General features: G+C 42.1%; 2 protein-coding genes across 8 annotated transcripts; both read right to left on the bottom strand.

The window, feature by feature from the left end:
* Window positions 1-6,394: 6,394 nt before the first annotated feature.
* Window positions 6,395-23,913, bottom strand: LOC133136865 (BTB/POZ domain-containing protein KCTD1-like). 5 transcript variants are annotated; one of them, XM_061254671.1, is made up of 6 exons: window positions 23,823-23,855; window positions 23,230-23,308; window positions 15,040-15,218; window positions 13,467-13,611; window positions 10,437-10,742; window positions 6,397-9,478 (listed from the first exon to the last, which is right to left on the bottom strand). In XM_061254671.1, the coding sequence occupies exons 3-6, from the start codon at window positions 15,201-15,203 to the stop codon at window positions 9,320-9,322; spliced, it is 774 nt and encodes a 257-aa protein (XP_061110655.1). In that variant the 5' UTR covers window positions 15,204-15,218; window positions 23,230-23,308; window positions 23,823-23,855; the 3' UTR covers window positions 6,397-9,319. The 5 variants fall into 5 exon arrangements, with proteins under 5 accessions (XP_061110653.1, XP_061110652.1, XP_061110655.1 ...); XM_061254672.1 differs by lacking the exon at window positions 23,823-23,855 and adding an exon at window positions 23,548-23,613; XM_061254670.1 differs by having other exon boundaries at window positions 6,398-9,478; window positions 23,773-23,913.
* A 10,064-nt stretch (window positions 23,914-33,977) lies between these two features.
* LOC133136864 (aquaporin-4-like) lies at window positions 33,978-41,033 on the bottom strand. Of its 3 annotated transcripts, none has more exons than XM_061254667.1 (6): window positions 40,932-41,033; window positions 37,724-38,141; window positions 37,059-37,223; window positions 36,121-36,201; window positions 35,063-35,302; window positions 33,978-34,968 (listed from the first exon to the last, which is right to left on the bottom strand). In XM_061254667.1, exons 1-6 carry the CDS (start codon window positions 40,958-40,960, stop codon window positions 34,954-34,956), a joined length of 948 nt encoding a protein of 315 aa, XP_061110651.1. In that variant the 5' UTR covers window positions 40,961-41,033; the 3' UTR covers window positions 33,978-34,953. The 3 variants fall into 3 exon arrangements, with proteins under 3 accessions (XP_061110651.1, XP_061110649.1, XP_061110650.1); XM_061254665.1 differs by lacking the exon at window positions 40,932-41,033 and adding an exon at window positions 39,783-39,960; XM_061254666.1 differs by lacking the exon at window positions 40,932-41,033 and adding an exon at window positions 39,783-39,960 and having other exon boundaries at window positions 33,978-35,302.
* Between the last annotated feature and the right edge of the window lie 31,056 nt (window positions 41,034-72,089).

A 72,089-nucleotide genomic window follows, 5' to 3' on the forward strand; every position in this document is an offset into this window, starting at 1 on the left:
AATAACAGTGAGTGTTTGTATGTCATATCTTGCGCACTAGATCAAGCAAACAAAACAGATGCAGCAGCTGGCCTGGAGAACAGATGCAGCAAAGGAATGCTAATTCTGAACCACTCCCAGCTGCTGGGCTTCAGAGAGGGCTACGGCTGCTACCGTCCTCAGGCTAGGGGCTGGGGGAGCCAGACACATTTTCTTGTGCCGTGTTCATGCTGTGAATACATTTCCGTGGATGAGAACTAGACAGGGGGTCTACCTTTGATACTGTAGGCCGCACCACGAGGTTGATATGCTGAGGAAGCACAGCAATCTTTTGGCTCTTTGCTGCTTGTTAGTACACCAGATCTGAGCCAACATCTGATTCTAAAAAAACACAAAGTGGTTTTGTCAACTTGTTTATGATGGGGTTTTTTTTTTTTTTCAATCTGAGGTATTTATTCCATCTGTTTTCTTTTATTCAAAATGACTTCATTCTTGAGGACACTTGAGAAAATGTCTGAAATTCGTGGTCATTCAATGAATGCATTCAATATTCTGTAGTTTTTGCAATCAAACAATAAAAATTCCAAAGAGTCAAAATGCGGTAAATAAATTTAACAGATTTTTTTTAATTCCTGAAAGAGCGAAGACCTTGGTATAAAATACAACTTGAAATGACCACCTACCAGCTGAAAATATAGCTTTTTTTTAACACGTAAAACCATGTTCAGTATGAAGCTGGTCTGAACTGATCAGATCAACTACCAGTTGTTTCAAAACCTACTTGAGCTGTTTTTTTCAGCAGGGGATACTTATTATTAAGTCCAAAGTCACCGACAAAGTACCACATCCACAATTATTCAGAAATAACCAATTTTCTGCTGCAAGAGATTCATTTTATTGTTCCTCTCAGTTTGTGGTTCAGCGTTTCACATGAAAATACCATGAAATGCTTTGCGTGCTCTGAATGCTTTACAGTATTTCAATATTTATGTTTGCATAGCAGGTGTCCACACAGATTATGAGTTATAATCTTGCATCAAGCTTTCTGCAACCCATCATGCAGCAGTTCTTTTGCTAAGAGGGACTACATCCATATCCAAAATGTATCTCAAGCATGCAGCCCCCCAGGTACTCTAAAATGCATACACAGGGACAGGGAGCCCCGGTCATGGAAAGATACAGTGTGCTGGGTACTGTAGTTTTCCACTATTAAATTGATTATTTAAAGCAGTTAATTGGACAGTGAACTGACCCACCTGGTTTACAGGGCTAAATAGATTCCTGATTTCTGGATGAAAAATAGTAAAGAAAGAAATTCTGTGGTTGTCTATGAGCTGGGCTGCCCACCCCTACACTGGGCTATATTCAGTACTGCTGTTCACGAGCTGTAGAAATGCCTAAAGTTGTCCTTCAGGAGATCTGTACTGGCTTTCACTCCAACTCAGGTCTGTTGGGTGAGGAGAGCTGGGTTTGCCTGACAGTGATTCAACTTTAAGGGTAGGAGGAGGAGGAGGAGGAGGAGGAGGAGGAAGATATAGAGGAGGAGGGTGTTAATGGAAATGCTTTCCGCTACTTTTAACAAATGTATTGAGGGATGCAATCGAAAAGCTGTTAATGAGATTTCTCTGCGCGGAGCATAGCTTCAGGTTATTTTCAATTTAATGAGTCGTTCAACCTCTACCAGCCACACTCTCCTCTCTCTCTGTCTCCAGTTTCAGTGTCCTGGTTCTGCGGCTGGATTGAAACAAATGGAGGGTACATTTTTTAGTCTGTACTGGGTGCTTGTCAGCACACCGGGCCCTGCTTTGAAGCATTTTCTCAGCAAAAAAAGAACTGGATGAAAAGGGGAAAAGAGAGGGTAAAAGGCCCATTTTATTTTAGTGAGATAAAGGTGAAGGATTTTAGTGCTTTACTTGCTGGGGGCTATTTCCACCTCATGCACACAAACACACGCACACACACGCACACACACATATGCATGCACCCACACACACACGCCTCACATGCACACACACACACACACACTCTCACACACACACACGTACGCACGCACGCACACACACACACACACTAAAAGCTTCTGAGGATTATGACTACACACAAAGCATACTTTCACCTTCCTCAAGTTCCAGAGAATTACAAAGGACACTGCTGCTGCTGAGGTACTGTGATTCCCCCGGGGGGGTTTCTTTTTTTCGGGGTTGTTGTTTCATTTAGGACATGGCCCCCGGCCTTTCCACTGCATCCTGTTGAGCTGACCTCCTTTTCAACCCCACGCTGGCAGCTGCACCACAGAGCACCCCCCCCCCCCCCCCATCACCCCCGGGGGACAGTCACGTGACTCACGTGACCTCTGACCTGCTGTGGCACACCAGGACACCCCAGCCCGTGCCCACTTGGTCGGATCCCAGATGAAACACAGTCACTGTGGTGAGGGAGCCCTTGATGTGAGGATTATTTCTTTTCATTTCAGCTCCCAAATTACTGGCAGCGCTACTTAAGAGGAAATCTACAATTAAAACATTACCACCCCCCCTCCCCATTTTTCTGATATTTTTCCATTTTTGATTTAAACAAAACGTGCCCTTGGGGGTTCTGAAGGATATGCACAACCCATCCAGAACCTCTGCAACGATTCTGCTATTAGATTTTTTTGTATCTTAATTTTCCTGCACATTTTTGTCAGTGTGAGAGTGCACTGAGGTAATGGTTTGAGATTGAGATATCGGGTTCATTCTCCTACAAAGCCCATATTCATAACCGGGGGCCGGACCCAAGGGATACAGGCAGGAACAGATTAGGTTATCAGCCAACGTTCATCACACACACACACACACACACACATGCAAGCACACATGCACACACACACACACTCCCCCTTAACACACCACTACCCACCCCCCAGGGTGAAAGGTGGTACAAGGCCGTATATCTGATCGTCCCAAATCTCCCCTGGGACGTCCTGTCTCCCTGTGCCAGGACCCTCCCCTCCCCCATGCCCTGGAGCAGAGTCATTCTGTGGGTGACAGCGTTACAGGATTTTTTTTCTTGCCCTGAATTTTATTTTATTTTTTTACATGTGCATAGACCACTGGGTGTAAAGATTTTCACACATATCCTGGGGTGATGGTCTAAAAGCCAAGGTAAGCCAGAGAAAAACATTTCGCTGACATAGATAGATAATAGCTTGACCTGCTGGATAGCATTAGCCTTGCACACCTGTGTTTGGGAGGGGACCTGATGTCCCTGCTGGTTGGGGGGGCTTCCCGTGTCAGAGGGGCATGCAGGTCTGTTGAAGACGCATTGGCCTGTTTTCCCTTGTTAGCTGTGTCCTCAATCTGAGTGTCTTTCTTTCTTTTTTTACTGCAACCAACCAGTGTAAAGGGGAAATTTCTGCTTTGGTTTGTCAACAGTGACAGTCTCGGGAGGGAGGAGGGGTTCACATCTTTTTCAGTGACTGTTTCCACGGCGATTGTCTCACACTAAACAAAAGGCGTGCAGTGAATTACCCATCAGGGCCTTGGATCTGGTTTGTCACAACACATCAGATCTCAGCAGGGGCATGTGTTCAGAGGTCGGGGGAAACTGTCTCTTCCATATTCCCCCAACAAAACGCTGTGACATGATGGTATGTGGGGTGGGCACATGTGCTCAGTCACCCTATTCTTACTGGATCTAGATCCCTGCTTTAGTTATGGACAACACAGTACTACTGCATGCTGTTAATGGTCATATGATTTCACAGAACTACATGTCCCATCTACCCCTGGAGCACTGCTGACCTAACTATAAAAATTATTTGCCTGTAGTGATACTTTATTACTGTATTTATTGGCCAAACGGCAACAGCACCACAAACTTGATGTATGGTATGGCATGCATGGATGCTGGACCAAACATTTTGCACCTTGTTCTGTTTCCCTGGAACCTGAGACCTTATAAGCAAACAGCGTAACCTGAAGGTTTTTATCACAGGTAAAAAAAAGCTTTCAACAGCCTTCGATGCATGTACATATCATATAATGATTAAATAAAGGCAAAATAAAATAAATGATATAATAATATATAATAATATACAGTCGAAAAGAAAAACCCTGCTCCCACCCCCCAATGTATATCAATGACACCAACAGTAATGGAGACAAGAGCTGTGTGTTTTGTCATCATTATAATGGGCTTATTTGTTTCTGTTACGTTGATGGCTGTTTGAATTCGGTGCCATACACCAGGGAAGGAATAGTGGGTTGAGCTGATAGAACAAGGTGTTGAATATTCTGTGTTGGTTTAAGTGTAATTAGTTACTAATTCTCAGTTTATTCAATTCCACCTCCCTGAGGCAGGTGGGTATGGAAATCAAAACACTATTTGTATTTATTTATTTATTTTTGCTGGTATGTATGAGCTGCAGATATCACCCAAATGCATTTGAGCAAGATTACCCAGAAGGCCTTGCATAATTTGTGCCTGGAGTTTTGTTCTCCTCCTTTCTTTCCTTTGCTAACGGCTAGAATATGAATCCACCAGGAGGCTGTAGGCACGGCCTCAAACTACGGGGGGAAGGGGGGAGAGAGGGAGAGAGGGAGAAGGATGGGGAGTTAAACTGTAGCAGTGCTAACAGTGTTAGGTTCCTCCCCGCAAATCTTTTCCCTTCTCCCAGGTTGGAAGAGGGGGTTTGGGGGCTGGTGTCATGGCTGCTGTATCCGTCAGACCAAGCCCCCACTACCACTGAATTCCTCCCTCCCTGGGTGGAGCTACAGAAAATGATGTGCCGCTCTGAAGGGCTGCCAGAGGGGGTAAGCACCGGCGATTCCCAGCAGACCGCGGGGCCCATCCACACACTCCAACAGAATGGGCCATCAGGCAGCCATTTTCATTCAAATGAGATTTCTTGAGATTGCTTGAGGCTGTTGTAAATAATAGGTGGATCACAGAGACCATATTTGCTATGGCCAGGGTTCCACTGGAAAATAGTGCTTTGGAAGGACAAGCCACCTACCCCACACATCCTGTTTTAAACTAAGAGCCCCGCTTTTATCTTATAAATCTCACCCTGTAATCGGGTGAGTGGATGGCTAAAAGGTATGGTGGCCATGGAGATCTGCAGGGTTTTTTGTCCTCACTCAAATGCAAGTCTTAATTACTTAATGGGAACTTGACCTTCTTGACCTCTGGTTTGCATGTTGAAAGGTTCACAGCAGCCCTTAGGACTGAGGATCTCAAACAGCAGGAAATGGGAGCACAGTGCTCTTAATACAATACACAATACAATTGGACCCTGACCCTCTCAGAATAGGGTTGAATAATGTGAGGTGGAAAGTCTCATATAGACTTGTATATGAGGTTCATTTGATTTTGTTTCTCTTGGGTAAAATGAAAGAACATAAAATGAAAGAACATATTGTTTATACAGGTATACATTTTCTACACAAATTGACCAACTTGTCTCAGCCAAACCATATACTACCATATGTATCAGTGAATCTATCTATCTAATATTTTAGATTCATTACACATAAAGTGAAATATTTCAATATTTCTTTTTTCTCCCAATTTGGTAGCCAATTGTACCCCGTCTAATTCAATAAGAGCTAGTATTAGATACACTGCCCACACCTCGTCCCTCAGCAGCCCTACGAGCCTTCTTCAAGTCGTCTCGCCACATGCTGGTAACCGTGATTCCGAGGCACCCGAGGTGCTTTTTGTGCGGCGATCTACTAACTCTGCCAAGTCCTCCCCCTGGAGCAGCGAGCCAATTATGCTGCTCCATGTGAGCCGGCCAAACTTGGCTTTTGGCAGGACCGAGAATCGAACCCCGGTCCCGGGTGTGCAACTGCAGCAAACTGCAACCGCAAGTCTGCTGCGTCTTAGCCTGTTGCACCACCGCAGCCCTTTCAATATTTCGTATTTCAAAAATATTACATAAGCCCAATGAAAAGAAGCATTTATAATACAGAAATGTCGACCTTCTGGAAGTATGTTCGTTTATGCACTCAATACTTGGTCAGGCAATCATGGGGAAGACTGCTAACTCGACAGTTGTCCAGAAGACAGTCATTGACACCCTCCACAAGGAGGGTAAGCCACAGAAGGTCATTGCTGAAAGGGCTGGCTGTTCACAGAGTGCTGTATCAAAGTATATTCATGGAAAGTTGACTGGAAGGGAAAAGTGTGCTAGGAAAAGGAACTTCCATGATATTTTTTTTTTTAGATGCACCTGTAGGTTATTAATTAGGTTAATTAAGTAGTCTACAACACTGGATAAATTGACACCATTCTCATTCAGCTGTTTCACTATGAATCAATCCGTGCAACTCATGTAAATATTTGTTTATTTATAACGCCGAGTTTCTTTGGATTTTAATGACCTGTTCTGAATTTCAGCTTCCTTTGTGACAAAGAAACATATCGTAATTAATGTTTTTTATTTTTTATTTTATGTATGATAAACTCGGCTGAGCTGCTGTGCTTGAGTGCAGATGACACGTTGCGTTGGACAGAAGCCCGTGCCTCCGCCGGAGGCGGACGCATAGCTTAACATTAGCAATGCTGGCCCGGGGGTTGATACAAAGCGGGGACCGCCCAGGGCAACGCCGCTGACAGATAATATATTTACTGCTCCACTGAAAGGCTCCCATTGTCTCCCATTTTTCGCCTGGGAGAGCGTCTGCCCTCCACAGTTTATTAACCCCTGACTTATCGCGGTGATGGATGGACACCCTTGAAGAGACAGAACAGGAATCATTAAAAACGCTGCGCCAGCCTGTGGGAGATTAAACCACTGTCGTAACTCTTTCCACTGTCCACACCCAGCATTACTGTTTTCTGGCGATTTGGCTTGTGGTTTGCCTTAATGCCCCTGTAAGTCGCCTTGGATAAAAACATCAAGCACCTAAAGAAAAATGAGATGCAGCCTATATGAATATAACATGCACTTATATTACTGAACAGTAATGTCACTTAACTAATGCAGGTGACCTCAATCTCCCACTGCTTGTTCATGTACAGCTGCCTTACATACAGACCTGATGTTACTGTGCAACCACACTCTGGGAAGAGTAGGGGAGACCGGGGATGGTTGTCACACGTTTTACTCACTTGTGACTTGTGACCCAATTTCAGTGCGTCATATAGGCCTAAGTCATTTCAACACTAGTGCAACCCTTTAAGTCTTAGGTAATAATATGTATACCTTTTATCCACTTGCAATAATATAAGAAAAAGTTAGAAACTCACAAAGACAACGTGTCACTGTGACAACCAACCCCGTCACAGGATTGGTTGTCACACAATATGGGGATGGCTGTCACAAGAACAGTTTTCAGTAAAAATAAAATATTTTTAAACATTCATAAATATTGTCACCAAGTTCTACATTTGCAGAAATCTGAAATATCTATTACATAAAAACAAACAAGCAAAGATGTTTAATTAGAACACATTGGCTGTTTAAATGAAATAAAAATATGCCCGGATGAGTGTCTTTCATAGCAAACTTCTCAAAGAAGTAAGGTACTGCTTAGGTAAAAATCACATTTATTTGATTTATTTGACATAACCAAATAACATTTAAAAAGTGTAGGGATAGACATTTGTTTGAGGCTATAGATTTGACATGAAAAATGACATGTCAACCAACCCCAAAGTAAATGTGACAACCATCCCCAACAGTGCATTTTTGCTAAGCTAGTGACCACATGCTGTAGCCTAATGAAAGAAAAAACAATATAAATGATAGCCCTCCCTTCACAATTCTGAATGTTGATCATTGTTGAGATTAATAGTATGGAAGTAGAGAAGAAAAACATCAATGAGTGGAAGTTTGACTTTTTGACATGAAAAACATTGAACCACCCCTCACTACAATGATGCATGGCTCATTCACTCTGACCCCAAAACTGAACATTTTGATACCAAAATCTTTGAACAGCACCCTAGGGAGCAAGATATTGCAACCAACAACCAACCCGTGTGACAACCATCCCCAGTCTCCCATACTCATATGCATCCTGTCTAGTTAAACTGCTGCTGCTCCTTGGCTCTCAAAATAAGTGGGAAATAATGTTTTTCATCTTGTGCAACTGTGTGCATGTGTGCGCATGTGCGTGTATGCTTGCTTGTGCATGGTTAAAATAAGGCAAGAATGCAACCATTTTGGCAATAGTAAAAAGGACTCCAGAAGATACGTCATGACAGAGACACTACATGTATAATTATGCCCGATCCAATGCCCTGGAGCGATGCAGCTGTTTGCCACTCTCACGATTCTCCTACCCCATACTGTGGAATAATCAGGAACAGGCTCTGTCTGAAACACTCCACTGTTTTTGTCTTTGTTTTCCTGCCACAACCAAGACTAGATGAGATATTTAAGAGTGCACAGATACCCATAAATACCTCACCTCATAGATCAGGGAATCCCTCAGCAAAGGTCTCTCAATAACCATCTGACTGGTTCTATGCAATTCCTGTCCATATCTGTGGAGAACCTGTGTGTTATTCTGAAAGATATCTGCTACTTCCGAGCAGTATGCTTAGTTGGTCCAGGTCTCTCCAAATGGACATTTTGTCTTTTCTTAGTACACAGATGCATGTTGGAGAACTGACATTGTAAAGTGAGAACTGAATCTGAAAGCACATTGAAAGTTTTACTTGAAACTGAAAGTGGGAATTGAATGCTGTGTAAACCAAATTTCAAACCATGACATCCAATTTCATATACTGAAATCCAAAGTCAATTTATGCAATTAAAATTCAGTTTGGCCATTCCTTTCAACCACAATCAAATATTCTTTAAGCTTTTTTTATCCTTTTAATTATGAAATTTCAAATGTATCGGAGCCTATACCAGCTCCCTCCTCAGAATAATCTGCTAATCTTGGATATTTACAAAAAGCAAACCATATGAAAATCCCAGCATGTGTCAAACCCACTTTTGCTTCTGAACATCATGCACAGTCTATGTAATCACTCAAGTAACAGGTAGGAGATGACAGAGGATTCATGTCAGGTGTGACAAAAGGAGGATAACCAGCTGTACATGGGGGAATGAAGATGTGATTTGATTTCTCAAAGTTTTAAAACAAACTTCTCATCTCGGAAACAGGTTTGATTGCTGGGGGTTATTGGGCTGTCAATCACAGAACTCCTGAGGATTCATGACATGCTGTTTGGTCTTCTGACAAGAGAAACAAAAAAATCTTCTTTTTAAAGTTCAGTGGTTCTTCATTTTCAAAACATAAAACAAATGGAAAAAACAAAACTTATCCTGACGTACGCCGCCAAGTTCCGGCAGCTTCTGAAATGTCCGTAGGTGCCTGGTACAGGGAAGCAGGTCCGGTCCCTAGTCCAGCTGCTCCTGTTTTATCCTGATGACAGAGGGACAGCGTTGCCCCCTCCTGACCTCCCTCCTCAGGACGTACTCGCTGAACTGAGAGGAGTCAACGCCTCCTCCACATGAGCCCACGACCTCGAACCCGCGCTGCTGCAGCCTCTCCAAAACCTGCGGAATACAGGAGCACGCCGTCGTCATGGCTACTGCACACACATCAACACGAGTACGCACGGTGCTACGTCGTGTCAATACCGTGAAGGCACGGTGACGGTCATGTTTTCCCAGCTCATGCACACAGGAATGAAGCATACTGATGGCAGCACACAGAGGAGCAGCGTTTTACAGCAACTGCAGAACTGAGACAGACTGAGAAGTCACGCCACAATATACCAAAACATGACTGCAAAAGTTCATATGCTGGCTTTTCTTTTTTTTGTCAGTGCCATATTATGAAATTTTAATTAGCCGAACTTAATAACAACAGGATATGAAAGCTGGCAGAGAGGACCGAGGGGGGAAAAAAAGTTTCAGAATTTCAGTTAAAACGGCTTTCCCTCTCTGTAATAAACCGGAGAAAGCTCTGCAGCGAGGCCTCAGCGTGAGCAGACGATGGCCTTGTAGACATTTGCAGACATCACCGGGGGGCCTGGAGATCACATTCCATTAGAGAACCCCCGGGGTGCATTGTGGGTAATCCATGGCACTGTTGGCATTCTCGGGAGCTTGGCGGCCCTCGGCGGCCAGACCGTGTGCCAAACTACAAAGATCTGCCCCGCTTCCCCCTCGGCCATCTCCATCTCCTCTCCATTAGTGCAGCCACAGAGGCCGGGGGCAGCGGGTTTTAATAACCCAGCAGGATTACACTGGGACTCAGCACAGCACGTCCCTGACTGCTCTCAGAGAGAGAGAGAGAGAGAGAGAGCGAGAGAGAGAGAGAGAGAGAGAGAGAGACAGAGAGAGAGAGAGAGAGAGACAGAGAGAGAGAGAGAGAGAGCAGAGAGACAGAGAGACAGAGAGACAGAGAGACAGAGAGAGAGAGAGAGAGAGAGAGAGAGAGAGAGAGAGAGAGAGAGAGAGAAGAGAGAGAGAGAGAGAGAGGTTGCCAGTAACAGAAGGCCTGGGTCACCTGGACAGAGTTGAGGTGGCAGTATCCATTGAGGGGGAAGCGGATGACGTGCGTGGAGTCGTGGTTCCAGCCGGAGTTGACAGAGTTGCACATGACGTCGCCGATCTCGGGGAAGATGTCCTCGATGAGGGCCTTGTCCCCACTCAGTGTGATCCTCTCTCCCAGATCGGGGGCTACGCGCACAACCAGGCACTCGCAGGGCCGCAAAGTCCGGCCCTGCTCCCGCTCCTGCCGCCAGTGCTCCAGCTCCGACAACATGGGCTGCAGCTGGTAGTACCGCGCCTCCTCGTACAACTGGCTGTAGTCCTGCAGGGGGCAGCAGAGAGCAGACCCGTGTCACAACACACATCTATACACTCATTTATACATTCCACTTATTCTTATATTTATATTAGTATTAGCAACATTATTATAGCCATTATTATAATCCTGTGATGCTGCATACTGTACTGTTGCATTGTCTTGTACTTCTGCTTTAATAAGAAATCCACTAAGAACAATTCCAATCAACTTTGTATTGACATGGCAATAAAGTATTGAACTTGAACTTATATCCAGTATATCTCCTGGTACAACTAACTGTGGTCCTGTAGGGGGCATGTTACAGGAGGCATGCATACTGTATACCAGGGATGCCAAACCCTGTTCCAGGAGATTTTCACCCCAACCCTAACAAAGCTAGAGATCTCATTGAGCTGTGAATTAGTAGTAACAGACGTGCCAAATTAGTGTTGAAATTAAGACCTACAGGACATTTTATCTTTGTAAGTAGCTGTCATCTAGGAAGGGGCAGCTGATGGGAGATGGGAAAAAAATAGCCCAAGCTCAATTTACAAAAAGCAGTCCAGATTTCATATGATTTTCTAACATCGCTAAGTTTATATTCATATACACATTGCTTTTTGAAATGGTTCCTTTAGCTGAAGTAGCTCTGCATTATCAGACCCCCCGAGAATATCCAATCAGCACATGCATTATCAGTCCCTCAGAGAATAGCCAATCAGCCGCTGCGGTCATTTGAGCTCCCCCAGGGCACACTGGTAATTAAGAGTGAAATTACCACCTTCAGACGCACAAAGTGCAGACATATGCCCCACATAAGAGTGTGAGCACAGGAAGCCATCTCCCTAGCAATGATTGGATCCGATTATTGCTGTTACCACAGCCACACTAATCCTTGGGCCTGACACATTAAAACAGAATTAAAGCACTGAGCCATTAAATCACAACCGTTAATAAGATATACATTCCAAAATACAGAACCCAGAATCCAATAATAAATTTGTATCGGCAAATTTATGAAGAGGACATATTTAAGCAAAGAATGTTTTCCCTTTTTCTCCTGCACAGCTGTAAAATGCCCAGTGTTCATGCAACTCAAATAGATTGTACTGATGCATCTCAGAAAAGGTTTTAATTTTTTTCTAATTTAATTCAAAAAGTGAAATTTTCATATAGTCTAGATTCATTACACATAGTCTAGAAATATTTCAAACCTTTTTTTTGTTTTAATCTTTATTACAGCTTACAGCTCATGAAAATAAAAAATCCAGTATCTCAAAATATTAGAATATTACATAAGACCAAACAAAAAAAGGATTTATAATACTGAAATGTCGACCTTCTGAAAGGTATGTTAATGTATGCACTCAGTACTTGGTCAGGCAATCATGGGGAAGACTGCTGACTTGACAGTTGTCCAAAAGACACTCATTGACACAAGGAGGGAAAGCCACAGAAGGCCACTGCTGAAAGGGCCGGCTGTTTGCAGAGTGCTGTATTTGGAAATCAAGGTTCCAGAGTCTGGAAGAAGAGGGAGAGGCACATAATCCAAGCTGCTTGCAGTTCAGTGTGAAGTTTCATTCCATAGTCAGTGATGATTTGGGGTGTTATGTCATCTGCTGGTGTTGGTCCACTGTGTTTTATCAAGTCCAGAGTCAACGCAGCCGTCTACCAGGAGATTTTAGAGCACTTCATGCTTCCGTCTGCTGACAAGCTTTATGGAGATGCTGATTTCCTTTTCCAGCAGGACTTGGCACCTGCCCACAGTGCCAAAACTACTAGTAACTGGTTCGCTGACCATGGCATTACTGTGCTTGATTGGCCAGCCAACTCGCCTGACCTGAACCGTATAGAGAATCGATGGGGTATTGTCAAGAAGAAGATGAGACACCAGACCCAACAATACAGACGAGCTGAAGGCCGCTATCAAAGCAACCTGGGCTTCCATAACACCTCAGCAGTGCCCCAGGCTGGCTGCCTCCATGCCACATGCATTGATATAGTAATTCATGCAAAAGGAGCCCCAACCAAGTATTGACTGCATAAATGAACATACTTTTCAGAAGGTCGACATTTCTGTGTTAGAAATCCTTTTTTTGATTGGTCTTATGTAATATTCTAATATTTTGAGATACTGGATTTTTCATGAGCTGTAAAACAAAAAAAGGCTTGAAATATTTCACTTTGTGTAATGAACCTAGAATATATGAAAGTTTCACTTTTTGAATTAAATTACGAAAAAAAAAAAACTTTTCCACGATATTCACATTTTTTGAGATGCACCGGTAGAAAAATAGGGACTATATGTACTCTTCCAAGAGTTGATTTAACACTTGACTGTGCAGATGTTATTCATAAGCCAGCATCATCACATTGATTCAAGAGTTCAGACAGGTAGAGCTTTCCTCCATCGTCATACAGGCCGTGGGTTTCCTACTGACCACAGGGAACCGCTCTCTTCTGAGGCAACATGGTACTGCTAGCCACCATAACCCCATATTGAGTCATATGCTATTCAGTCCAGTATGTAGAAGACAGTCATGGAGTGAATTGCCCGCTTGTGTTAAATCCCACTACTTTATGAGGGATCAGCAACTACTCGGTCCTTGAGGTCTGTGAGAACTGCTGGTTCCCCCCACCCTCCCTTTACCTGGGAGCAGGCCTAACGGGGAACCCACAGTGATAAAGAGACAGAAACACAGGCTGGCCACTGGCTGTGGGAGACCGGTGGAGGAGTTTAGGACTGACCTTGAAGTCATCAGGAATGAGGAGTTTGGAGGTCCTGAGGAAGTTGAGAATGTACCGGAACATGTGGCCATCCCTGTCGATGAAGTAGTGCTGTTTGAGGCTGTCCAGGACGATGGGCTCTGTGCCATCAAAGAGCCGACCGATTCTGTGGGACAGGGGATGGAGAGAATCAGAAAATATCCTTTAAGCAGCGAGTACATTTCCTTTTTATTCAGGTGACCCTCTTGTCTTCAGTTTTATTGTATTATTAAAAAAACACTCATGCAGCTGTGTGCATTAAGTCGTATAATGTGATTTATGTGGGACTGTGATTGACACGCAAGACACACACAAAGACAAAGCATAAGGCATACTGGGGATGACCTGATAAAGCGGTCAGTGCCATCTGGTAGGGAGCTGTTGGGGCAAGATGCCAGCCTGGGGCATCGCTTAAGGGAAGCCAGGGTATAAAGAGCCACCCATCCATCCATCCAGATGGCCCTGGATACTCTGTTTTAATGCTGCTGGGACATCTGACAAATTAACAGAAAAATTTTTTTCTCCAATTGTCCATTTCATTTTTAGTTTTTGGATTAGGTGTCATTCTGCTACGAGAGACTGTAGCCGGACACAGCAAGAGAGTGCTTGCAAGGTCTTGTTTGGTCAAAAAAACAAAAAAACAAACACAATTTATTGCGTCACATCACTGATTAAATCGGCAGAACCTACAGAATGACAATGCTTCCCCAAAAAAAAAAAAAAAATCCCTCCTCCAAGGTCACTGCAGATGGTCTTTGCACGATAAAAAAGGCAACACCATAATATCCATTTCAGGCAATGAATCATACCATACCCAGAAGCACTGTGTGGAAAAGCACAACTCTTTCACACGACTCAACAAAACAGGATTCTATAAATCCCCAACGAATGCTGTGGATGGCTACCATCCCATCAATGTGGACTGACCCTTTACAAATATCAAGAAATGTTAGTGAACTGAAACGTGGGATGCTGTCTGCAGGAGTCATCCTGGCCATGACAAAGCGTGTGTCTCGTGCCCCGCAGCGTGTCCCTGTCGTCCTAACGAGACCGAAAGGTCTGAACCGTCACATCCACTGAGCCACGCCATCAGCTCGCCACCGTCCCCCGGCCGTGGGGCCGCAAGCGTTCCCCTTCAGACCGCAGCGCAACTGGGCACGTGCAATTGCAGCGAACCGCCTGACCGCTTGACATGCTCAGTGAGACCAGGGGCTCCCGCATATCACATCTGGTCATTCGAGGCATTAAAGCTGAAGTAGGCCTATTGGTTTCTCTGGTAAACTCACCGGAGAATGCGGTTTCAAAATATCAAAAAGGATACCATCCCATTCCAAAACCCGCAAGAATCTTAAAACATTGAACACTCGGCAAAAACAATCTGCATGGAAAGATACTGCATGCCAATTCTCAAATTATAAATGCCCACATGTCCATATAGCCATGTAATTCAGAATGACTTGCTTACATATAGCATAGCATATCACATACTCACATGTAGCAATATAGCACTCGCTATATAATGAATAAGTGTGAATGCTGTAGCACAGTCTCTTACCTGGACTCAGGGTACTTTGTTAATGTGGCCAGGCTGCTGGTGTACATATGGCCGCCCACGTCGATGTGTACAGGCGCGTTGGACTTGGTGAGCTGTGCAGGGGTTGGGATGCCCTGGTTACTCAGCGGAGATACGGGCGATCGTGTTGCCATGGGCCTGGACATACTAGATGGGTTATCCTACAAAAAAACATAAAGGACATACATACAGTGCAGTCCGTAAGAATTTGGACAGTGACACATTTTCTGTTGTTTTTCGCTCTGTACTCCAGCAAACAAACAGTTGAAAAACCAATCACTATGTCCTTAGGACTTCCAGGCTTAATTTTCATACATAGTCCCCCAATATTAAGGGCCAAAAGTAATTGGACAAATTAACACAATCTGTCAACTGTCAACATATTCACCATTTCATTGCAAATCTTTTGCAATCGATGACCACCCGAATTGTGCGACCCATAGACATCACCAAATATCTAGGTATCCCCGGTGATGATCTGCATGTTTCGGGGCCCATTTGCATTCAGTTCTTCAGTGAAATACATGATCAATTGGTCAGGTGAGGTCAGGTGATTGACCAAGACTAAACCACTTTTTGGCCCCAAAAAACTGCTTGGTTGCTTTGGCTGTATTTTATGGCTTGTCCTGCAGCATGATGAAGCGTCGTCCAATCAGTTTTGATGCATTTGCTAGGATCTGAGCAGACAGGATGTTTCTGTACATTTCGTCAGTCATCCTGCTGCTGCTGCTGTTAGCAGTGACATTAATGAGCACAAGTGAGCCAGTTCCAGTGGCAGTCATACATGCGCAAGCCATAACACAACCTCCACCATGTTTGACAGATGAAGTGGTATGCTTTTGACCATGACCTTGTTCCGTATTTTCTCCACATTTTTGCCTTTCCATTACTCTGGTACAGGTTGGTCTTCATCTCATCAGTCCATAACATGTTCCAGAACTCTACTTGTTTTTTTAATGTACATTTTGCAAACTGTAACCTGGCCATTTCATTCTCAAGGCTTACCAGGGGTTTGCATCTTGTGGTGAACCCTTTGAGGTTATACTGGCATAGTCTTCTCTTGATGGTTGTCTGACACATCTACGCCTACATTCTGTAGAGCATTCTGGATCTGTTGAATAGTTACAAATTGATTTTTCTTCACCATTTGAAGGATTATTCGGTCATTCACTATACTGGTCTTTCGTGGTCTACAAAGTTGTTTGCCATTGGCAAGCTCACTAGTGCATTCCTGCTTCTTAACAATGGAACAAACCGGTGATTTTGACACACAATCTTATGGCTATGTCTCTGATTGACTTATTCAGATTTTTTTGCCTAATAATGGCCTGCTTTACTGCTTCACTGGTCCTCATGTTGAGAGACAAAATGCAGATGGCACTCCTAGTAGAACCTTGCTCACGCTTTCATGCATGAAATAATGATGAAACTTAACACACCTGTCCAAGAAACATGTGAGCAGCCAATTGTCCAATCACTTTTGGTCCTCTCAAATAGGGGGGACTATGTATAGAAAATTAAATTAAAGCTCAATGTCTGCATTTAACTTCATAGTCATTGTTTTATTTCAACTTAAGTGTGCTGAAGTACAGTGCAAAAAAATAACTTTTAAAAAGTCCAAATACTTACAGACGGCACAGTAAATCATAGACCAGAGCTTCACAAATAGGGATAAGGACATAGCTGGGTAACCTTTGGAAAGGTAACTGTCATCCAAAAATCTCATTAATCTGGCTTGTGAAATAACCCTCTGATCCAGTCCAAAAAAAAAATGTATCTTACAAGTTTAGAAAATTTTGCACATATATATATATATTTCTTTTTGACTGGCAATAAACCCTTGCATCCATCCACTTTGATTCACCAAGGTCATCACTGCAAACAAGAAATAAGTTATCTTTTTGTAATTGGAATGAGTAAGTAGATGCATTGCCTGGGGTTAATTATTCATAAACTCTATTTAGCTTTGACAACTTCAAATCAACGGTCTCATTAAATTCCCAATTAAATACAGGTGTTAATGAGGCCAATGAGTGTGCTGAATACAGTCCTGTAAAAGCAAGGCAAAATCTGGGGTTCCTCAAATATGGCCCCTGAGCCAGTAGTGCTGCTGGTTCATTCTTCCCCACCAATCAGGTACTGACATAGACTTGGGAGACCAGATGACTGATATTTCCAGCCATCCATCCATCCATCCATCCATCTGAACCCGCTTATCCTGAACAGGGTCGCAGGGGGGCTGGAGCCTATCCCAGCATATATTGGGTGAAAGGCAGGAATACACCCTGGACAGGTCGCCAGTCCATCGCAGGGCACACACACCATTCACTCACACACTCATACCTACGGGCAATTTAGACTCTCCAAATCAGCCTAACATGCATGTCTTTGGACTGTGGGAGGAAACCGGAGTACCCGGAGGAAACCCACGCGGACACAGGGAGAACATGCAAACTCCGTACAGAGAGGCCCTGGCCGACGGGGATTCGAACCCAGGACCTCCTTGCTGTGAGGCGGCAGTGCTACCCACTGCACCATCCGTGCCGCCTATTTCCAGCCAGTCAGTGACATTAATCAATTACTTAATGATCAGGTAGAACCAGCAGTACTGCTTTCTGCAGGGGCCATATATTAGTATCCATGGAGTAATCTGCTGTACTATTAGAAAGTAATGGCCCATATGTTGGCCCAAACTGTAGAAGTCTCAGTTTGGGACGGGGATACCCCGTTCTATAGTCTGTGTGAAAACGGCACACCTGAAGGCAGAATCTGTAAGGTGCAAAGCATTTAACCAGATGTTTTCTTTATTTAAACTGCCCAAGCACAATAAATGACCTGCAACTAATTGCATTATTTATTAGCAGAGGTCCAGACAGGAGGGATTTAAACTGAAAATTGGGCTTTTGAAACCTCTGCATCTTCATTACTGCTGAGTTACTCCTCAGCAGTAATCTGCTTCTTGAGTGCAGCATAATCTTCCTCATTGGCCCTCTAGGACAGAGGTGTCAAACTCCAGCCCTCGTGGGCTTTGGTGTCTTCTGGTTTTTGGTGTGTTTCAGCACAATAGATGCATAAAAACTCCACACACCTTGTTCTCTAGGCCTTGATTGGCTGCTGGTTGAAAGGAAACCACAAATACCTGCAGACACTGCAGCCCTCCAGGACTCAAGTTCTGTAGTGGTAGGTCTGCCATCCTTGGGAGGGTCACAGGTCTGCTATGTTTCACCTTAAAATTATTTAGAGCTGAGGAACCAGGTGAGGTGAGTTAGCTGTGCAATCCACTACTGAAATTAATCAGCCCAATCTGCAGCCCTCCAGGACCAGGGTTAGTGGTCCTTGAGCTGGTTCCTTTTTTTCCACCACTGTTTGTCCCATTGGCCTGAAGGCATTTCCCCAACTTTAATGAATTACGTCTGTAGTTCATTGGAGGCAGACCACGTAGACCTGCTCCTTCTACAACAACATAATGAATAGCAGATGAAAAGCACAGGAACATACTAAAGCAGGGTCTGTGCTCAAGGAAATGCTATGCACAGTCTGATACAGAAATGGGGAAACCCAAGTCCTGGAGGAGCAGAAACGTCTCTGGTTTTGGCTGTGTTCGAACCCAATAACTGCCAAATTGGATTCATTATCAGTTGATAAGAATGCAGGTGAAAGTGCTAGAGGCACTTGGCATTTTACCAATCAGGTGCTGACTGAAGACACATAATTCACCAAATGTGTATAAATGATCAAGAGCTAGTATTTACCCAGAAACCTGAAAGATATTTGGGAACGGCCTGCGCCCTGAGCCGACACACTGCCTCCGATACACAGGAATAGAAAAGCACACTGACTGGACTATGAAGCCCAGGAGTATGGGCTGGTAATGGGCTGCCTTAGCAGTGTCATGCATTAGTGGCAACTAATTTACTGTAAAAGATGCCGGACATAGCCAGAAATGTCTCCTAAAAAACAAAGAGAAGCTTCCTTTACTACTCCTACTCCTAAAGTAGTATTTATTAAGTATCCTTTGCAGCTACTTGTCACAGTTTCACTAAGAGGGATTGGGCCTGGCCTCTAGGCTGGTGTGTTGCGTAAGAATGTGGATGTGGGGCATGCACTCTGGGAAACAGGAAGTAAGACTTGCTTTTTTTGTCTGCCCATGTGTGTCTGCAGTTATTCAAATGTGTAGCATCTAATTATTTATCTCATTTCCAAAGGCCTGGCTAAAACACAGAAAGTACTGTGCAAAATGCAGAAACAGACAACCACTGAATACAAACCCAGCTCAGGTCAGTCTTCTACTGTAAACTCAGTATGAACGGTTCTCCAACCAACCAGAACAAATCTGCAGCTTCATTTCTGGAACATCTTTGCTACTTGAAAAGCTTCTGAGCCCAAAATAAGTACATAAAAAAGGTCTCAACTCAACCGTTGCATTCCTCTGATAACCATCAAGCAAGGCTGGAACTATGTTTGATTAGGCATCAAAGGTTGTGCGATCGCTGGTTTTAAAGAGTGGATCATGCTCTCTGATCACACTCAGCAACAAAAACTATTACAATATGTCTTAAAAGTCACCAGTCTTATACCACAAATGGTTACAGTAGCTGCTAAAAGTTATCAGACTTGACTTGATTTTCCATCCCTAAAATCGCCCAGCAGTCTCTGGATTTGCAGCGTGTAATCAATGGACGTATTGATGCACTTATGTAAATCGCTGTGGATGAGAGGAATCGCTAAATGCCAATACAATGTAATGTCTGTTTTCTCTTGCACCATATTACAGCAGTCCTCCTCACCTACATTTTTTTCCTGGTACCTGGGAAATATTTATCCATCCTCTTCACAAATGTATCTGCATTTTTCCAAAAGACAGGCTGATTTGAATACAGTTGCAGCCGAAATGCAATAAAAATGTCAGTCATTGACAGTTGGTAATGTTCTTCTAGTTCGCACACACAAATTGAAAGACTAACACAAATCTTCATGCAAAGTCATGCTGCACAGCAATCTAGTAGCGTATCTGGTCAGCTGTCTTGCATTACCAGAACCAGCCAACGTCTGATGAGGGGAGAACATCTCCATTCGTTTACAGTTCTGTGACAGCTCAGAGGACATGCAATACCAAGCTCATAGACTTGAGACATGATGAAAATGCAAATGTTCTGTTCTTGCAATAAATCTAAAACCTACAAAAGCCTAAACACAAATGACATTTAAATAAGTGCTTTATATAAACTGCATGAGAACCGTGGAATTTGCACGGCCACACAGAAACCAATAGCATCCGACATCAAAATCATAAATGGTCCATGTCAGACAACTACCACTACGTGTTAATCTTATTTAATCAGTTCACCCTGCAAAGCCTTCCCTGGGCTTAGCACTACAAGAACATTAAACGAACAAGAAAGGATTAAGAGACCGTTTGCTCACTTTTCTTTTCCCCCCAGGAGAAACATCACCCAAGATGACTCACACTACTGGCCTGTGTGAGCCTCTTAAAATGTGTAGGAGAGTTTCCAGACCTCAGAACCTAATTCGCAATTAGTTGCTGTTTGAGTTTCAGACCTTTTGTGGCAATGTCAGATTCCGTGCTCATCTGTATGCCGTTTGCACAGACAGCGATAAGAGCCAGCAGAAGGCAGCCGTATAGGGTTTTTTGATAAGAGCAGGCAAAAGACACATACTGTTTTCAACACAACTCTTTAATCACTTGCAAGTCGGGGAATCCCTGAGGGAGATGTGAAGAAACAGTGGGCATGTTTCCACAAAAAAAAAATATTGGCTCGTGTGCAAAAGCAAACAAATAAAAAGACAGTAAAAAGAGTGTAGGACTGCACCTTGTGAACGAATGCTCATTTGTTCCCTTATGAATTCACAGTGATATAGGGGGGTGGGGGTGACTGCATGGAACACTCAGAGCTGTGCTGCTCTGAAGAAACCAAATCCACCTCCTACACAATGTGCTGTGCAACTGTGGGCTACACAGGTGAGAGCACAGGTTTAACGTAGGCCATTCACATCACTCCACCAACAGGCACCACCTTCCCTCAAAGGCAGAGTAATCTCTTAGTGTTTTGTTTTCTTTACAGGAGCCATAGTAGCAATCACAAAATGCAACAATCCCTTTCTAACAACTAGAAATACTCCAATCCAGTCCCAAATAATGTGCCTATTCCATCGTTGTGTTAGGCTAAACACACACCTAAATCAACAATGTCAATAAAACCCCTCTCCCCCTTAGATATTAAGTACTGTTTCTGAATAAGTGGGTGAAGATTAGACATCGCAGGTTAAAGTCCGTAAATCATTAGCAATTAGGTGGAAAGTGCATTGACAAGACACAACTGGGACCGTCTCCCTTGGGCTAGGTCGGGTTTAAATTGGCCCGCTCAAATATTTTGTAGAACGTTTTTAGGCGCTATGTCAAAAAGTTCCTAATTTAAACAGGTTAGGCAACATCGCTAATGTCACTGAATTAGTTTTCTACTTTCACCTTCTTTACAGAAAGTTCAGAACCCAAATGCAACCGAGGGTTACTGTTGTCCTAGCTGAATAGATCTTCAAAGTTGGTACTGAGATGACGTACGGTATGCATACCAGTGCAAGAATACTGTGCTCTGGAATGCATATAATGGCACCCGGGACAAGGAAATACAGGGGGCTCACCTATCACGGAGGATTAAAACCTACAACCTACTGACCTAAATTAAAACGCCCACCTTTTCATTCGCGAACGATAATCAAGCCAACTAACCGGTCTCTCAGTCATTTACCAGGATATGCATCTACAACCACAGGAAGCCAGCAAGTGGGTGGACGGTTCTGACAATACGTTTGCAATGTACAACAAATAATTCACTAAACAAATGCATAGAAGCAAGTAAAGGAATAACCATCGCGGGGGTTATAGTCAGATGAAACGTGGACAAAAGTTAGGTCGTTCACTTCGAACTAGCAAAGAACGTTAGCAAAGCAGAGATGGATATCACTTTAACTTTGTTCACACAGCGTCATTCAGTTGAGTACCATTTCAGCGATCACTCTGACGTGATTGAAAACGCGTTGGAAAGTCACACATGCGTACCAGTCACGCAGCAGAATAATTCATTTGCATGTGAATTGCTTAGGCTACATACGTTTTGGCTCTCGTGTGTTGTTTGCAAACCCCGATCAACGTCGCTGTATATATAATGTAGATACATAATAGTTAGAATACTCTTAAGCATATACAATCTTAAAACATGTCTTCATTTCAGGACATCTTTATCCAAACCGATCCGAAGTAGGTTTAGCCAGGAACCGTTTCTCTGCTATAAAAGTCCCATACCATAACCAAACAGCTATTTAAATCCCGTCCACATCGTCCGAGAACATAAAATGTATAGCGCATTTCATTCTGCTCAACTTCCAACATAAAAGAAAAGGCGAGTTTCTTTGTCGTGACTCTCGGCTCACGCATTCAAAGCAATCGGAGTCTAGCAAGTATGGTCTGTACTGTTGTAGTTCCTGCGGAAAAGGGCACTGGGGACCATGTTCTCGCGGACACAAAATACACTTTCTTTATGTAGGCTTGGCAAAAAGAAAAGGTTGAGACTCTCCGACAACGGGACGGCAAGTACTAAGAGGTGATTCATGGGTTTAGCTTTGACGTGTGTGTGTAATGGGTGCCTCCTGTCTACCAAAATTACAAAAAAAAAAAAAAAAAAACCCTCCGGCAAAATTACCCCACAATGGCGCCTTTCATTAACAGATCTAGGACACACAGGACACGAAACTGGTAACGAACAATCAAAGATAAGGAACAGCTACTGCCCTAAAATAAAAGTCGCTATGATAGTGTGTAGGAATAGCACACCAGAAGAGGAAGAACTAGTTTGTTTTCGGAGCTTTAGCTTCGTGCCAGTAGCTAATTCAAACCGAGGGCGCAATGGTTTCTCGTTCGAAGGGCGAGCGAATTCCAGTCGAATAATCCACGAGTTTTGATTTCTGTAGCATGCGTTTAAAGGCAGCTACAGCGACTAAAACACCCAAGATTTCCCAGGAAGTGGTTAAATATTTTTTTTTTCTGTTAGAACTGTGGCGCTTCTCGTGGCACATGCGTAAAAGCGGCTGCGCGCTAAATGTCCCAGCCTTACCAGCCTCAGCAAATAATTGCAAAACGAATTTAGCTATCCTTACCTGAAACAACGACAAGCATCAAGTCTTTTTCAGCTCTCCTTTCCTCAGATTTCGCCCGCGATCTGCTTCCCTCGCAACACTAAAGAGAAATGCAATAGCTTGGCTTAGGTAGACAGAACAAAATACAGAGAACACTTGCTCCAGGGCTTTGAAACCCCTCAAGGCAAAGATCAGGATACAATTAGCTCATGCCTCTACCCAGCCTAAACCGATCTGCAAAATAAAACTCTTGCTGAATTAACAGACCACAAAGGCAGTGCATTGGCCTTCCTTAAAATGTTTTTCCCCCCCAAGTATTATTTATCCCCCAAAAAATACATTTTAAATGATTTAACAGTTTTCCGGCATTTAACAGTCAGTCCTTCCTCTAGTGTGCCGATTGCTTTCCTCTTGCAGAGAAAAGCTGATTTTAATCGTTATGATTAGTTTTGATGTAACGTTCCCTCGGGCGCTTTCTGCAAATGGATGGAGTGTTTCTTTGCCAGCGATGGAAAGGGAGCAGATGATGACAATTATATAGATTGTTGGTCGTGTCTGACTTACACATGCATCACTTAATGTCCGTTTCAGAAGTAAGAACAGACAAAACGCACATTGACGAGGTCGTGCAACCTGTTGATTGTGGTCAGTGTTAAATTGATTTTAAATGTTTTGTATTTCTCTTGCCTGTGCATTCCTTTAAATGGTGACATTATTTACGCACCCTTTTATGCGTTAAATACTGTGCGACAGTCAAGCCTGGCCTGACAGGAAGTGACGTGAATTGACCATAACGCATCAAAACTTATTTTGTATAATGGTCGATTAATGAAGTCAATTACAAAATATAAAGTAATTGTATACATATCTTCATTCTTCTTAAGAATGAAATGTAATTGAGGTTGAATATTTAGAAAGATTTGTTTATCTTTATTTATATACCAAAGATTAAGCACAAGTTTAGACCTCGTCCAAAATTGGGACGGGACGTTGGTTTTTTGTTTCTGTCTTCTGTCCTGGAGAGACCAAAGTGTAACCCTGGTACCTGGTATATAATCGTTTTAATAAAGTACTGAATGTTGCAGATAGTCTGGTAACATTTGGTGCTTGGCATTTCTTTGGAAGTTGGTCAGTGCTTTTACAGGAATGAAAGCCAGCCCCTATCGGAAAGGGAAAACAATGATACAGAGTGTTTTTTTTTTTTTGTTAGTTTTTTTGATGAAATAATTATTTAGATCGCTTACAGATGTAAGATGTAAGCGGGAGCCAGATAAATTCGCACTAGAAATAAACTGTTGTACCGTTTATGTGGTATGGAAATTCCATCATGACTAGGCATGGTGATCTGAACTTTATGCCTTCCCTCTGCTCTATCATGAGTATCCTGTCTTAATTCATATTTGTGTTTGTGTTACTGTTACCCAGTGATGTTGTTTACTTTGATGCATGGATTGCATGTCCTGTTTATCTGAAATCAAGCTGTTTGACCTCAAACTCCTCTGAGGTATTGAGCACTTATTCAATGACACAGAACAAAATGCACCACTGCGTGTGGCTTTGCGGTTATATTCTTGTAATAGTATTAAGTATTACAGATTAAGACTGAAAACTTTGAGCTTGAGTGAAATGGTAGCATATGTGTAGCATGTAACTAAGGTACATTGTGTAAGGCATTCTGAATATCAATGCCTGAAGTCTCAATTTAAAAGTAAGTACCCAAATTAAGAAATTAAATGCTGAACTATAAAACAAAATGCATAGTCCATTTAAAGTCTCAGAACGCACTGTAAATATGTAACATAAATTAATTTCAAATGCAAATCATAGAGGAACCTAGAGTGGTATCATGTTTAAATATATATCTCAAACAATACATAGGTAAATTATATATTTTTAATTCAAAGAAGAAAAGCTTCTACAATAGGGCATTTGATGGGTTGTTCTCCTCACAAATTATTTTGAAACATAGTTACATACCATATTACATGCATGATATTTATCATAAGGATTATTTTCTCCACTGCAGACAAATGGACAAACGGCAAATCTCGTGACTGGCTATGAATAAGGAATACGGCTGGAGGTGGTGATGGCTCCAATAAAATGTAATCCTATTACATGCTGGCCCTCTAGAGGGCAGCAATAATAATGCTTCTCTGAGGCAAGAGCCACATTTTAAATGCATTCCCCCAGTAATGTCCCGTGGACATATCTTCCCTTCTTATTTGGTCATTTCTCTGTGCCCCTGCAGTATTTGGCTAAATATTAGTTATCAGGGAAGGCAGTAATAGTTAACAAAATTAATGTGTTTCATCAAATGCTTCTTGTGGGTTTTTGCCTTGATTCAGAGCCCTAGGATTGGGACTGAGCCCCTGGAGGAAGGTTATGGTATTGCGTATTACACCCTTTACCATCCAGGAACCTGACCAGGTCTCAGGTGCACAATATCTGGATTAATCGCATTTTAAATGTGTTCATTTAAACTGGTTTCTTTCTTTCTTTATTTTAGAACATCCTTTGAACATCCTTTGAAAATCCAGGCCTATGGGCCTTTTTATTTGATTATTATTGTCATTATTTTTTGTATTATTTATTCATTTTTATTCATTTGCTCATATACGCCCTCTGCTGCCAGCAAAAATAAAATATTTTGTTTGGATTCAAAAACCTTTCTGTGCTCTACTGATCTGTTGAAACTGAGCCTCCCAATAGGACCAGAGGTGGGGTTTGCCCTTTTTGAGAGTAGTTCATAGGTTACAGTACTCCAGAAAAGTAATTCAAAACAAATACGTAATTTACCCAGGTCTGACCCATACATAATTATACATTTGCTGACTGGTGTAAACTGGAAAACTGGGTGACCTTTGTGTCTTCAGCAAGCTACCAGCAGCTCAATGTCAAGTGGTTATATTGTTTGAATTTGCGGCACCAGTGCCAATTTTCCAATTGGTGTGCGCCGACTGGAAAGGTAAATATGTAGTCCTGATAGTGACTTCCATTTTCCCATCATTTATCCACGTTCAATATCACCAAACACTTTTTTTGGAGGCGGGGATTTTCATTAAAATTCCTCAAACTGAAGCAGATATCATAAGCAGACAGCAGATGGCAATAATTTCTCAGACACTAGCTTGCTATTTCAGAAGGTTATGTAATGTCACTGAAGTATTGAATGTAAAATCATTGGTAACTCCCAGTGATACAATGAGAAATATGTCCCAGCATATATGGTTGTGTAGCATATGTGCTATTCTCCGCGTGGCGTTGGGGTTCATCTGCGCTACCAGTCCCGGCAGATTGAGAACCGCACAAATTCACACAGCAACTGGAGAAAATGAACTGAGCCGAGAGCAATAATGAAATTATACAAATGTTATTACTGTCTAGCCTGCCTATATCCTCCTTTAATTCTGATTCCAGGACCACAGGCGAGGCTGCCGGCGGAAGCTTTCACCGAATAAATCAATATTAGCCTATGTCTAAATTATTAAGTGGGAGACTTTCCTTGTTTATTGTATGAATTATTCAGCAGGTGAAACTGTAACAGGATTTCCCCCCTCCTCCATTCCCCAAATAATAATAACAATAATTCATTTTCATAGCGATATGCTCTTTGTTGAATTATATTTCTGAAGGTTTTGAAAAATGGTCTGAAATACACATTGTGTTGTCTTCTGAATAAATATATGTAATTGGTACACTGATCTTTGATAAAATATGCTTCCCCTTCATTCTTTGTTATTTCTTTACCAGGACAGGTACAATAAAACAGCTCACTAACTACTTATTGCTGACTAACTACTAATTACTAATTGGATTTTACTGCTAACTCTAGATTATTCCCGTCAAACTGTTGATACTTAAGTGGGGTTCAGGCTTGGTTAGCAGAAGCACTAGGACCAGTGGGCCCGAGGGGTTACTGTCTTCTCTCAAGAGCAAGTAGAAGGCCCTGTGTGATGATGGGGATACTGTGTTGCGAAAGAAAATGTCTGTGGACTAAACTACTCATATCAGACCCTCAAATCCAAATCGGTTTTCTTATCTCCCAGGTAATTTACTGAACATAGCAATTGTAAAAATAATTTGTTATTTACCTGACGCATTTTATCCAAGGTGACTTACAGTTGATTAGAAGGGGACAATCCCCCCTGGAGCAATGGGTTAAGGGCCTTGCTGTAGGGCCCAACAGCTATGTGGATTTTATTATGGCTACACTGGGACTTAAACCACCAACCTTCTGGCTCCCAGTCATGCACCTTAGCCACTAGGGTTTGTCTTCACACCTGACTCCCAGATAAAGGTGTAAAACCAGTATTTCTCAACCCTCAAGGACTGTGATTTGAGTAGCAGGGCTTTAAACTAATGTCCTTACTAGGTCACCAAGGACTAAAATTACACTTGCTTCAATATACCCCAGTGTGTGGCTCAGATAATCCTGTGGCCACATTGACATCAAACTGTTTGATGTTAAATTGGCCACAGAATGGTCTCCCCTAATGTTGATTGGCTATAGTCCTATGCTTTTTCAACCCCTGCCCACCTTGTTTCGTGATCTTGTCACTGTTTAAATTAATTGCATTTCAGCCGGCCTTCTTGTTTATGTACAATATGATAAATCAATTACACAGTGAACGTGTTACTAATAATAACGTATGATCATGATATATAGTGTATGTAATATAGTATGGATGGAAGTATAATATTATATTTTATAATAGTTTTTCTTGGTCTGATGCCCACACATCAAGCTCTAGAGTGAATAGGGAGTAGTTGACCTCTCATGAGTATTTTGGCTGTGATTGGCTCACAGGTTTAAATCATTGTCACTTCACCAGTCAAACAGGCCAATGATAGCGCTACATTTCTGCCATTTTGATGTTGAGAGCTGGCTGCTACATGCCTCATCTTTCAAGTGATTATGACACGCAGTGACCTATGACATGCCTGCCTCAAAAATATTTGCATACTTGAAATATATTCTTAACTGGTCTACTGCTGAGGCACATCACATACAATGGCTTTAGAGACTTCATCCTCTGCCTGGTCGCTGGAGGCAGTGTTACTGAAATGTGGCAGGCTATAATTTTGACATACAGGATAATTTTTTTTATTTAGTTAAAATGAAAAATATGAATTTAAGAAAGAAATATGTTTAAATTTAATATGACTTTACTGCTGCTGCTAAATAGTGCATTAGTAAATTGGTTGAGTCTTTAGCACTCTGTCCTTTTATTTTAATAGCATTTTTTTATGTTCAAGGATATTTGGTATTTTTCCATGTAAAGGACAAAACCAATTAGAATGAATAAACTTCGTTGCAACTGATATTTCTTTATCACTGTACATAATGAGTGAGTAGTCTTAAAGCATCAGTGGTTTCAGAACCATTATTCTAGACTTTATCGCCACCTCCTGGAAAAAAACAACAACATCGCTTCTAAAGTATGTACATGCAAATGTAATGTAATGTTTCACTCTCACCGGATATTTAAATGGCAGATATGTGATGTTTTTACAGTTTTGTTATGTACAAGCAGCAGAACAATAATTAATACAATAATGACACCCAGTAGGCCTACACTACACATAAATAGTAAATACATTTTAACTGGACTATGGTCAAATTAGTTATAAATGGAAAATTGCACATACTGTACAATGACCATTTATCTGTATTCCCTTTGTAACTACAATATGTGAAACTGGAGCATATATCTAAATGCGCTTAAACTACTGTTTTAAAAGTACTGTGTACCATTTAGGTTGTCCTAGAATTAATGTATAATATTCTAAGCCCAAGTTCACAACATGGTTCACCATACTTTCTCATTAATGTTTATTTGGTTAGTCAATATCCATATCAGGGCCCGATTACTGAGTTAGCTGGATAACTTCACTGAGATTTCACCTGAAATCTTGCCAATCTGGAACTTTGACTGAAGAATAAGAGCTATTCCGGGCTTTAGCCCAGCACAGTTTCCCTGCCATTGTTGTTAATCATTCTTTATGATTATAATATTTACATTTGCTAATTGATTCCAATTGTTTATCAATGTCAGCTTATGCAGTACCAGTCAAAAGGATACACCTTGCCTTTTTCTGGCTTTTTTTGATTAATGTTTTATTTCCACTGTTTGTAATCAAACAATTCATATGTAGTCAAAGTGCAGATTCTCAGCTTTTATGAAACCATGTCTATACATTTTGGTTTCACTATGTAGTAATTACAACAGTTTTTATACATAACAGGACTTTCTGATTTGTTGGCTAAATGGCTTTTTTGGAAAAAGCAGAAAAGGGCAAGGTGTGTCCAAACCTTTCTCTTGTACTGTATGTATCAGTGGACCTTTTTACAAAATTGCAGTAAGACCATGCAAGGTTGTAGTGAATAACAGTGCTATAACACTGTTTTTACAATATTTCTGTTTTTACCAACCTCCTCCTAACAAGGTTCCTGCTACATTCTCATAGTCTCTCATTGTACATTTTTCTCTTGACAGGAAACGAGCTTGACAGCTCTGCACAACCTAAATGATTTGTATAAAAGTTACCACTTTAAATGGCTGGCTTTAAATGAGGCTGTATTTATCCTTGAAAACAACTTCCCGTTGACAATAAATAAATAAATAAATAAATGTCTGTCGACAGCCAAAAGGAAATTCAAAGATGCTTTCCACACTGCCTGTCATGTTCTTTTAACCATTGTAGTTTGCGTGAGCTTGGTAGTCAAAAGTTTGAAACTGTAAACGTAAGATCAGAAGAAGAAGTGACTTTTGATTTTAGCATAATGAGGAGACAGCCAGTGACTACCATGCTGTTTCTACCACTCTTCTCTTCTCTGTCCTTTATCATGTAAAACACTTCATAAAAGTACTGACTGGAGTTTCCCCCAATTAATGGAAAATTAGCAATTAGACCTGAATTTGCATAAATGGCCAGAGGAAATGGAAATGGGGCATTTGAAAGGCAGAGCCCCAAAAACCACAGCATGCATTGGGATTTAGAAAAACAAATACCCATAGATTCAATCGCATAGCCTTTGCTAATTATTCATCCTAGTTATTTATGAATGTGCTGGTTTAGTTGCTTTTGTTCTGGGTTGACTTACATCTATGCACATTATTGAGGCCAAGTATTTGCAATTTGTAATTCATCTGAAGCGCTTTACTCAAGTGTGACATGGTTGTGGACCCTCCTGGGATTTGAACCCACAAGTTTTAAATGATGAGTGTGCAGTCACACACACACACACACACACACACACTCATAGCAACTCAAATATGGACTCAGGACAATTCAAGGAGCTGAAGTTATTGAAACCTGCAGTTATGAGTCAACTGAATTTGTCACATAAATCAGCACTACAGAATAAACCACAATTGACTTCCTTTTCCAGTGCTAAGATGATGTGCAGGAATGTGATATTGAGTTTCCCACATTTATACTGGCAGGAAGACAGATAAAAAGTAGTCTAGTCATTCTGCTCCCTGGAAAACTGCCAGGAGTCAACCAGTAAATTACAAGGTCAGCCTAGACTCTGGAGCAAGAAATACATTCACCTATATGTGTCCTTATTCATTAACACATGAAATATAAAATACAAGGAATACTGCCATTTAATTTGTAGCTCACTGCATACAAAGATGGACATGCAGTATATCCAGTCTTCCTGTCTTCCTTATATACACATGCCTTTATACTTTCTCGACTGTACTAATGTTATACTATCCAACTTATATTATCCAACTTAGTCAACAGATTACAGCATCTCTAAAAGTCTACTGCCTGACTCCTTCAAAGAGAAAGACTGTGAAGTGCAGTCTATGTTTCACAGAGTCAGTAAAATGTATAGAAATTATGTTTTGTTGTTATTGCTGTATAGAGGATCTTGTTCCATCATAAAGTTGGGCTGACCTCTGCTGGTCATATGAGATAACAGCAGGCGCCAGTCACTAGCCAAAATGCCTTGTGGGTTAAAGATAATAACTACCATCAAGTTTAGCACCAAGAAGGAAGATCTGATATTTCGCTGGAGAATGTGTGTGTGTGTGTGTGTGTGTGTGTGTGTGTGTGTGTGATACATAATTTATGTGATAAATCATGCTGTTTCATTTCAATGAGGACTCAATGTGGAAGCCATTTGAATCATAAACATTAGCTTTATTTGAAGATTAATAAAATATTCTATGCTATTCAGCATACTTGTGATGCATGCTTCCAAATGCCTATATCCTCATAGATAACGCTTAATGTTTTGATAAGTGATACATATTTGAATGAAACCAAAAGCAGAGCAATACATTTGTTAAAGGGACAATTCACATTTTGACATGCACAATACCAATGGGTGGCACTGTTGTCTCATTAGCTCAGTATACTTTTTAATTTTGGCTTTTTAAAAGTCACCAGTGGATTGTGCACCTCAGAAAGTTGTACTTCAATTATAATTAAGTGCAATATCATTGGAAAGAAAGGCTTAGTAAATGGCTACAATGGTCATCAGCATGCATTCATAAACCTATGAAGTTGCACAATGTCAATGTTTTCTCATTGCATGTTTTCAATGGGAGGAATCCCAGTGTTCACAGCTCTAATTATTATGTTATGTATTATTCAAAGCATTGTATATTATTAGGATTCTTATTATTGTTATTCTTATTATTATTCTTATTCTATTGACAAAAATAATAAAAGAGAGGTTGTACCCATTACCTCCTGCATGAGGCCAGAGGTTATATAAATGGACTAGTGCAAACGGCCCAGAAATTGGACACTGGCATCCAGTGAAGGAGGGGGGTAAAGAAGAGAGCCAGGTTTGAGAGATGGGGGCCTGGGATAGTCCCTTAGTCTGTCTGTGATTAAAGGTACTTATGTGCAATGGATTCCATTTATATAGCACCTTTCACCCTGATCTCAGCGAAGGTGAGAGGTGCCATAACTCACCTCAACAGCCAGTAAAATGTAGCACTGTTCACAAAGTATGAATCTGAGTGGCGCTTTTCCTCATCGCAGACCAGCTGATGTGGAGGAGGAGGGAATTACGATAGAATTTTGATTTAAAACACACTTTAATTCAAGAAGATAGAATACTTTTTCATTTAAATGCCATGCAAGGCTCAGACAGAATTGCATCCTCATTCCACCGATACTTATATTTTCTGATGAGCTGATGATCCTGCTGGGATTTTGATCCACACATGGCTTTAAAGTGGTTAGCACATGCTAACTTGGAACCAGTAGACTGCTTCTACGATGTCATCTTTATTCTTCATTGCTTCATCTGCTGTTGGTCTGAGCATATACACAGAAACCATATATCTCCATTATACCACAGGAAGGAAGTATTTAAATGGAAATTAAATACATTCGCTGAAAGACAAAGAGTGAGCAAAATAAATAGATGGGATTTTATTACAGTTCTTGGAAATTTCAACATGTGTACTCACGCAGACGTGCACGCACAGACACAGACACAGACACACACACACACACACACTCCTCACTCAGGCAGTGAGTGTTAGATTAGATGATCTATCATCACTTCTGCCTCTGCATAGTCCACTTACTGGCTGCTGGTTCAGGTCTAATGTTACAGTTCACTGGAACAAGCTAACTCCTTGTCCTAACCATGTCACTGCCGAAACCCCTGTCCCATTAAAACCCCCATTTCAGTCCTAACCATGTCACTGCCAAAACCCCTGTCCCATTAAAATCATACATTTCAGTCCTAGCCATGTCATTACCAAAACCTATCCCATTAAAACCCTCCATTTCAGTCCATGTCATTACTGAAATCCCTGTCCCAATAAAACCACCCATTTCACTCCTAACCACATCACTACCAAAACCCATCCCATTAAAAAAACCCATTTCTGTCCTAACCATGTCAGTACCAAAACTGTCCCAATAAGATGTCAATTTCAATCCTAACCATGTCATGCTGAAACCCATCCCATTAAGATCACTACCAAAATCCCTGTCCTAATAAAACCACCCATTTGACTCCTAACCACGTCACTACCAAAATCCCTGTCCCATTAAAACCCCCACTTCAGGGAGCCGCGGTGGCGCAACAGGCTAAGATGCAGCGGACTTGCGGTTGCAGTTTGCTGCAGTTGCACACCGGGGACCGGGGTTCGATTCTCGGTCCTGCCAAAAGCCAAGTTTGGCCGGCTCACGTGGGGCAGCAATAATTGGCTCGCTGCTCCAGAGGGAGGGACTTGGCAGGGTTATTAGATCGCCGCACAATAAGCACCTCGGGCGCCTCGGAATCACGGCAACGGGCACGAGACGAGACGGCTTGAAGAAGGCGTGTCGCTCTCATTCGGGCCGCCAAGGGACGGGGTACGGGCGGTACATCTAATACGACGACCTCCAATTGAATCAGACGAGGTACAATTGGCTACCAAATTGGGAGAAAAAGGGAAAAATCTAAAAAAAAACCCCCACTTCAGTCCTAACCAGGTCACTACCAAAACCCTGGTCCCATTAAAACCCCCATTTCAGTCCTAACCATGTCACTGCTGAAACCCCCATCCCATTAAAATTCCATTTCAGTCCAAATGTTGATTGAATCCAGACTCTGCAGAAGAGGTTCAGTTTGAATTAACAAGTAAAGCCACCTTTGAATTAATCAACATTTTATTGAATATATTATTACAAAATGTATTTTTTAACATTTTTTTTACTACATATTTTTATAACAAAGATAACATAATACATTTTGATATAACAAATTCATTTAAAGGAGTTTTTGAAGTAGCCTTGCCTTGGGGAGCCAGATAGAGAAACTCCACAGTTACTGCACCGTAGTGGAAGCACAGACCTCCATATTAATACTATATTTGCAAATATTTATACGTTCAGAATAAAAAACTTGCATTTGTAAAAGACAATGTAACACAGTTATAAAGACATTCAAATGCTCAACAGAGTTTGAGGTCACAGATGTTTACAATTTCAAATTGCAATTTATCCGTTACAGGTTTGTGGTAGAGCAGCCAAACTCGATTTGACTTGATTTAAAGTCTAGCAATGTTGAATATGAAAGGTAGGAAGCCAAACAATGCATCAACACAGACCATGTGCCTTTTTTAAAGAACAACAATATTTACAGGGTAAACATACCAATAAGTGTTTAGCTGCAATAATTACAACTGCAAAAAAGTATACGTATTGTCAAAAACTGATTATGTACTAAATTTTCATATCAAAATTGCTTTAGTAAAGTACATTGCTATTAAAGAGAAGCAGGCTTTTATAAAAAATGGAATTGATGTGCACTGGAAAAGGAGATTTAGAGGAAAGTACAGAACTACACTGCATCTTCACAATATGAATCTATACTTCCCTCTGATAGTAATGACATGGAATCTATACTTTACACTGTAGCCATTAAGATTTCTTGTGTTGAACATTGCATAGGAACTAAATATTAGAGAATTTAAGTATGTTCTTAGGTTGCTCATACATTAGTGACTATAATGTTTTTAATAGGACTGGGTCCATATTGTTGCATTTAATTTCACTGTACATAAAGTAATGATGTTATGATAACAAATTTGATATGCATTTCAACAAAATGCTGCACTCAAGAGGGTTGAAAATGACATCTGGAAGGCTGCTTGGCTGCTTGTCGATTTCACTGGTCAGAATGGCACATTTGCTTTCTGGTTTCTGGTTTTCCCACTGTGCCGGTCTCCATGCTACTGTGTAAAGCGAGCCAACCAATCAAGGTCTGCCTGGCTAGGCTCTCCCCACCTGAGAGAGAAAGAGGCGGATTTTAGGCAGGGACGAGATGAGAGGCAGAGCTTCAGAGGCTGGTCTCCTTCTCCAGTGCTCTTGGTAGTCATACCGATGACAGCACGTCACTGGTGGGGTCCTTGAAGGCCTCCTTCTTCTCCCCCTTCTCCAGGTCCACGGTGTGGACCGATGGCACCTTCTCCACCAGGCCCTCGGCCTCCCTGTACTTCCCCGAGGTGTCTTTGGAGAAGACTCCACCAAAACGGCGTTTCACTTCTGGGTCGGGGCAGTACAGGTACTCGTACAGGCCAGCGGCCATGATCCCACCGAGGATGGGACCGACCCAATACACCTGCAACAGACAAGCCATGCCCACTGTCCTGTTAATGGGCCAATCGTGACCAGAGAAACTACTCAATACAGAACACTAGTACACTGTACACTTCCATTTCCCATGTTAAACAGATGGCCACGCATATCAACGCCCCAGTACGAAGGTATTGCGGTTATCATCTCACTCACCTCCTCTGTGGGGCTTTCATGAAGGCAACACACTAATTTCAAATAGCTCAAAATATTTACAGTTGCAACGCCCCAGATATAGTTAAAAACAGAGAGGTTCATTACAACAACTTTACTGCAGTATTCAAGTGTTTTAAAAAAACTGAACAAAAACTAATCCAATAGTGGGTGCCTTCAACTTCACTCCACAGACTGGCTGGCATCTCCATCCTCAGAGCCTCATTCACCCCACATCCACAGATGTCTTTGCCTCCCCTTCTAAACTTTTCAACTCCAATAAAATCGGTCCGCGGGGCACCAGCCACATTGGCAGTGATTCATTTCACCAAAATACTTTGGTTGCACTTAAAATTTTGACTGCAGAGGCAGTGGTGTAGCCTGCGACCTTGAATGTGGCTTCATTAAAGGCCACCTTGTTTTACTGGCAGTTGGAACGTCTGCACTTGACATCCCTGAGACTTGATACGTGTGGCAAATTCATTAGCACAGCGACAGGAAAGGCTACTTCACACAGCACTGCAGTTTATAGAGATTGCTTAAAAATATTGCGAAGCAATGCGCCATGTATTTACGCTGTTGGGATTAAATCCACGTTGAGGTCGAACCTTGAGCCGAAGTTAAGGTGGAATATTTCAGTTTTCCTCTTACCCATTGGTCTTTCCAGGTCCAGGTGATGATTGCGGGGCCAAAGGAGCGTGCAGGGTTCATGCTGGCTCCAGTGTAAGGGATCTGAAACAGTGAAGAGGGCACAGATGTATGAGCACAGAGGAGAGGCCAGGGCAGAGCATTAACATGGATTAAATGGCCACACACACACACACACAAGCAGGCTGAGATTAGGAGGCACGTTGAGCTCACCTCTACCTCTCATTAAAATAAAAAATAATATGAATAATAGCCATTTCCATTTTTATGACTCTCTAAAAAACAAATGTTATATTATGTAAGAATCTCCATTTTAACACTTCACCAGAACCAAATTAGCCTAGCTTTACACACAAGTCTATTTCACTGTTGCTAGGCAACCACAGATACCTCCACTGAAATTCAAAAGATTAGCCAATTTCAATAAATCTAGATGTGCCCTCTTCCTTCTACAATAGAATTTGTGCTTGTATAGACAGTGTAGATTTAGCCCTTCAGGCTTAAATAGCTTAGAAATTGCATCAGTTAGGTTTATAAATAGTTAGTAGGTACCACTAAATTATTTTTCACATTAATTTACTGCATGGATTTTTGCGCTTCCTGCATATTTTGACTGACCCTAACATTGACTGAACAAACTACAAACTGCAGAAATCTCTGTCTCTGTTACCCCCTCACCCTCCCCCTCCCCTCCTCTATGAGCTACCCTCCTGGAAGTCCCAGAGGGGAATGTGTTGCTAGATAACTGGAACCATTGCTATGGAAGCCCACCCTGCTGTGTGACTGTGGGAGTTTCCACAGACAGGATTCAAATGGCTCCTGTTGGGACTTATGAACTGGTGGCGAAACACATGCAAGAACAACAGGATAATTTCACTGGAAATCTGTGAACCGAGCACGATACAACTAAAATCCACAGAAAAAATGGCCCCCAGTCTCACCGCAAACATGTGGCCGATTGCCACGGCAAAGCCGATAGCCAGGCCGGCTGAGCCACCGAGGTCGGTGCGCTTGGCGTCGCAGGTGGCGAAGACGGTGAAGACCAGCTCGAACGTGATCAGGAGCTCCACCAGGAAGCCCTGGCCAACTGAGATGCCAGCGTTGACCTAAGGAGCAGGAATCACAGACATCTGAATTAGCCATTCTGTTTCTTCATGTATTAAAAAAACATGTACTCACCTCTGAACCCAAATTCATCATCTCAGAGTAGTGCTCTGTACAGCATATTGGCAATTTTCGGTATTAAAGCCTGAGTAAATATACTTACTGTCAGATCAGATACTTGCACATTTATTAAGCATTTTTTAGCGGCTGTCCGTAACGCAGCTATACCAAAACCAGTAACCTATTTGGTGAGGTCATGGTCCTTTCAGTAAATGGCAAAGAGTTTGGTTTTAAAATGGTGGATACAGTTTTTAAAAAATCACTGTTTTACACAGGAGAGCTGACCAATTAACGCCTACCTTGCTCATTGTAATATTTAACGGATTACTGTTTTTGATCTGCTTCACTTGATTAGCAACAACAAACTGCTTTACGGTGCATAGTGAACACCACCAGGGATAGCTGATCAGACTAGACTGGATCTTGAGGGCGTCAGTCCTACCGTAGTCACGCCCAGGCCTCCTCTGACACTGCTGGGCGTGGCCAGGTAGAGGATGCCGGCGCCAGCGGTGGCCCCCAGGCACTGGGCAGCCAGGTAGAAGACAGCCTTAGCGATGCTGAGTTTGCGGGCGCAGACCATGGCCGCAGTCACGGCGGGGTTGATGTGAGCACCGCTGATGTGGCCAAAGCACTGGACCATGGTGGCGATGGTCAGGCCGAAGCAGAGGGAGATCAGCACCAGATCAGCGGGCGGTGGCTTCTCTTCGCCCGCCGACCAGCCTATGGTGGAGCCCAGGCCGAGAAGAACGAAGATCATCGTCGCCAGGAACTCCCCAGAGACCGCCCTCCAGAAACTCTTGGTCCAGATCCCCTTGAACGCAGCCATCATGCGCTTGCGATCACACGAACACAGGCAATTCCTAAGGGTAAATAAAAGTCCCATTAAAAGTCTAAATATGTGGGGAACAAATATATACACAACGTCCCTGTCTCCCTGGCTAGTGTCTTTTTTTTTTTACCTGTAGCCTAGCTGCAGGAGGCGGGGCAGAGTAGGCTAATTAACAAACTGCGGCACCTGCGATTAACTTTCTCTCTGTCGGGCTCTGGGGGACTCCGCGGCTGGTGGTTGTCTGGACCACTTCCCATTTCTTTCAATATTCTAAACAGCTTTGGTTCATAAATACAACTGTTCCTTTGCATTTTTGTGTCCGAGTCTCCATGCTGTGTCCGACCGTTGCTAGACCGTAACTACATAGCTACACGGGTATAACATAGGTAAAAGTGGTCCCCCACGGGCAGGGTGATTGATGTCATTGCTTCTTACAATGTTTTCTTGCATGCTGTTTTACACAGATCCTGGAAGGTGCGTTATGTTGTTTCGCATTTGTCTTATGTATCACAACCAACATGTGCCTTCTGCACAGAAAACACAGAAGAAATGCTCTGATTGGTGAATAACTGTCATGAGAACTATGCACCATATTTTGCTGCAGACTAAAAACTTTTACTTCTACAAAACATGATAGGCCTACAGTAGTCGCACAGTAGTCGTTACAAAGCCAATGAAACCCCTTGTTCCCTTCGTTTTATAAAATCCATATACACAGTTTGACTTCAGTCATTCAACAATTTAAAACTCTTCTCGCATACTTTCCCAAAAAGGAAAATATCTCTTTCCGCTCTGACATCTTAATCCTCTTACTCAGACATGTGATACTATCCAATTAAACTATTACCTGCCAATTACATGTAGTCTACAACATATAATGGTTTCATTGTCATAACTAATTATTATTACTATTATTATTTTATTATTATACAGTACATATATATATATACACACACACACACACACAAGGAAATATAAAATAGTCAATCTGGAACATGGTCTTGCGCACTTGCAACAGGTGGATCTATTTGGAGCAACAGAATTCTAACAGCTGCCCGGTGCTGACTACCGTGCACTATACCTCTCTCTTCTCTCTGATGATGGTGCATTTTCATAAACCTCTAACATATCTGACCTGGATTACAGTTTATTTATTTTATCTGACAGGTCCAGTGATTGCACCATTTGTAAATTACAGTCTAGACTGTTTCAATTTGGAGAGTCAATACGCGTAAACTATGGGAACATTCACCCATGACATTTCAAACCAGCAATCAATGCGAATAATCATGCAAGACAATAGCAATCTCAGAAAATATACACACGCGTATGAACGTTTTAATTAGTGTCAAAAGTAACTTCAGCTATCACTTTGCATCACATACATATTTATACTACAAATTGGCGAAAAAAGTTGCAGTCGGTTCAGAATTTAGCGTCATTCCTGCTTTAAATGGTAAATACCAAGCGCAATTTCCAAAACTTTATACTTCATACACCTGTCTTTATCTCACATGACACGCTTGACATATACGTCTAATGAATGGTAATCAGTATGATGGAATACTGCCGTACATTTACCTCATTCAACACGCAGCGACCATTATAAAAAATCACTTATTTCCATATAGAACCTGCTTCGTTGTTCGAGTAGTTCTATTGATATACTTACAAGCAAGCTTCACGAGGATGAGATCTGCACAGGGCAAGTGTGGAGGAGAGCACTGGGAGCCTACGGACTGAGGATGAGCCACGCATTCTACCTTGGCATCACCTTCTGGTGACTTTAATATGTTAGCAACGGAGTATCTGTCCCATTAGAGCAAACGTGAAGTGCAAAGGGAGGGGACAGATTTCGCCTGCACCGCCCATTAGCAGAAACAATGGACGCATAAAAACGCTGTGATTACAAATGACCGCCGTCGCGTTCTGAAAGTTTCCTGAATTGCAGAACAATCGCTCTCTAAACAGTGACAAACAAAACGTTTTTTTAAAGTGACGATAAAACGATTTCCATTTGAATAACAACAATCTTTGTTGACCCTTCCCAATGTTTTGGCCTTACGAGTGTTTAGGGCGTTTTACTGTTTACAGCGGGCTGCATTAGCATATTCAGATGATTTAGCTTTTGGGTTAAATATTGGCAATATTTAATCACTCTATAATTGTAATCAGAAGCAAATCTTATCTTTCTTTGAATTCAACCGTTTTACAATGCAACTATTTTATTTCGCATTCATCCATAACCTGTTAACAAAATCCCACTGTAGTAAAATTAAAATGCCAATGTTGTCTCATTTTGAATTCAGATATATTGTACAACCTTTAAAACATTGATACATGTACAGACGACCTGAAAACCAGATGGGCAACTGTGTACTGTGTCTGATTTATTTACAATATAATCTGCCTGGATTAAAATATTTGTGATGCGCCCATTTGAGATACAACACATACATATTTGTCAACTGGTTGTTAAACAACATATCCAAAATATGATACATAATTATTGTAATGATTTTTCAAACAATAAAAATGTATAAATGCTTGCCAAGCTTAAGTGTTTATTTTCAGCCACATATTCCACAGTATATACCCCCAATTGTATACATAAAACTGGCAACAAATTAATATAATATTTTGCAACATTGACAGGACATTCTAAACTGGACACATGCTTGAAAGAAACACTTCAGATCCCTTATGACTGTGCATTGTAATATTTTCATATTCTTCACATTTGGATGGTGAAAGCAAAATTGTGTGTACTGGATCCAGACAGAGTGACAGTCTCAAAGTGCAGCCCCTAACACAGACTCACCCCAGTTTCGATGCCCTGGATTCACACATCTTGCCTGGTGGCTGTGGGTTGATACACTTTTATAAGCCCATCAGGAGCCCTCACTGCTGAGACAAGGGTCCGATTACTGGGAGAATGCACACAGCTGTGTGTCAGTGGCCTGGATGAAGGTCAGGGGCTGAGACGACCATGGCATTCTGCGGCAGGGATCTGTGTGATGTCTCCCTCTCGCTGGTACTAAGTGGGCACCATGCCAGGGCCCAGAGCCCAACTGGAGCAGTTCAATTTGTCACTCTGAGGGCCATTTTCTGGATCCAAAGGTCAAAGGCTTCCAAGGTTAATTGAAAGCAAGCAGCTTGTGTCGCTTGCTTTTGCACGTTTGGCCTTTGCTCAGTCGTGACCTGATGACATGTTGTTCTGAGTGATTCATGTGAGCAGGTATACGCTGCATTTTCATTTGTTTCTGGCCCATAATGAGCTTTGCAGGGCAGACATTGAGGGAACACTTTGTAACACTGTGTCCATTCAAAGAATAAAAGTTTGTTTTTAATACCTATTGTTTGTTATGTCTCTGACTGTTTGTTATTTGTCAGCCCCAAAAAGGCTTCCTTGACTTTCATTGGTACAACTCAGGTCATCATGTTGAAAAATGGCAGTGACAGACCCCAAAGGTAATCAAACGCCTAGAATCAAGGCTAGATACTGAAACCGTTCATACATGCACTAAGGAAGAGATTATTGAACAAGCCTGACTAATAAGAAGAGGCTTATGAATGCAATATGATCGGCAAAAGAAACTTTTGGCAGGGCAGGTTAAATATATCCAGTTCTTTCTGACTAAGTGCTGGCACCTGGCACAGGATGCTCAGTGACTATGCCATCAGGCATGCCTCAGGCTCCATTAGTCAGCACGCTGGTGCTCACTTTCTGATACATACATACTAATGACCTAGATACCTTACTCTGATTGGCTCCTTCACCAGACCGGCATTCAAAATGCCCACAGTACACAGTGATTTTGCATATGCACAGTTTGTTTTGAACGCAATCCTCTATTTAATCATTTATTTCCAAAACATATGGCCTAGCCATACTTCTAGCCTGTCTGTGAAATTCATGCTTGATGTGTTTGACAGCAAAACAAACAGAAATAGGTGACAGACTTTCCACACATTTCCTTGCTGAAATCATTACAGACAGCATATGCTTATGTCACAGGCCCAGTGGCTTACCTGATATGCCACCCAGGGTTTCATCATGATCTTGTTTACCTTATTTTAGACTTCATATAGGCTGCCAACAAAATCCACCGTTTCACAGAGGAAGGCAATATGATCTATATGCTCTTTAGCCTTGATTTAATTAATTAAAATGCAGATGATAAAACACCAACCATTTATACTTTATTGATAGCAGTCAGGCAGCATGGCCAGGGCCTCTCTGTGTGGAGTTTGCATGTTCTTCCCGTGTTCGTGTGGGTTTCCTCCTGGTACTCCAGTTTCCTCCCACAGTCCAAAGACATGCAGGTTAGGCTGATTGGAGAATCTAAATTGCCCGTGGGTATGAGTGTGTGAGTGAATGATGTGTGTGCCCTGCGATGGACTGGCGACCTGTGCAGGGTGTATTCCTGCCTTTCACCCAATGTATGCTGGGATAGGCTCCAGCCCCCCTGCGACCCGATTCAGGATAAGCGGGTTAAGCTAATAGTTGGGATGATAGCAGTCAATCATTAACGTTTACCATTTGAGTAGCTGATAATGTTACATTGTGTGCTGTTGATTACATTTAATATTTCAGGATATGAATAAAGGTTTTTATCTTTTATCTTTTCTTAAAATTATTAATTCTCTGTTTGTTTTATTGAACCTACCATACATCAAATTGGGAAAATATGTGGTGTTGAACAAGAGAAAAGGAGAAAAGGAGAAATATGTCTCAGACAGGCAATCAGTGATGAATAACAGTGCATGCTATCTTTTTAAGAAACAGAGAAAAGCATCTTGTGAGGGCTGGCGCATGTAGCGCATTCATACTGTGTGAGATCAGAAATTAAAAATTGTATCACTGAACATGAGGCACTGGAGACGTATCTGCCTGCCTCACACACGTGCCCAAGGAACATGTGGAGCGACGTCAAGGTTGTCGCGTTCAGATAAGCTTGTGTTCACAGTTAACCAGGAAGAAAAACAACCGCATAAAAGAGAAAAGCATCAGCTGTCAGAAAAAGCTGAATGCCGCATCGGTGGAGGCAGTCAGTTTTGACAGAAGCAAACTGCCAGCTCTTATGAATAAAATGAACGCTGCTCTATCATTTTAGTGTCTCTTTTGCATAAGCATGAATGCCATGAAGGCATAACAGCTCCTCTGTTAAGTAAAAAAAATATTCTCTTCACAGCTTCAATTGCTCACTATTCAGAGAATGGCACTGAGATTCCATAATAATCTAAGGGACCATTCATAGCTAAACATGCGCAGGGACTTGTGTGTGGATATTTACTGAAGGTTAAGTACATTGTTCAAGGGTGAGATGGCATTGTGTTGCCCACGCTTTCAACCTGGAAACCATCTACTCTCCAGTCCACTTTCCTAGCAAAGTGTTCACACAAGTGCCTCCAGAGACTCTCGTGCCCTTGGCGTCACTGTGGTCAGACGTCAACTTGTGGACGTAAACAGCATTGTTCCAGGTTGTATTATCGAGCTTTGAAGATAATACATATTACAAACCTGATATGCTGCCCTTTTAAGTCGATAAGTTTACATCTGACTACCAAGGAATCCCCACAGTCAGAAGTCAATTGGTTATCCTTGGCGGGGCACATTAATGAACATTTTTGGCAAGAAAAAAAACAGTGAACAGTGTAGTTCAAGAGAGAAGCACGCATACCTAGTTTGACAGCATGTATACCTCTCCCCCGGTCCGTGATACATTCCGACAGTACCTCCACCTCATATCACCTCATCTGTGAAACATCACGGAGGTAATGTTACAGCTTGGGCATGTATGGCTGCCACTGGAACTGGCTGACTTGTCTTTATTGATGATATGACTGCTGACAGCAGCAGCAAAATGAATTCTGTAGTGTACAGAAATTCACACACACCCGATTGGCTGCTATGCAAGGCACCAACTAGCTCATCAATAGCAATTGGGGACTTGCTCAGGGACTGTATAAAAAGGGCTGTAATTCCCACACATCAACCAATATACTGTAGATGGAAATCCTTACTGAATTCATGACATGTTTATATCATCCAGTGAGCAGCAGTTCTCACAAGTAAAAACTGTTGTTAATGAGAGAGGTCAGAGGAGAAGGGCCAGACTGGTTGAAGCTGACAGGAAGGTGACAGTAACGCAAATAACCACACATTACAACAGTGGTTATAATAAGTCCTAATAAGGACAAATAAGTCCTAATAAACCTAATAAAGTGCTCACTGAGTGTATAGCTAAAATTTAGTTTCTTTGAAGTCAATATTAATATGAAATATATAGATCTTCCGTTCAGATAATGACGGCATTGAATGCAATTTTAGAAACAGTATGCAACACAATATGCTTTGCAAGCACATTGCCAAAATGAAATAAGAACTGTACAAATGTGTTTTTGACTTTGAAGTACACCAAAGAATGCATAGAGTATGATCCCCACCCCACCCCACCCCACACACACGCACACACACACTACCGATGCACGCGCACACTCTATCTGGTTATTTCTATTTTGTAAGATGACACATACACATAGATCGTTCCTGCATACCGTATTTTCAAGTGCTGTCTCAGACAGCATGATTTACAGATCTATGGAATAAACGCTGTCCTTTGGTGTTTCAGAAGTACTTGAGTCCAGCCATGTATCACCATCAAAAAGTGAAAGACTTCACTGCCTCCATTCGCTCATGGTCATAAATTATTGTGGTCCCTACATAGAAGAAGCCAAAAGAACCCCTTCCAGAATGTCCTTCAAAGACTGCATTTCTCTGATCCAGACTTTCTTATCACCATTTGTGGTAGAAAGCTGTGGCCCTGAAACAAACAGTACAATAAATGTTTTAGTCACTTAGATTCGCCTACTCAGGGAATCAGTGGCAGACAGATGAAATAGATCAGTGCTGCAATATGCTTTCTGGTTAAGGTCTGTCCCCAGTCTCAAATCATGCACAGCTCAGAGGTCCAAGTCAGCCATGCCGTTAATTCAACAGAGATTATATGAGTCCAATAGGAATCAAATGTACTGTGTGAGATTTGATGTCACATTTTACGGTGGTGTAAATTTCCTATGTTTTTGCAACAACTTTATATTTGTACGTTACATTACATAGGGAATTTGGCAGCTGAAGGACCCTAGAGGGAAGTACAGTTTCAAGTGCTAAGAATACAACAAAGATAAGGACTTGGGCCTTGTAGATTATTCTGTCAAAGGATTACAGTACTGTGCTAAAGTTTTAGGCAGGTGTGAAAAAATGCCTTAAAGTAACAATGCTTTCAAAAATAGAAATGTTAATAGTTTATTTTTATCAATTAACAAAATGCAAAGTGAGTGAACAGAAGAAAAATCTAAATCAAATCAATATTTGGTGTAACCACCGTTTGCCTTCAAACCAGCATCAATTCTTCTAGGTACACTTGCACAAAGTCAGGGATTTTGTAGGCATATAGTCAGGTGTGTGATTAACCAATTATACCAAACAGGATCATCAATTTAATATGTTGGTTGAAACACAATCATTAACTGAAACAGAAACAGCTGTGTAGGAGGGTTAAAACTGGGTGAGGAACAGCCAAATTCTGCTTCCAAGGTGAGGTTGCTGAAGACAGTTTAATGTCAGAAATCATACACCATGAGCACAGCACCAAGACACAAGGTAGTTATACTGCATCAGCAAGGTCTCTCCCCGGCAAAAATTTCAAGGCAGACAGGGGTTTCCAGATGTGCTTTCCAAGCTCTGTTGAAGAAGCACAAAGAAATGGGCAACGCTGAAGACCGTAGATGCAGTGGTCAGCCAAGGAAACTTAATGCAGCAGACGAAAGACACATGCTTACTTCCCTTCGCAATCAGAAGATGTCCAGCAGTGCCATCAACTCAGAATTGGCAGAAACGAGTGGGACCCACGTACACCCATCTACTGCGCGGAGAAGTCTGGTCAGCAAAACTGCCTTCTGCTACAGCCAAGTATTTCACATTTTGACTCATCAGACAAGAGAAGCTGCTGCCATTTTTCTGCACCCCAGTTCCGGTTAGTAGTGGTCTTCATGGAAGAATTAGGCTATACCTCCGACATGGAAACAAGGCCAAGCGACTCAATTATGCAGGCTCTCGTGGAGCGGCATTAATTGGCTTGCTGCTCTAGAGGGAGGGACTTGCCAGGGTTAGCTGACCGTCGCACAAAAAAGCACCTCAGGCACCTCGGAATCACAGTCACGAGCATGAGATGAGATGGCTTGAAGAAGGCGTGTCGCTCTCCTTCGGGCCGCTGAGGGACGGGGTGTGAGCGGTGTATCTAACACTAACTCTAATTGGATTAGATGGGGTACAATTGGCTACAAAATTGGGAGAAATCTGAAAAAAAAGAAAAAAAGAAAAAAAATGAATGGTCTCCTCAATGCCGAGAAGTACATCCATCCATCCATCCATTATCTGAACCCGCTTATCCTGATCAGGGTCGCAGGGGGGCTGGAGCCTATCCCAGCATACATTGGGCGAAAGGCAGGAATATACCCTGGACAGGTCGCCAGTCTATCTCAGGGCACACACACCATTCACTCACACACTCATACCTACGGGCAATTTAGACTCTCCAATCAGCCTAACGTGCATGTCTTTGGACTGTGGGAGGAAACCGGAGTACCCGGAGGAAACCCACGCAGACACGGGGAGAACATGCAAACTCCGCACAGAGAGGCCCCGGCCGACGGGGATTCGAACCCAGGACCTCCTTGCTGTGAGGCGGCAGTGCTACCCACTGCACCATCCGTGCCGCCCCGAGAAGTACAGGCATTACAAATTTATTCTGCAGCAGGTCAACGACCGCAAACATACAGCCAATGTCATTAAGAACTATCTTCAGTGTAAAGAGGAACAAGGAGTCCTGGAAGTGATGGTATGGCCCCTACAGAGCCCTGATCTCAACATCATCGTGTCTGTCTGGGATTACATGAAGGCCCTAGTGTTGGCATTTCATTCACTGCCCCACCTTACAATCCTTAATCACTCCCTACTCCCCGGCTAGACCACTCCAGTCTGCCAGCTCTGGTCGCCTTATGGTTCCCTCTCTACAAGCACCTGGCGGTCGAGCTGAACGTTCACACCTGTTTTCTGCTCTGGTTCCTCAGTGGTGGAATGACTTGCCTACCACTGCCAGGACAGCGGAATCCCTCCCCCTATTTCGACGCAGACTAAAAACACACCTTTTCAAACTGTACCTTAATCCTACCTCCAGATTCCCCCCCCCCACCCACCCCTTTACGATATTCCTATCCCTCTTGTCTAACCCCCCCAAAAAAAAGAATTGCACTTATGATGACTGTATGTTTAGAACAGCACTTCATATGTATTTTACTAGTTATGGATGTGATGCTTTAACTTGTAAAAGAACCTATGCATTTGTAAATCGCTTTGGACTAATGCATTTTGTTAATTGATAAAAATAAACTATTAACATTTCTATTTTTGAAAGCATTCTTATTTTACAGCATTTTTTCACACCTGCCTAAAACCTTTGCACAGTAGTGTATATCTATAAAACTGTTTTATACAACACACAAATAATCTACACTTATGTAGGAACAACAATAAACTGCTTCCATAGCAATAAAACCATCTCTTTATTGTAAACAATCATTTATAATTTTATTTATGACAACTTCATATCAACCTTGCTTGATTACTTTGATGTCCTGTGAGATATGTGTCATTTTAGAATGTTAAAATGCATTATTTTTAAATTAATTCATAGTAGACACAAAATGTTCCTGTCCACAAAATGGCTGATGGGTCAGCTAGCCAAGCAGTCCCCTGTGCTACGTGGAAATAAAATGGCGGTTTATTCCCTGACCTAAGGAGGGAGAGACTCTCCAGGAAATCAGTGTCACCATTAAGGGTAGAGAGCATAACGAGCTAATCATGGAGTGCACTCACAGTGTAACTGGAGCGCTGCATTTTCCATTAGCTTGGAGATCTAGGCTTGTTGTTGCTTGGTTGAATGTGTTAAGCGTAACAGACCCTTTGAAGCATCAATCCTTTTCCCTCTGGGCAGGAAGATGTGCTTATCAGCTATTAAGAAAAGCTATTGCAGCTTTATACAGTGATGCGGTAAGGTTTTATAAGTTTGTGAGGAATATTTTTATGTTGTTTTTTTCTTTTTATTTATTTTTATTTATTTTTTACCAGCCCCCCAACTACACCTTTGCACTCATGTTTTAAATAGGCCCAGATCACACATGCTTCTATCTGCAAGAAACTGCTGTAGAGATGTGTTATCAAACTGATGAAAATCCATTACCTGGATTCTGCTGCTATCCTCTCCCCCTAACCACTCCTTCCCCATATCCACCCCACCACCTTTAAACCTCCACAGTGCTGTAGAAATACTGGATATCATGTTTATTATCCCCCCCCCCAATAAAGTACATTTACAGTTTTAATATAATATCCTTAAATAGTATACAGTATAATGTTTAATCCAAGTCTGTTTGACTATTTATAGACTTAAAAATCCATAAAATGGCGTGCAATACCAAATGTGGTAGTTTCAGTGTAGTGTGAATCAAAAACAGTGTTATGCTCTAAGCCAAGGGGCTACCGATTCCCTACTGTGAGACTGTTGAAATCAGATCCTCCTCATCACAGCAGGAAATGCACACACACAAACACACACACACACACACACATACACAACACACACATATATACTGTACATACTGTTCATAAACATACTCAGTGAGCACTTTATTAGACTTAGACGTATTGGTCTTCTTCTGCTGTAGCCTCTCCACTGAGAGGGTTGCACGTTGTGTGTTCAGAGTTTGTGTTACTGTCCCCTTCCTCTCAGCTTTGACCAGGCTGGCCCTTCTCCTCTGACCTCTCTCAATAACAGTGTGTTTTTGCCCACAGAACTGCTACACATTGGATGTTTTTAGTTTTTTGCACCATTCTCTGCAAACTCCAGAGACACAGAAAAAATCTGCGTCTAAGATATTCAAACCACCTAATAAATTGCTCACTGAGTGTACATACATAAATACATACATACATGCACTCACACATACACATGCATGCACATGAATACACACACACACACACACACACGCACAAACATACAATGAACACACTGTTGGACAAGAACAACCTTTACATAGTCCAGTTTTATATAAAGAACAAGCTATTCTAGTAGTAGAAGTCAACAACATTTAGTCAGACTCAGAGTGCACTTAGTGGAATAATTCTGGAGGAAATGAAGCATGTAACTGCCAAGAAGAGCACTGCAGACCAATCATACTGGCTTTCACAAGCACATGAAGACAGGGCAGTTTGGACAACTTTTTTCAACTTTCTTTCACAGACACATCCCAGTCTTTCATAGACACATGCAAAGGCAATAATAGTTAAGGCTGCACCAACCATTGATGTAACATGTATTTTGCTCTAGGCTGAAAGTTGCATCCATAAACCAATTTCATCATCATGAATATGAACTACCAGAGATTAAATCTAGTGAGAAATGAGAAGTCATAACAAAATATGAAGAAACATGAAAGTTCTCACTTGCTGTAGCAAAAACATGTTATATCTTTTAGATTTTGTTGCACTTCAAATGATCTGGAATGTATGTTTTTCATGCATGAAGTTGTCTACTGTGAGATGAATTGGCCTTGCCCAGTGCATGCTCAGTGATAGACTCCAACCACCCACCCACCCACCCTGTGACCCTGACCATGACTGGGTTAAATAATGGATAGATAGATGGATGGAAATTGTCTAATTCCAAGAATTGCTTTCACATTCCACAGTGTATTAAAAGGCAGATTCACTTGTTTATCAACTGCGGTGTGGTTTGAAAAGTGATGGCTTGTGCCTGGCTGCCAGTCCAGCTCTGTGTCCCACACACCACAGCCATTAATCCTAATGTTCCTAGGCAACGGCGTCTTTGAACATGCATGTGACAGTAAATCCCCATCATCTCAGAGATGGGCTTACCACAGGACCCTTCTGTAGAAATCACAGGGGGCATAAAGAGAAAACATCATAACTGTCGCCTTTCAAAACCACCCCCCCTTCCCGACAGCCCAATCAGAGTCTTGGCTATTATCTTTAAATGTTACTCACAAGTCCGTGCAAGTGGTTTTTCTTCACAAAGAGTTTGCAGGTAAAGAATTTATGAAATTGGCAAACTGCATTGTCGTGTTTTCTTTTTGGTTTTTTTGCAAGTCAAAGTTAATTAATTTTAATTGAATCCACGCCAAATTTTTACATAAATATTGATTGAATGCGCCCCAAAGTGTTTCAGGTATATGTGCTCTGATGAAGAAATCTGAGTAATCTGATGAAGTGGTCTGAGGCAGTACCTTATCCCTGTCAGTACAAGAGGAAAGCCGGCAGAAGCCATTTATCACAGCAACCACTGCCCATGGAAGGAGTGCATTTAGCTTTTCGGATGAGCAGACAGATGACAAACAAGCTTTATACTGAGTGCACTTAAGACACACATAACCCCTTTATGGTGATTGCAGTTTTTAGGATGCAGGTAGACGAGCCATCTCTGTTTCTGCAGGTTTGGCGGCCATGTTAGCAGCAGGTGACTTTCCAACGCTGTGTTTCCAGGTGACGCAGAGTCCCGGGAGTGCGGGAGGATGGGGGGATCGACAAACAGCTTTACCCTGTATCAGCTGCACCGACTCGCAGAGCAGAGCAGATTAATTAGGGAGAGGAAAGAGCGTCTCCAGTGGGAGAGCAGAACAGGCTGTCTATGTGCACACACACACACACACACCTGTGTGAAGGCACAAACGCACAAACGCACACACCGCAACTGTACCTGTAAATGATAAGAGAATAACCCTCCTTGCTGGGAAACACAGGGGAACAGAGTATTACATTACATTACATTTAAAGACACTTTTATCCAAACGGACTTGCAGTTGATTAGACTAAGCAGGGGACAATGGAGCAATGCAGGGTTAAGGGCAACACCGGGGATTGAACCACCAACCTTGCAGGTCCCAGTCATGTACATCTGAGCCACAGGACACAGCACCCCTCAAGAGCTACATCTGAGATGAGGAAATAACAAACATTTCAAACTCTTTCATGAATGCAGTGAACATTCCATTTCTGAGAATTGTTACTATGGCTACAGGATGGCTGCGTATGGGACAAGGATCTTCACACTGACCATGCACCAATGCTGATTACACGGTCACTCTGTAGCACTCCTGGTATGACCAAATGGGGCAACAACATCTGAAGGATTGTTGCAGAACAATTCGAGCTGTTTACAGCAAACATAGCATTCAAGACAAGCTATGGAAGATAGCAAAACTTTTAGAAAAAACATTTAGCATCTTCAACACAGCCCAGGTGCACCAAAAAAGCCACTTTGAGTTACAGAACAAACATTTTAACATGGAAGGAACATCAGAAATTATTTATATCAAAAAAAGAAACTCTGGGAGTGACTTTAAGTTTGGATGTAAACTACAAACTACTGGTGATAACTTCATATGCTAAATGTCAGTTGCATACTGTAGAAGTAGATTCATTCATTCATATTGTCTGTGCTGTAAAAAAAAGTCATGTGTGAGCAATAGAAAGTTGTTGAAGAACATTTATTTATTGACAACATTTACAACTATTTATGAAATTACATCATACTGTAGCTTATTTAGATATCTTTATTACATTGTCCTACTATGCAGCACCAACCTGCTCCTGCTATCAATGACCTGGAATAACATCATACTGTAGCTTATGCCGAATAAATGTAGATTTCCTTATTACATTCTCTTACTAGGCAGCACCAACCTGGTATCAAAATACAATAGTCCCTCTCTCTCTTTTCTCTCTCATCACCAGGTCATCCACCCAAACTTTGATCTTCCTGTTTAGGTCCAGCATTCCCCCAGTCTCACCCTTGTGGGGAAGTCCAGTTCATTGGCAGTGCACATCCTCGATGGGCTGGACTGACAGTGTTAAATAAACTCCAACCATGTTAAATAAACTCTAAGTGTTAAATAAACACGTCGTGTTTACATGACTCCACCAGAGACACCGTGCAGTCTATTAAGTTGCCAAATGTCAACTTTTTCAGGGTCAACATTACACTGAACATCTTTCTGTGTACAAGGACTTAATCAGGGCATTATAATGATGTTTTAAACATCTGTTGGATTGTTTACAGTACCATTCTTTCCTCTGAACTCATGTTGAGCAACAATTAAGCCTCAAGCGCCATTTCTCCGCACGATAATCCCGTTTTGCCATGACTTCAGTTTAGGGGATTGACCTCTCTTTATTTTTTAAATACTGCATTTGCACGGGAGTTTGTGTGGGCAGAGCATTTGAAACATCCTGTTTTATACTGATCCGACTCTACAGGGACCTCAGCTAAGACTAGTTTGTGGATGTCACTTACCTTCACAAACAGACTACACAGTGCCCCCACAATAGAATCCCCAGCTCTCCCGAATACCATAGAAATCACAGCTGAAATCTGGCTGAACACGTCACTCACTTCACTTCACTTTTGGTGGGGCAAATGGGAACAATCCATCTCTTAACCTTGCCCCAAGCTCGGGTAAGGAGTGTTGGGGGAGTGGGGGGTGGTGGTGGGTAGGGGTGTTAGGGAATGTGTCAGCATCTGCCAATCGCAGTGTCGACTTTCAGATGGTGCACGCCAGTAACGAGCTCCACAGCTGGCATTGCACGCGTAGCTGTGCCAGCTGAGCTGATGGGTTGGGGGGAGAGGGGGGTAAGGTGGGGGTGCAGATGAAAATATCATCTTCTTGGCAGATGGGGAACACCATTTCAAATGTCAGAGAGCACCACGGCGGCTCCCACAGCTGCCAAGTCTGGTAAAGGGAACCATTAGATCAAAGAGCTGCACTTTTTATTCCACGTTTGCGATTGGACTGGACAGTAAGTAGTGAAAACCTCCCTCTTCGCACACAGAGCTGTCAGCGCCGATTGAAAACAGGACTGTACAATCAGGCAATACTGGAACAACACTGAAACAAACAAGGATGCTCGTTAAGTCTCGTTAAACATTACATATGTCTGTAGGAGTGCATTCTCAGCCATTTGAAAACAATTATAAGAGCATTCAATGACCCTGAAGTGCATATGTATGTGAAAATAATTGCTTCATGCTACTAGTGGAATATCTTCTAGTGGTCTAAAATCTTGTGCCTTTTGTACTCTACAACAGTCTAGCATCAATAAAAAAGAGTGGCTATGAAATTACCCCAGATGCGTCTTAGCATTATGAATGCAAATGCTGCCATGTCGCCTTGTGTAGAGCTAATGTTTATGCAACACCCCATCTGGGAGAGTAGCACGTACAGTATGAACAACAGAACACATTTTTGGTCTTTTATCTTTTGGCTCATTTTAGCTCCTAAAATTTGATTGAACAGTTGCGGCTTACGGGTAATTTCCTTGGGGGCAGTGTCAGACTCCCCAGAGTGAACGGGGTAATGATGACTGTACACGTTTCCTGATTATACATCATACACATGTCACACTGCCCCCTGGTGGCAGTTTAGTACATATGCACTTAATTATTGCAACCATCCAAGTTATATTCCTGGTCTCGGAAAGCATTGCTTTTAGATATAAACCAACTGCAGCGGTTTAGTGCAGTGGAGACAATGGATTCCTTTCCTTGCTTTCTTTGCTGAGAGATGGTGTGTGACGGAGAGCATCATGTAAAATGTGAATTCACACACAGCCACCCCCCATGCTTTATTTCTGTAAAAACCTAATCATATATATACTTACATGGTGACAATACTTTGGCCATATACATCCCTGTACTTTCAATTATATTGTCAATTAGTGCAGTTAGGAATTGCTTTGAAACATAACACTCTATTTTGATGCGCTATGGTAGTGAAGTGTTCAAAACAGCCTCTCCTCAGGATGAGAGTGGTAGTTGTGTTTGAAGATTTTTTTTGGAGGCGGATGAGGGTGTTTGCAAGTAGTTTTTTTTATTGCTTGCTTTTCGACTCTGGAGTCGAGTTAGGATTGCGTTTGGAGAGGGGGGATGTTTTGGCCTCTCATTTATGAGAGGGGGGAATGTTTTGACTTCTCATTTATGGCCTCACATATTTATGTGTTCATTTCGCAGAAGACCGACTATTCCCATCTTCAGAGTGGCTGAGTCATCAACCCCCAGCTACAGGTTTAGGGACTGCCTGAACGTATTCATCGAAGGACTTCTCCTTCAGATTCATACCTACACTCACTCTTCAGCCTTCACATTCCGCTTAGACATGAATAATGCTAGGTCAGGCTCTCCCCAATCAGAGGAACTAGCGTTGGGAAAACACGGTCGGGTTGTAATGACTGGCCTTTGTCAGCCATCAAGTTTTACAGGCTGAAACTGCAGTAAAGTGACTCTAGAGGGCGACAGAGTGCTACTCAAAGCTGCTGAAACTTCATAGCGCTGTGGGTTCTGATGCTTTTTTTCGAATTCACAAATAGCGGGGGCCAATTTTCACTGCAGACATGCAAGCATCTGTTAGATCTCACCCAGAAACACTCCATACCTTGAGAGGATAAGTGAGAAACAGTTTAAATTGCCAAATAAAAGTTATGTCTTACTTCGCAAAAGTTCCCAAATTGTATGAATCCAATTTATAAAAGCTCATATTTAAATGAAAAACAAAAGAATATGAATATACTAATGGATAGTGTGTCTCTATATGATAAACATGCACGCAAACATATGCTGAGCTCTCTCTTTATAGAAGTACAAAATAAAGAAGTCAGTGTTTTGCAGTGAAGATTGTGGGCCCGTGGAGCTGTTATCTAAGCCGTGTTTGGTGTTCACGTTATCTCTGCTGCCAGACAGACGGGAGAAGGTTCTGTCGGCGTAGGAGCACCATGAACACAGCTGACCTGGGGAGGCACTGCTGGATTCCTGTCCAAACACGGTACAGCACACTGTGCACAAAGTGGGTCACCGTATTCACCAAAACCAGTCAGTTCTGCACACAGACAGTCTGGTGTGAATATCCCGTACATATCTGCATACAGCATGTGCGTGCGTAGGTGTATGTATGTGTGTGTGTGTGTGCGTGTGTGTGCATGTGTGTACATAGGAATGTCAGTGTTCATGTTTTGGTCTGGTGAACTGTCCAGGTGGATCACGATGGCGGTGGATGGGAGCAGTGGATCATCTTCTGCCAAATGTGCCCTCATTTTTCGGTGTGCCTTCATCACTGTAAAATTGTGAAATTAAATGAAATTGTGCAATATTTCCACAAGCATCTAATTTCCATCATTCCCTGTCTCGTTTGGATCCTCTGCCGATTTAAGAGTAACAGCAGCTGCCTTTCTAAAGTGGTGGAGAGCAGAACAGAAAAATGTATGAAAAAGACAGTTTGTTTTTGCTAACTGTTTGTACAAGTTCAGGCTGGCCATTTGCACTTCTCATCCAAACTATTAGTAAACTACCATTCATTTCAGTTTCTCTTTTTTCCCCAATTAATTTCACCTTTTTGTCTGTTTCAAATGATCTGGTGGAGTGCTTTACATGTGGCGTGCAATTTTCTGAGAAATAAGCACAAAGGAAGAAAGTGTATAAGGGCTACAGACCATTAGCCCAGGGTCTCTAAAAACCCAATGGTCAATTTTCCTTCATTCTTATGTTTGTAAGTGTGTTGTTTAACCTGCACTGCAAGAGTAAAATAAAAATCACAATTATCAGACACAAATAACATCCGGACAAAAATCATTTCTGGGCATGTAGTGTTGCCAAGGGTGGAGGCCTCCTTATACCATAGCGGCTGCTCGTGTTGTGTGGCTATTGTCTCTATCAACTGCAGGAGCTACTCCAATGCAATGGCTACGCAGTTCCACAGCAGTTCCTTGCTGTGATAGGGAGGACTAAACTATCTATATTATAGGAACATTTTTCATCTGACATCCCTATCCCAGAGACAGTAAGTGGATGGAGGACCCTGTGGGGCTGAATGTTGGCCCGGCTGCCCTCGGTAAGTGCTCTCACGTCTGGCTGGAATAGGTTCCCGAGTGGGGCCCTGGAGCCCTGGACCAAACGGCGGAGAAGCAGTCAGAATCCCCTGTAAGCGGGAGGAGATGTGACAGCCTTCACCTGCGGTAGGCTGCCAGCGCTGCTGCCCAGCTCCGACAGACCAGAGAGAACCAGCAGAGAGGGAGCTGTCACCTCCTCAGACCTCACAGACACAACACAAACACAAAGGTCCACGGTGCTACAACACCGGGCATCGCTGGGGGTCTTCGGACAGGAAGGAGATGCAGGTTTGATAGCCTGGTGAACTGTCCAGGTGGATCACGATGGCGGTGGATGGGAGCAGTGGGTCATCTTCTGCCGAATCTTTTGGTGTGCCTTCATCACTGTGAAATTGTGAAATGAAATTGTGCAATATTTTCACAAGCATCTAATTTCCATCATTGCCTGGTTTGCCTGCTGGGGTAATAATTGTACAGCTATATGAGAGGGTAACATGTACATATTGAGCATTAGAAGCTGTTCATATTGAGCAGGATAAAGACAATTTGCTTAAAAAGCCAGCATTTACCTTACAGTAAAATACCTAAACCTAGGGACAAGTGAGCTGAAAGACCCTTGAGAGAAGTACAGTTTCAAGTGCTAAGAATACAACAAAGATAAGGATTTAGGCCTTGTAGATTAATCTGACAGTGGATTAATCCATAAAACCGTTTTTATGCAACACAACTCAAAATAATGATATATATTTAAATAGGAGCAACAATAGACCGCTTACAAAGAAAAAGTAGCAAAAGAACCATCCTGGTGAACACAAGTCTAGTAATAATGAGACACAATTGTGAGAACTAAAAATAACAGCTAACAGTCAATTAGAGATTACAGAGAGACAGGGAGGGGTGGGGAGAGGTACAGCCAGAAGAGGTGTGTCTTCAGTCTGCGCTTGAAGGTGGCTGTTCTGACCTCTACGGGGAGGTCGTTCCACATCTACAGGGAAGTATACATAGTGGTGATACACAGACATTGAACTGTTTCTTATGTAATTTGGTTTACAATTGCAGTCTACTCAACATGAATGCAATGCAGTTGCGATCAGAAAGGTGGAGTAGGGATTGATAGCTTCAGTAGACCTGTGATTAAGCTCCAAAGTATGTATCAAATAATCTGTAATAAATTGGTAATATTTAGTAATGCATTTTTCCTTAAGAGTTACTGTGCAAAAACAGAAGTAAATGCATACTGATAATATTTGCATTGTGCTTATGAAATGCTAATGTTATATTCACTGACCTTATATTTTAGTGCACTACAAGTATATTCACCTTTTTTGATCACTTTGTTATTTAAATGCTATGTGAATAAACTGTTATATGTACCTGGAGAATATTTACTATTGGCAAGGGTAACTTATAGACATACACTCACTGAGCACTTTATTAGATAGACCTGTACACCAGCTTGTTAATGCAAATATGTAATCAGCCAATCATGTGGCAGCAACTAAATGCATAAAAGCATGCAGAGGTGGTCAAGTGGTTCAGCTGTTGTTCAGACCAAATGTCAGAACGGGGAAGAAATGTGATCTAAGGGACTTTGACTGTGGAATGATTTTTGGTGCCCGACAGGGTGGTTTGAATTGCTCAGTAATTGCTGATCTCTTGAGATTTTCATGCACAACAGTCTCTAGTGTTTGCAGTCTCTGGGCAAAAACACCTTGCTAATGGGAGAGGTCAGAGGAGAAGGGCCGGACTGGTTCAAGCTGACAGGAAGGTGACAGTAATGCAAATAACCATGCACAACAGTGGCGCATGCAGAAGAGCATCTTTGAACACACAACGTGTCAAACCTAAGTGGATAGGCTACAGCAGCAGAAGACCAACAAGTGAAAAAAATAAGTCTCTTAAATACCTACTAAAGTGCTCACTGAGTGTATAAAGGTCATAAAGACAGCTGAAAAATGACAGCCTCCTTTGTTGATATAAAAGGCAGCATATCATTTAATTAATCTACATCATGCTGTGACTACAGAAACCAACCCGCAAACCCAACCAGTCTTTTATCCAGATGGAATTTTATTATTTTAGTAAACTGCCAATCGATTTATTAAGGCCTGGAATAAGTACCTGTCAAATGCTCTTTAGGCCTTAATAATGTGCAGAAATATCCTTTTGGGATGAAGGGAGATGAATTTATACTCCATTACCCTGCCAATAGCTGTGAGACAGTGACTGACACAATGGTATCCTTGGAAAAATGAGGAGGAGTAGGACTGTCACAACGTTTGTTTCACTGCGTTGAGGTCTTTGTCGTTTCATCTACTCCTGCCCCCTAGTGGCGGCTTTAAGGTTTGCAACCGTTATATTCAGAATGTTTCATAGATCATTTATACGAACTGGAGAGGGTAGGCCAGGCAATGAAGCGACAGGAAACTCCTCTGTGAACGTTGAGGTCAAAAGAGCTTGCTGCTGATTGAACTCAATGTCGAAAACCAAGGTGATTTAACAACCCTCACTGATCAGTTGTTTTGTGATATTAAATACTATTATGTGTAGCAGTTTGTGAAACAATGGTTGCTTTGTTCAGATATTCTGAGAAAATATGTTGTATTTATTAAATATTTATTTATTCATATTTATTACAATTTATTACAAATTTACTTTACATTTGGCAAACAAATTTAACATGTTCTCGCAATCTGCATTGCATCTGAAATGTAACGATTGTTAATCAAGTTTCAAGCATCTGATATTCCCCACTCACTCCAATGGGGAGCTCCATGTTCTGTGTTCAAGATGCACAGCACAGGCCTATCCAGGGCTTCACAAGCTCAGGTTGGCTGAGGGCGTGCTTTCCTGTCTAGTTAACTCTGCATGTCTGCATGGTCAAACTGTTGGCCCTGCTTCCCAGCCCTTGTGTCCTCTCCACGGCACACGTCTCCTTGATGAAAACTGCTCCAGATGCGATAGAGAGTGGAGCTGGAACGGGTGGAGTCGTGGAGCATGTTCCATTTTCATCTCTGCCAATTATGGTCCCAACAGAGCCACACCCCGCTATCTGAGCAATGTAAACTGACACTATGTTCCTTTATGGGCTGAAGAGCACTGCCCAGCCACTCTACAAAACTGTACAAAGATACAAAAATAATGTTCACATGCGCATGTCTCACTAAAAACACATCAAACTAGGGTCAGCATATTTAGCCCTAAGACGTTATAAACATAGTCGCAACTGGCCATAAAAACACAATTATCCCCAAACAATGTTTTGATTGGAACAAAAGTGCTTGATGTGAGCTTTATTCTGTCAGGTGACACAGAGGCTCTCTCCCCCTTTCAGCGTCAATCAGACTGATGTAGACATCAACTGTAGCGAAGAGAGGGCTTTCCAGGTCAGAGGAAAAAAGCCCTGGATTAACTAAGAAAATAAAAATAAACTGCCTATAAATGTAAGTACCATGCACCAAAAATATGTTGTTAATGAGAGAGGTCAGAGGAGAAGGGCCAGACTGGTCAAAGCTGACAGTCACATTACAACAGTGGTATGCAGAAGACCATCTCTGAACACACAATGCGTCTAACATCTAAGTGGATAGACCACAGCAGCCAAGACCAATATGTCATAATAAATACCCAATAAAGTGCTCAGTGAGTGTATATTGATGAGGAATTGATTTTCATTAAAATTCCAAGTGAAATATTACATTATTAATAGGTATGTGAGAAGATTCAGATGAGCCATAATTAAGATGAATGACACACGCTGCTTTCAAAATGAGTGTGTCAGCCCTCTTAACATCACAATCAAACCTGCTCTCATGAAGGCTGAGAACGGGTAGTCTTCTCACCTTGCAGCTGTGACAATATTTCACAGCTGGTCATTGTTATGGTATATTGTTTAAAAGAGCATGGCTGTAAAAATATATATTTGCCTGTGTCCACACAGAAGGTCAGGTGAGCACGGCCCCCTAATTATTTTTGTCGGCTGTGCTTTCGAATAGCCTCCTTCAGCAGGTACTGGCTCTGCTGCCTAGATACACGTCTTGGTGACCTCTGACCTCTGACCTCTGACCTCTAACCGTGTGGGTGGCAGAATGTCACCATTCCCACACCAGCTGCTGCTTCACCTCCTCTAGCAGGCTAACAGTGCTCAGGAATTTCTGCTTTTGTGATATGGTGGCACAAACAACCTGGCTTTCCATGGGTTCAACCATTCACACCACCCGGTCCTGAGACCTGGGCGGCTTGTTTATGTCAGGTCTACAGACCCCAGTAATGAGCAGCCCCCATTCCTAAACACAGCTCTTAATCACTGTAGATAAGTGTGTGTTTGTTTTGTGTGCATGTATTTGTTTGTGTGTATCTTTGTGTGCGCATATGTTTGGCAGTGTGGGGCGAATGTGTTTTTGTATGCGTGGTTGAGTGTGTGTGTATGTTTGCATGTGAGGGGGGTATATAGGGGAGGTGCGATTGGAACAGGATTATGCTAAGCTTAGTGCTAAAGGAGCAAAACGCAAACATTGGATTGGCTCCTCAGTTCCCACCCTGGCGGCTATAGGCCTAGGGCCGCGCCCGCTTCAGACACACAGACGCACCGCGGGTCCCCTCAGGTCATCGCTCACCTTCCTCTACAGGAAGCAGGGGAACAGAACATTGTGTCCAAAGCTGGCTGGCAGCCTGTCACCGCTGCCGACAGCCCTCCCTCTGAAATGTGGCGCTGCCTTACACGGAGGGACAGGCTCTGTGCGTCACTGTCTCACGCAGCACAAGCGCTGAGGAAACGGACCAGCCTGGACGAAGCGTGTCAGCTAGGTAAATAAATAATGTAATCCTGTGCCTGCTTAAAACTGTGTCTGTTCATCCAAATTCATTTATATCCCAGTGTTTCTTCCCCCTCCCTTTACCAGACCACGCGGGGGACACACAGCTTAATTATGTGTGTGGCCGGTCCACCGCCTCCTGTGAAACCCATCTCAATCTGCTGTGTTTGTTCCCTGCTGGCTGCGGCTAAATTAGAATTATTTATGAAAATAACGCTGGCGGCTCCCCCCGGAGCAGAGGAGGTGAATTGGGATGGAGCGTACAGGAATCTCCCGGACTGAAGAATTAAAGCCGGTCTCCTCGGCGATTTGATACGGAGCGTTTAGGTGGAAAAACAGAGATCTCAATTAAGGCCTCTTAGTCTTACGCTCCCCCCCCCCCCAGCTTTGTGTTGGGAGCAATTTCTGACTGTCTGACTGGGGAGGGGGGGAAGGGGGTGCCTCCTATAGACTCAGATCTCATCATATCCGGCACGTTTGCAAAACTGGCCTCCCACCATGTGATGATTAAAGGTGATAGGATTCTGTGGGCTGCTACAGCATCCATTCATACTAGCTATCCAATCTTACTGTACACACTTAAAAGTAAAAGTCCTCCCCAGTATTTTGTTCCAGTCACCTGAATTTGCTAATTAGCACAATACTTCAGTCAGGAGAAAGAACAATGAAATCAGCATGAAATCAGCAGGCGGAATTCATGGGTGGAAGCAATGAATGGTAGGACTTTTACTTTCTGACTTCTGGACTTTCTACCTCTGAGCAGGAGAGAAAATGACTTTTTCAGCAGAGACGAATGTTTTGGAACAGGAGGAAAGCAAGCAAGAGAAAGACCTCCAGGAGAGATTGTGGCTTAGTGCATGAAAAATGCATATGGTCCTATCTCTGCATATATCAATACATATACTGGTTCTGTGGGGTTTTGCAGGTTATTCAGAGTTAATATTGATGCACAGATATACTGTGAGCTATATTATTTCACTAAATGCAACACAAATACAGAAATATGCATGTATACTGACAGATAGATCTGTTTTGACATCAGCAGGTTGATATAACAATCAGTTATGCAGCTATTTCTGTTTGCAATGTATTATGTGATAATGAACACAATTACTTATCTGGAGTTTCTGACTTCCATATTTACCCTGAACACATTCTGCCTGCAAAGAGAGGTACAAGAGACCCAACAGTATCACATTGCAAAAGGATCTCCTTTTGACAGCAGGTTATGGCTATGGATAATTATCGAAAGCATATGCTCATGGGAAAGCTATAACATTTTGTTAACAAGTGTTTCTTTTTGTGAAGAAGGTGTTCCAAATAATGTACAACAGTGGGTTGATTTGTGTTGGTGTGCATGTGTGTGTGCTTGGATTGGGACATATTTTTATTTGTAAACTTTGAATTAAATGTTCCTTCCTGCAGCGAGGAAATAAGCAATTAAACAAGCATACAAGAGCCAAGAACAGAATATGCACATTTGAGCATATTCTATTATATAGCCAATTTGGTGTAAAACTGTGTGATCATAACATAAACTCAAATGCAGCCAGAAATTATGCAAGACCATTCAAATTTATAATATAAGTGATTGTTTCCTGAACCATACTCCTGTACCAATGTCAAAGGCATCTGCGTCCTTGTCCAGAATATCAGCTTCTGAAGATGCTCCTTATTCAACTGCTGCTAAGATTGGCAGGAAACGGAACCCTCTTTTGCATCCATTGCAATCATGGCATTCAGATTAGGGGCTGTGAGACAGTGAAACAGGAAATTGCCATCGACTCTTTAACAATACGTCATCAAGAAATGGCTTTTGTGTTGACATAATTGAGAAGTTCCCAGAATGTCCCAGAAATCATCCAACAAGAGCTTTCAGATGTCCTAAATATTGGCAGGCTTTATGCTGCCAAACTGAGGAGAGAACTCTGCAAGTATGTTACAAGTACTCATCAATTATTTCAGCTTGAGCACTGTGGAAAATAACTGTTTTTGGGCAACACATAAAGGCGTGGGCATATACAGAATGTTCTGCTTCTGTTATTTTATTGTTTTTATTTATTTATTTATTTATTTATTTATTTATATATATTTAAATCTGTGATTCTGTTTTCACTGTTTGGTTGCTTTTTTGTTCCACAGAATTCCGAGCTGGCTGTCAGACACCAACACTCCTTAAAAAAGCCCACTTTTAGCACATCCCCTTCCTGGCGCCGAGCGCTTTGCGAATGGGGCTCTGGGCGTTTTTAATGCTAGAGACACAGTGTGTGAGGAAAAGCCGTGGGGAACGGTGGTCCGGAATATCAATGAAACGGGCTCGTTGTGTTTTCTTCCTCGCAATGAAAATTTTAAAAAACCTGCGCTTTAAATTATGAAAGTAAAACACTGTTACCTCATCTCTCAGAAGATTATATCTCACTTTAAATGAGTCTATCATGTGACCCGTTCATAAAGGTCCGCCGTATCTTTAATGCCATTCGTATGAATGCTGCGCAAGTCTCTCTCAAGGCTTCCCGCATCAGCTGACGTTTTCGCTGAGGCCAAACACGCGTGAATGTAAATAGAGCGGCTGCCTATTTAAAACACATGCACGCGGCATTAGAGATGTACTAACCGCCTGGGCAAAGATCCTGCGTTCAAATCAAACCAACTTACAGAGCGTGTGCACTGAAAAGGAAACAAACATTATCACAAATAACAAGTATACAGTATATTAGCTTGTTATCCCTTTGCCATTTATTTGATAGGCAAAAACACAATTTGACAAAGATATGTTGTGACCAATAATTAACTCATGCATTTTTCCATAACATACTGAGCGTATGCTAATTGTTATAATACAATTCTTATAAGAATGCTGCATGTGTGTTCTGTGTGTCTTATTGTTGCCCGATGAGTCATGGCTTCTGTGCAAATAGGCCTAAGCAAATATGCGACAGTTAGAAACTGTTCAAATCAGATTTAAGAATGATATATGAATCCAGGCCAATGTGTCAGCACCATTCAACTTAATGTGGCTTGGTGACAAGCATAGCCACCTCACAGGGTGGTTAGCAGATAAGGAGACAGCTATAAGAGCCAGAAAACAAGCCTAGAGCCACTCCATTCCCTCCTCTCGGCTTCAGAAAAACAGAAGAAAAGAGCAAACAGACAACTCAGAAACCAGCCAAACACACACAACTACTTAAGGGCAGTTTGCCTGAACAAGCTGGGAGGATGCTTCAACTTCACAACAAAAATGGTAGTGGCTGTGTTTCAAATGCCTTTATAGAAGGCCTGGCAAAGGCAACAGACAACACTGAGGTCTATTTTCAAACTGCCTCAGTTGTGCATGTCAGTAGATGAGTCCACTGCTGTCCAAGGACTCAAACGCCTCCCAGGCTTTGGGAATACATCCAAACATATAACAACTGCAAAAGAGGAGATGGAACCCTCTCTGGTCCTCTCAAAACCCTCACCTTTCTATATTAGGCCAGCAGCAGCTCATCAAACAGGAAGCTGGGAAAGTATGTTGGATCCTATTTAAATATGAATGGGGGAAGCAACGGCAGCCAGTGTAAATTTTTAATGGCGCGTGACATATTTTTGCATCTTTAAGATGGTTTATATTGGCGTACACGCACGCTGTGTACCTGCAGCTTCCTTTTGTCCTGTCATCTCCACTCCACACCCTGTCAAACACCCTTCAGGCTAACCGAACAGATGCTCTGGAACGGAGCGTAAACGTGCTGCTCAGCGCTTCTATTAATACAAACTTGGCAACGGTAGCAGGATCCTGGAGCGATGCGCTCACTGTCTTTTCACGAGCTGGAGTGAGGCAAACTCCCGGAAGGAGGCTTTGACCTTGAGTACGTTCCCGAGCTGCAGGGCCGGCCCAACTTCCAATCCTGAGAGAGGAATGCAGATATATCCAAAATGTTAAATTGTTGTAAAACTCAAACCCACAGTAACTACAAATATTATTTTTCACAATTCTAGCAACAATGTGGCTTCAGGTATGTAGTCAGTTTTCGTAGTGAGAGCTTTCTCACCCCCGTTTTTAACAAGCCTTCTCCCCAGCGTTGTCGGTTGGAGGTGGTAGTTACCCTTAAGAAACTCGATGTGCAATTTTTCTGCCGGGCCACCAGCAGGATTCTGCAGTGCTCTGATGCGGGTGAACTCGCAGCATGGAGACAGTCACTGAGATGAAGCGGGATGATGCAGGTGAATCACAGAATGGAGACGGTCAGTGAGATTAAGCGGGATGATGCGGGTGAATCACAGTCCGGAGACGGTCACTGAGATGAAGTGGGATGATGCGGGTGAATCACAGTGCAGAGACGGTCACTGAGATGAAGCGGGATGATGCGGGTGAATCACAGTCCGGAGACGGTCAGTGAGATTAAGCGGGATGATGCGGGTGAATCACAGTGCAGAGACGGTCACCGAGATGAAGCGGGATGATGCTCTACCTCCAGGTCTCTCAACAGGAAGCCTGTCACAGACAGATTGCTTTTCTCTGTAAAACTCTGCCAGGTAAAAATACCCCTGACCATGAAAGCCCCTGCGATCCATGGTGGAGCCTTTGCACATTTTTATTTCTTTGATTTTTTTTCCCGCCAGGCTGGAAAATCAGCAGGTAAAATCCCTTTATCTGTGGAGGTCATGCAGAAATTATACAAGGCATTTCTCAAGGAGAGTATATAATGATCACCATTTTCAAATGATCAAGTAATCAATCGATTAAAGTGAAATAATAAGTACCATAAATGACTGGAATAAACTGTAAGTAATGGAAAAATATATTTGCTTTCAAGCCCTGCATGAAGTCCAGGGCTCTAATAAAACTGCTGTCTGCTAGCCAACAGGTGAGCCAGGTTAACAGTCGATTATTTCTCAAGGTGAAGTACCATCACAGCACAAGGATTCACTTCAATATGTTCACCCACACCGTGCTCTTTTTGCCTTGAAACTTGTTTTTTTTTTTTTTGCCTTGGACTTTTTTTCCTTTCCTCTCTCCCCTCAAAATATTCTGATCAAAAAGTCATGGCTCCTCATCTATCTAAAGAACACATCTAGCTCTCTCTTTCCCTATCTCTGCCTGTTTCTGTCTCTATCTCACTCTCTGTCTCTCTCTGTTTGTCTGCTGCTCTCTCTCTCTCTCTCTCTCTCTCTCTCTCTCTCTCTCTTTCTCTCTCTGCTGACTACTTTCCACCCCTTGCAGTTGCAGAATATCACTTGTGTCTTTATTTAGAATGTGATATTTAAAAGGAAAACTTGCAGTTTCTCACCTTTTGTTTATAACTTTGAATTTCCCTGCTCTTCACCAGTAACTAGAATGTGCATTGATGTGAGTAAGTATTTGGACAGTGAGTTTTAAAGGGCTGTAATTCCACAACAGTGCCTTTCATATGTATGTACAAACTCGGCCAGCTTTAAGTTTAGTTTATTTACATACATATGGAGTGAATCGCGTAGGAATTACAGCCTTTTAAAATTGTGTTACTGTCCAAATACCTACTTTACATGCAAATCTGAGCAGGAAGAACCAAGAATCTATGAAATAATATTGATGAACATATTTTGCATGCATTGCTCTTCTTGGGCAGGTGTATTCATGTAAATATGCACTGAGGTCAAGAACATACTGCTGATTGTTGGCTCATTCTAATTGCTTATTTTATCCTTCAAGGCCAGAATTAATCAGTTCTTGCTTATATTGCAAACCCCATCAGTGACACCCACTTACAGTGAACCTTCAACTGTCACCTGGGTGAACATGCATTGTTCAAAGGGTGTGTAACGTGAGAGCCATGGGGGCGCACGGTTAAGGTGTCGGACCTTGATGCAATCCGATGTAGTTGCACACTGAGGACAGGGGTTTGCGTGCGTCCCAGTCGGCTCATATGGGAGCGGCATCATTTCCGTGGTTAAAACAGTTTCCTTGGGGTAATCCCATGTAGACCCGGTTTCTCACCAGGTTTCAAGAACTTTCCCCTACTTGAAAAATGGTAGAATGTGCAGCTCTGCATTTGCCATACAGCCTCTCAAACCCTTCCCATTCTGGAAATGTTAAAAACCATGTCAGCTGCAAAATCTGTAGAACCCACTGGTTCCGTAGAAAATCTCAACATGATTCTCTCTCCTCCAAAGTCTTCGGCTGCAAACTTGCACTTGTTCTGTATCTGCAGTGTCTGCACTGCCACCAGTCCCTTCTCTGACTCGCCTCTCGACCAACAAAAAAACTAAACTCAATCCTGAAACCCATATTTGGCTTTCAAACCCAACAGTGGTCCCAAACAAGGTAGTAACTTAACTCTCAAACCAATCACAAAACTGAAAAACACGCATGACCAGAAGATAAAGCAAAGGAAGAAAAAAACAAGAAAATAAATGTAACCCCTTGCATAATCCCTTTTCCTAAGTGGGTTACATATGTATCCAATTCAAATGTGTCTAGAAAAGGGCAGTTAGTATCTCAAAAAAACTTAATGGTTGGCCTTACCAAGCACACAAGCAAACTGGCCAAAGGAGGCTGATTGGCAGAGTCTCCAAATGTATCTAAGCTCTCTCCCCAGGGTGTTCATTTTCACTACAGAGCAGCTGCGACTGCCCTTTAATTAAGAGGCATATGCAGCCCTTTGTTCCTCTGGCAATTACAGAGTGTGGGCAGAATCCTGCTTGAGTCTGACCTTTCCCTCCCGACTCATTTCCAAGTGGCCATCTGAGGAGGAGTCTGTCTGTCAGATCGATCCCGCCGTTTCGCTGCAGCGGGACCACCACTACCAGCACCCATGGACTACCAACTCCCATCTGCTCCCAGAGCTGAAGGCGTGGGTGATGTGTACACACCCCTCCCATAAACCAAGAAAAGTAAAGTTTGTTAACTGTGACCTTGTGATATGAAGTCTATCAGAGAGATTGTCTTTCCCACTTTGATAGAGAACAGTGCCTGAGATATTCAGTCTTCTTTTTGCATTTACAACAGAGAGAGCCTTGATGATGACAGGAGGAGAAGATTGTACTTATTCTCATTCTGCAAGGACATATCAGGCTGAATACTGAACAAGGGCGCATAGATGGAAACAGTCAAAGGTAAAGTTTGCTCAGATAACAGGAGGTATTTTAATACAAATAGTTGTCAATGCAGAGAATATCATACCAGGTCATGTAGCAGAAGCAGAGACGGTCCTTTGTGTTTTCAATTCCGGACTTGATGGACTCTCTTGACAGGAGGCAAAATTACGAGCCTGCGGTACATAATTTGAGTGGGCTGTTTTCATGTTATGAAGTAAGTTAAGCTGACCAATACCTCACTGATTTTGTGAATTGTAGCTTATTGGAGAAAAGTTCTCTCATCAACGTAGCTGATGGTATGTGGTAGCCCCACCTATTTTGTTCATAAAACCTCATTCTCCCGCAATTCAAGTGTGTTATACAAAAACAAGCAAATGAAAAAAGGAGTGACCTATCAGAGGTCTGTGAGCAGTAACTAGAAGGGTAAAAGAAAGCAAGAAATGGCCACCTCTTACAAGCACTGAAGCAAAGCCCTGAACCCTGCTTTGTGAGGAGAGATGAAAATGAGATCAGATGAGAGAAAGGAATCATGGGAGTCTTTTAAGGTGAGGGTCACTCAGCCACTCAGACTCATTGGGATAACGAAGTGTGAGACATCCTAGATGGAAGCTTTAGGAGCCTAACTTAAAAAAAATATTTTAAATTTTTTTAAAAAAAGAGCCTTAAAAATTAATTTACAGCTTCAATGAATGACATTATGAATGACAAAAGACTTGAAGCACTGACATATATTTATAGATTTCTGTTTCCAGAGCAGGCTATGCACATTGGAGCACTCCCCTTTATTCTGAGATGAAAGGACGATGTATGACAGTCAAAATTAAATAATGCCATAAAGCTTCTGACTTAATAAGCTTTTGTCTGCCTCCACTGTCACAGTGATAAGAGATAACTTTGGGACAGGGATGAGAACCGCTAAAGGTTTCTGGTGTCATTTGGAGGTTTTTGATCTCATATCCATCTAACAAATCCCTTTGGTGGCAAAATCCTTTGGACTTTTGGAAAGAGAAAAAAACACGATAGGATTGCAGACCTTGTAATGCAGGTCTTAATGGGCTCCCGATTATTCTTGTTCTTCAGCTGTGAGAAACAAGGTGAGGAAGGCTTGTTCGCACACTGGCTCTGTGTTGTTTATTAGCATCTGCATCATCTTAGATTAGATCAGGATTATTCTTCACTCTCCGAGTATGTATGTTTTCTGTGACAAAGCTCTTCTCAAAACATAACCTAAAGTTTGTTTAGATATGGAATTCAAAGAGTTTTAACACATTTTAGCAGTTTTTAGCTGTGTCCCTGCTGTTGATGCTGAAACACAAACATTTGAAGTATCTTGTGAAAACGTATTAATGGTATAACACAGTCAACAGATGTTTGCCACTCTGTAATGTGCTGTAATATGCCACTCAAAAATGGACTTGATTATTTACCTTTCTTACAATACTAAGTTTGTTCATTATATTCACATTAAACATATTCATTATATATGGGTTTTCTGTGCATTCTTGATGATATACTGTGGCTTCAGAAAGGATTCAAACATCTTCACTTTTTGCAGACTTTATTATGTTGCAGATTTTATTTTAAATGGGTGAAATTTTAATTTTTGCCCATCAATCTACACAAGTCTCTGACTGTCATTGAGTGGCCCAGCCAAAGCCCAGACTTAAACCCCATAGAACATCTGTGGAGAGACCTGAAGATGGCAGTTCACAGATGTTTCCCATCCAGTCTGACGGAGCTTGAGAGGATCTGCCAGGAAGAATGGCAAAACTGCCCAAATCCAGGTGTGCAAAGCTTGCCCGAGAAGATTTGAAACTGTAATTGCTGTCAATAGAGCTTCTGAAAAGTATTAATACTTATATAAATGAGAGATTTTTTCATTTTTAATAGATTTGCAAAAATTTAGAAAAACATGTTTTCACTTTGCCATTATGAGTTATTGAGTGTAAATTGATGGGCAAAAATGGCAATGTTACCCAAAAATCTACAGCACAATAAAGTGTGCAAAAAGTAAATGGATCTGAAGCCAATGTACGTAGCACTATTGCATTCCTGAAACACTCCTATTTTCCAGTTCTCTAAGATGCTCTCGATAAGGTAATGTACTTTAGAAAAGCCATTTAAAACCCACCCGGAAATGTCTGGTGGTTTAAAAACAGTGGCTATGAAAGCAACTAAGAGTAAACTACCTCTGAATCTGGGTAGAGAATAGGCTAGCAAGTCCTTAGATTTTCTCCTAATGGTGAGCATGTCCTGTCCTGTAGACGTCTAGGGTTTAATTTGAACTTGTGTGTGCTGATGAATTCACTTTTCTCTTTAGGTTAGCATCTCTCTCTTCACAGCCGTGCATATTACAATCATTATTACAATTAATCATTTCACCTCATTACAGTGCCCTCCGAGAAGATGAGAGACAGCAGTGGAGTTATGTGACACGGTGAGCTGCCAACTTTCTACATCTGGTCTTAGTCCTCTGTATTGTGACGGAATTTCTCCTCTGGGTAATGAGATGCATGTCTGGTTCTTCTGCCGCAGTTTATTTAGTGTAATTTTAAAGGCCCACAGAGTAATCTTGGTTTGTAATAAAATGATAATAGCTTGCAATTAGCAAAAGACAAAGATATGGTACAGTGGTTTAGAATTACTCTCATATAAATAACAGTAAAGACCCTCACGAAAGTACTTTAAAAGGAAATATAAGTATTTAAAATAAGTGTTGGAGCAACACTACTTCCTTGTTCATCTTCGGACTTCCATATTTCATTCTTATTCTTTTTTTAAATAATGGACATTTTGGAGTCCTTGATCATCTCATCACCATGGAAACAAACTCATCACTCACTCCTCAAGTAAGACAGTTCCCTCACAAGTATCATAGAGTATCAGAGAATCATAGAGTATCATAGAGTATCATAGAGTTCAGTGGGCTACCAAGATGCCAATGCAAGACATTAGAAACTACCATGAGTACCATCATCCACCTAGGCATAATTGTATTCCAAAAGTAACCAAAAGTTATGTGGAAATTATCAAATTGGCCTTTAAGTCAGTTTGCTTTCCTTTAGAGCTTTGATGCTGATTTCACCAATTAACCTTCAACAAGAGAGGATGGAACTAATTAGAGCAATCGGCTAGTGAAGAGAAGTGGAATGAAAACTCTTGGCCTTACATGGCGCATGTCTCAACAACACTGCTTTAGAGGTTGTTTAGAAATTAACAGCCAAAATTATAATAATACTTTTACTTCTTTACGGTGAATGCTAAAAGTAAAGTAAACCCCCCCTGGTGCACACTAACCCCCCAGTGCACCAGTACGCCCCTTTCACACAACCTCACACCAATACAACACTTGGTAATGAAAGTACATTTTATAAGCTTGAGGAAAGTTAAATCAACTTTCAGAGGTTCATGTAGATATTCTGGTGGGAATTCAGCGTGTATTAGAATGTGTGTCTCATCCATGAAAGCCATAGGGCCTCCGAGATGAAGTTTTTTTTTTTTTGCCAAGAATTCAAAAGAATCACACATCCAACCAATAGAAGCGATTTAAAAAAATTGCTTGCTTTAAAACCTGAGGAGAGGAATGCGATCACATAATTACAGTATAATCAAAACCTCAGCCACTCACAGCGGCAGAAAAAAGCGAGCCGTGAGGGAACAGGGATAACAGCTTTTAGAGTGGGCTTTTTAAGCTCGTACTGTCGGAGGACCTGCTGTGATTATGCGCAGCCTGAACTGCTTTAGCGCTCGCCGGCTGCGATGCAGAGCAGATAGTACCCAAAGCCTTCTTCATTGCACCCTAGTCAAGCTCCCATTCCCTTATCATCACAGGCTTACATAAGGACAACCCAGAGCTCACTGTGAAGTCAGGACGCGAGGTTCTTTTCTGTATGGGAGAGTAATCTCTCACACCTGTCTGCTAACCTGACTTTGTGACCCAAGAACAGAAATGTGCTTGTATTGCTTTATCGATCCGCAGTAAACCCGCTGCTTTATGCAGAAACTCAGCAAAGAAAAAAAAGTGTACCAGGAAATAGCAAGACAAATAAAAGTAATAAAAAGGCTTCCACTTCACCCATTCAAAAGTGTGAAGTTC

This window comes from Conger conger, chromosome 9, assembly GCF_963514075.1.
Source record: "Conger conger chromosome 9, fConCon1.1, whole genome shotgun sequence".
In the NCBI taxonomy this organism is placed as follows: Eukaryota; Metazoa; Chordata; class Actinopteri; order Anguilliformes; family Congridae; genus Conger; species Conger conger.

What these genes read in the sequence shown, in the direction of transcription:
- LOC133136864 (XM_061254665.1), bottom strand. Translation starts at nt 39,868, where the DNA reads ATGCGTGGCTCATCCTCAGTCCGTAGGCTCCCAGTGCTCTCCTCCACA. An exon ending in CATCCTCGTGAAGCTTGCTT is followed by an intron (nt 38,142 to 39,782) that starts GTAAGTATATCA and finishes ATTTACCCTTAG; the next exon opens with GAATTGCCTGTGTTCGTGTG. An exon ending in GAGGCCTGGGCGTGACTACG is followed by an intron (nt 37,224 to 37,723) that starts GTAGGACTGACG and finishes CCTGCTCCTTAG; the next exon opens with GTCAACGCTGGCATCTCAGT.
- LOC133136865 (XM_061254668.1), bottom strand. Translation starts at nt 16,137, where the DNA reads ATGTGTCAGACAACCATCAAGAGAAGACTATGCCAGTATAACCTCAAA. An exon ending in CCACAAGATGCAAACCCCTG is followed by an intron (nt 15,219 to 16,062) that starts GTAAGCCTTGAG and finishes GTTTTTTTGTAG; the next exon opens with GATAACCCATCTAGTATGTC. An exon ending in ACAAAGTACCCTGAGTCCAG is followed by an intron (nt 13,612 to 15,039) that starts GTAAGAGACTGT and finishes CCTGTCCCACAG; the next exon opens with AATCGGTCGGCTCTTTGATG.